General features: G+C 31.0%; 7 protein-coding genes and 1 pseudogene across 7 annotated transcripts; 4 read left to right on the forward strand and 4 right to left on the reverse strand.

Moving 5' to 3' along the window:
* Window positions 1-60: 60 nt before the first annotated feature.
* LOC126553050 (uncharacterized) lies at window positions 61-1,805 on the reverse strand (the record flags this gene model as incomplete). The annotated part of the gene is made up of 5 exons (XM_050208242.1): window positions 1,761-1,805; window positions 1,434-1,640; window positions 912-1,108; window positions 677-816; window positions 61-227 (listed from the first exon to the last, which is right to left on the reverse strand). Coding segments are annotated over exons 1-5 (756 nt in total), but the record flags the coding sequence as incomplete, so codon positions are not given.
* Window positions 1,806-6,824: 5,019 nt separating this feature from the next.
* On the forward strand, window positions 6,825-9,621 carry LOC114125003 (uncharacterized; annotated as a pseudogene).
* Window positions 9,622-16,303: 6,682 nt separating this feature from the next.
* Window positions 16,304-16,741, reverse strand: LOC126553057 (52 kDa repressor of the inhibitor of the protein kinase-like). The gene is made up of 2 exons (XM_050208250.1): window positions 16,490-16,741; window positions 16,304-16,417 (listed from the first exon to the last, which is right to left on the reverse strand). Exons 1-2 carry the CDS (start codon window positions 16,691-16,693, stop codon window positions 16,304-16,306), a joined length of 318 nt encoding a protein of 105 aa, XP_050064207.1. The 5' UTR covers window positions 16,694-16,741.
* A 147-nt stretch (window positions 16,742-16,888) lies between these two features.
* On the reverse strand, window positions 16,889-19,543 carry LOC126553052 (zinc finger MYM-type protein 1-like). The gene is made up of 8 exons (XM_050208244.1): window positions 19,454-19,543; window positions 18,956-19,090; window positions 18,763-18,881; window positions 18,577-18,698; window positions 18,042-18,404; window positions 17,456-17,955; window positions 17,165-17,323; window positions 16,889-17,089 (listed from the first exon to the last, which is right to left on the reverse strand). Exons 1-8 carry the CDS (start codon window positions 19,541-19,543, stop codon window positions 16,889-16,891), a joined length of 1,689 nt encoding a protein of 562 aa, XP_050064201.1.
* A 6,313-nt stretch (window positions 19,544-25,856) lies between these two features.
* LOC126553053 (uncharacterized) lies at window positions 25,857-31,100 on the reverse strand. The gene has a single exon (XM_050208245.1). The coding sequence runs from the start codon at window positions 31,098-31,100 to the stop codon at window positions 25,857-25,859; it is 5,244 nt and encodes a 1,747-aa protein (XP_050064202.1).
* Window positions 31,101-38,991: 7,891 nt separating this feature from the next.
* LOC126553054 (uncharacterized) lies at window positions 38,992-43,808 on the forward strand. Its single transcript, XM_050208246.1, has 6 exons — window positions 38,992-39,605; window positions 39,780-41,387; window positions 42,857-43,047; window positions 43,197-43,388; window positions 43,616-43,746; window positions 43,797-43,808. The coding sequence occupies exons 1-6, from the start codon at window positions 38,992-38,994 to the stop codon at window positions 43,806-43,808; spliced, it is 2,748 nt and encodes a 915-aa protein (XP_050064203.1).
* Window positions 43,809-50,612: 6,804 nt separating this feature from the next.
* Window positions 50,613-52,442, forward strand: LOC114131507 (general transcription factor II-I repeat domain-containing protein 2A-like). Its single transcript, XM_050208247.1, has one exon. The coding sequence runs from the start codon at window positions 50,613-50,615 to the stop codon at window positions 52,440-52,442; it is 1,830 nt and encodes a 609-aa protein (XP_050064204.1).
* Window positions 52,443-57,194: 4,752 nt separating this feature from the next.
* Window positions 57,195-59,270, forward strand: LOC126553051 (uncharacterized). Its single transcript, XM_050208243.1, has 2 exons — window positions 57,195-58,772; window positions 58,852-59,270. The coding sequence occupies exons 1-2, from the start codon at window positions 57,287-57,289 to the stop codon at window positions 58,872-58,874; spliced, it is 1,509 nt and encodes a 502-aa protein (XP_050064200.1). The 5' UTR covers window positions 57,195-57,286; the 3' UTR covers window positions 58,875-59,270.
* Window positions 59,271-72,089: the final 12,819 nt, after the last annotated feature.

Raw genomic sequence — 72,089 nt, forward strand, 5'->3', positions numbered from 1 at the left:
ACCCAGTGCCCAATTTCTTTGCCTACGTTCATAAGTTGCACTACAATGAGAGCATTTTACCAAAAATTGCCAAACACTCAGTATACCAGCTTCATGGTGTTCAGTTGCCCGTTTGATGCGCTTGGAATTTAATAGGAATTTTGTTTTTAAGTTTCTCGTAGGTTGTAGGCCATTTTCCAGCTGAGTAACCATTGTATGGTACTTTACACTCAGTGCACATATTTGACCTAGTAATTAAAATCAACATAATTATATTATTAATAGAATAAATACCTACTTCTGATTCAGATCAATTTATTCTGTATTTCTGTACTATTATTATTGTTATTTATTAAAAGATTTACTAGTTAGTCAATATATATATATGCAAATTTAAGAAAAATGAATAAAAAGGTAAATTGGCTAATCACAGAAGGATAACAACAATATTGTAGAATTAAATAATTAGATGTGTCAGTACTTTTAATATTTTGTATTAATAACAATAACATTGGAATGTTTTTAGAGTTTATCTTCCAAATCACATGTTGTACAATATGATGCATTTAAATATTTAATCTAACTATTTACAGGACTATATGCCATTTTAATAAAATATTAACTATTGATTACATGGTTAAATTTACTAAGAATAAATTAATAATTGTATTATTTATATTAAATGTAATATATTTACCTAGGAAAACCCATAAATTTGGATGAGTGACGGAAAATTGGTATCTTAAAGTATTGTGGAAGCTTTCAATGTTATTATTTGTCCTTCTTGGGACGCCATTAACTGATAAAACGTTCACACCTACACACCTTATCCAATAACTGTAAATATAACAAAAATATAAGGAAAGTAAGTTAGTTTCATTTTTAATTTTAATCTGTTTTAATTAAATTAAATTTGTCTAGAATTAAATTACCTTTGGTAATAGTTGAAAAGGTTTGGCATTGGAACATTATGATTGGTAGCATATGCTTTAATGAGCATAAACCCTTGCTCTATTTCTGCTCCCGGCAATAGAGCCAAACACATGAGCATCCTTAAAGATTTTAATGCATACTGATTTGTATTAACAGTTGCCAAATAATTGTATGATCTCATTTTCTTCCATACAGCCTAAATAATAATTTAAACAAAAGTTGATAAATATTAAAAAAAAAAAAAATTCAATAAATATTTATTTTTACAATATTAAATAGATTTAAATTTGTCAACTTTATAATTTTGTTTGAAAATAATGGTACGCCAAAGATGAAAATAGGACTAGTGTAAGTATTAAAAATATGTGTAACTTAATTTAACTAATTTAACATAATTCAATTTTACCATTATAATAACAAGTGAGAAATTTAAATATATTCACTAGTTATTAATTATGATATATATATTTCTTTTTTTTATGTAACATGTAAGTGTTATTAAAATTAGGTATATTATCAACCTGATTGTGATGAAACCAACATCCCATAACTCTTGTTCCTCTTACACCTAAAGAAGATAAAAGTGAATCTCTTAGGGCTGGTTCAAAATCTGTGATTATAATGTCTGGGTTAAGGTTAGGAAGTACATTTGCCTTCATAAAGTCTAGAACACATTGGTAGGAATTCCTAGATTTTGATTCCATCAATGCATAAGCAATTGGTATAGACTGAAAAATGTAATTAGAAATTTTTGGTTATTAATTAAGAATATTAATCTTGGTTAAATTACCATAACATTAATTAATATTAATCAACTATTATTTTAAATTGTACAAATTAACACTTACAGAATTATCGATCATGCAATGAATGCTTAGAAGCTGGCTACCCATATTTGATGGGACTACTTTAAAAGTTGCGTCTGCGTGAACTTCAGTGATGTTGTGTAGTAGTGCTATGTTTATCAGTTGAGGGCATGCCAATATAATACTGTATTTGCCTGTTTTTGTTATAAATTGTATTTTAATTCAGTAAGTATAATACTCTATGTATAAGTCATAAACTAAAAATGTATTTATTAAGATAAATAAATAACTATAAAAATTAAATGTGTATCATACTATCATATTAATAAATTTCATTTTAAATTTAAAGTTTAAGGATTAGTACGAAATCACACAATTTTTAGTCTAAACTTGATGTTTTTACCACTTATGAATACAATTGTTTATATTTTATTTAAAGATTCTTATTATTCATAATAATTAATTTACAATTTAAGCAATACATTAAAATGTTTTATTTGTAAACAGCAGAAATGTATGGATATGTATAATATTTTTTTGTTTTAATTGTTATTTTATTCTTTTTTTTTCTTGTGGTATCGCCTCATGGTAGTGAACCGTTGGCCCCCAATTATTTAATGCTTGAACTTACACATTTTTGTAAATGCATTTTGGAATTGTCGCTGAACTTGATTTTATTGTTTATAAATAATTAATTAATTTTAATTTATAAACATAACTTTGCACAGTATCTTATTTAAGTTAAATCATCTCCTAGTTCAATCTGAACCTTATTAGCATATATTTTTTTAACATAATATTATAAAAGTACAATTATTTTAAAAACAAAACATTTTCTAAATTACTAATGGTTTTTATAAAAAATTGGTTCTGGAGATGCTCCAATGCATATATCTGATAATAATTAAAATATTTTATTTTTTCAATTATATTTAATGAAGGGCATATTTCACCATAACCCATTCTGTAAAAATATCTTATTTGAGCCTGATTATTCTATTTTTATTTAATGTATTAAATGTGTTTATAATGTACACTCTTCAGTCTTCAACTGCTCAACATTACATTTAATCAATGCTAGATAAAAAAAAATCCATTTATATTTTTCAATTATTATTACTAAAATTACTAAAAATTTGTTATTATTTTATATTTAGTTATTATTTAACTTGAATATATTAAATATAAAATTACCATGTGATCAAGTGTTAATAGTATTTAATCATCAATTTATAAATCCTCTTTTAAGATTTTAAGTATGTGGCCCTTTGTTGCAACGAATAATTTTCACTAATTTATTATGGCTTAATTTATGATGGTGACATATACGATAATAGGTATTTGCTATTAAGAGGACGCTACACACGTAAATATTGAGACCAAAAACAAGGTTCAAAAACACGTTTTATTAGAGCTATAATCACCCTAGGGATTCAAAATTTTTACACAATATAGAAGACAACTATTTCTGTGACGTAGTGTTTTTATTTTTTTATTAAAATAATTAGGAAAGGAGTTATTAAAGCTCAAATATGCATGATATTATATGTTTTTAAAAAGCTTATAAAACTACATTGAGTAAAAATATGAAAAAAATAAAAACACTACATCACAGATAAAATTCTCCCCAATACATAGTGAAAATTTCATAAATTTATTATAAATGTAACCAGTGTATTTTATGTTCGCGTAAAACAGTTTTTAACAATGTTTTATGGTAAATACAAATATTCGTCATTGATTTGTGCGCTGTTCCCGTTGCTAGCGTTCGTTCGGTGAACTAAAACCCCCACTCCACTGCTGAAACAACTGTAACCGGTACGGCGACGACGACGACGCGTCGTCGTTATCGGTAGACAGTCATATATAAATAATAATTAATAATTAATGTAGTTCGAAGAAACAACCAGAAGCCAGAAATAAGATTATCGATAATAATCAGTTGATTTTATATTATTCACAGCTCACCTCACACTATTTTATGCCGTATTTCCGTCCATTATAATTTGCTATTATTCTGATGTTCACAAAATATGAAATCACACATAATTCATACACTCCAGAAAATTATAATAAATAATAATATACTATATACATCAATGCTAAATTCTTATGTTTTTTTAAATACTTACTACCTACAGTGCAGTAGTTAACTGATATTTCGCCGGAGCAAAATTAATAATTTGTCAATTTGTCTAAAGATTGGACTACTTTTGGTTTTCTAAGTTTTTTACAAGTTATAATCTGCTAAAACTACGTTTACAGGTTTCAACACTTATAAGGAAACATAAAAAAAAAATTGTATTGCTATTGCAATGTTTGAACACGCCTTATGAAGCCCACGTTTAGTAATAAAAATGTATATTTCAAAATGTAAAGCGTTAGATAATTCCTTAGAACTTGAAATTACTTTCATTTTGAAACTTTCTATTTCTGATTATAGTTCAAAGGTATCCAAGTCTCAGTGGCGTACTCACGGTGGGGGGATCAGGGTGTCATATATTCTCTCCTTTGGATTTTTTTGTAATGATCTATTATCTACATGAAAAAAAATATAGGGTCTGTGACAAGTCAAAAATGAATATCCCCCCCTTCCAAAAAGCTGAGCAAAAGACTGCCAAGTCTTGTTAATATTTTAAAGCCAAATCGGCAACACATGAGTTTGCAAAGCTTGTAATAATATGTACCAATACATATATTGTAAATGTGTTAAAAATATGTTGGCTACACGGAAGTATGGCATATACTTTGAAATTTTAAAAATTAAAAATATATTGTGTGTAATTAGTTTTATTTTATAATAAAAAGTAATTTTCATTATGATGACCAAAATTATAAAATAATTTACATGAAAGTTTTTGATATGAAATAAATAATTCGCTAGTTAATTGTTACTGCAGGCTTACCGCTATACCTATATTCATATTATTTATTTTATTTTACGTTTTTTATAATGCATAAAATATTACTGAATAGGATAATAATATATTAATATGTCAGTAATATTTAATCTTTTATTTTGGAATAAAATAGTTAGTTATCATTACAGCGATATGTATTATTTGTTTATGAATTCCACATTTCTACAACAAAAGGTTTATAAAAGGCAAATGAAAGCTTTATAAATTACTCAGTTCTTTGAAGTGGCTTGATATTTTAGATATTTATAAACTCTACAATATTATGTCTGTGCCTATATTAAATTTAGCCAATGTACAATAATTGTTTATTTTTACAATTGTTCACTTCATGTAAGTAAGCTGAACTAGTAGCATCTAACTTGTTAGTTAGTTATACATTTGACTGTCTTATTTTCTTTTTTAATTGTGATTTGTGGTGTTAAAAAATATAATAAAATGGCACCAAAAAAACAACGAACCCAGGTACGTAAACCATCTCAGCGGTTACGTATGAAAAAAGTACAGAAAGGGGAAAAGCTGAATTTGGTTTAAGTAACTTATTACTTATTAGCAGAGAATGGATTTAAATGCTCTAAAAAACAAGAAAAATGCATTAAAAAAAATAATTAAATAATTGAATAATTTGTTTCATTATATAAATTTTTACTCATATATATTGGTATTCATTATTCATATAGTTTTCATCATTTTCTAGGTAGTTCTACTATCTTCTTTTTACTAGGTAAAAGAGTAATTATTTCCAAAAAATGAAATTAATATACAATTTAGATAGATAAATTCGTATGACTTAAAAACATAAAAAATGCAATTTGCATGCATTTAAATCCGTTTTCTACTTATTAGTTATTACTTATATTACTTTAGATACATACAGTTATAGTAGTATCGGGTTTAGGGGCTTATTATTTTTGTTTTATGATTGTTAGAAGTAATTATTTTAGTGAAGGTCTGTTGCTACCTCCAGCTAATGACATGACTGAAAGTGAAAATCTTGCCACGGATTTAGATGCAACTCTAGAATCTTTTAATACCGAGTACTATATATTATTTGATTACCAGATACATTATAATAAAATTGTTTTCTAAAAATAAAAATTACGTTTTAGTGAGTCAACTTTAAATTTTCATGTCGAAAATAATGATACAAGTGTTAGATCTGAAACATCTTTTATTTTGAGCTCACCGTCAACGTCAAGGTGAATTAATTAATTAATTAATTAATTAAAATTATTTAATTAAATAAACAAATTTACTTATTTTTTAGTAATTACGAAACACAAGTAACCGACCATGTATTGAATCATACAAAATCAGATATTAATATTTCCGAGTATGTGAATAAATAATACATAATTAAAATATAATATATATTTAAAATTTTTATAATATTTTTTTAACGTTAAAAATTAGCTCACCAATTTTGCCAAATTTATTACATCAAAGTATTTTAAGCAATGTTGAAACAGATGTAGATTTGAACCTTGGTAACAATTGGTATGTTTAATACTATTTTTTATTAATTTTAATCTCGAACAATTTATTTAAATAGAAAATATTAAAATTATTGCAGTACTGGTCGTAGAATTATTGATATATTTTATATTTTTCAACAAATAAAAAATGATATTCATGATGGTGGATTTGGGTGCTCTTTTATGAACTCAGAATTAGTTAAGGAGATTCGTAATGGATACTACTGTACATGGTTATTCAAATGCTCAATGTGTAATATAACTACCAAAATCGAATCAGAAGAAGCCGGGAAATATATTCAAGTGAATAAAGCATCTGTTACCGCCAGCATTGGAATAGGAATTGGTTACTCCCAACTTAACGAGTTCTCAGCTATTGTAGACATACCCTGTTTTTCAAACAATACGTATGGTAAGCTATTCCAACAAATTAGTCAAAACATTGAACAGACTGCTTGGGAACAAATGAGATTGGCAGGAATTGAAGAAAAACGTTTGGCAATAAAAGCTGGAGATATTGATTCAGATGGTACACCGTTATGTATTGTTGTAGCTGACGGTCAATGGGGGAAACGTAGCTATAAATCAAAATATGATGCGTTATCAGGAGCTGTAAGTATATCAACAAAAATATTTACGATAAACATTATACTTATAATTTAAAATATTAAATTAATAATTATTAATTATTGAAAACGTGCAAATAGGCCACGATAATTGGTTTTCGCACAAACAAAATACTGTTTGTAGGAATAAGAAATCGTTATTGCTGTTTGTGTGAAAGAGCACAGGCTCTTAAATTAAAGGCCAGAGATCATAAATGTTTTATGAACTGGGATAAGGCTTCAACTGGCATGGAAGCTGATGGTATAGCCGAGGGTTTTGTAAGAAGTGTCGAATTACATGGTTTGAAGTTTAATAGATTGATTGGTAATATTGTAATTATTTAATTCAAAAACATAAAATTAAATTTAAAAAAAAATTTAGGTGATGGAGACAGTAGTGTTTCGAAACGATTGTTAGAATTAGTTCCCTATGGTTCTCATCAATTAGTTAAAAAAATAGAATGTCGTAACCACATTTTAAGGAATTACAGTACCAAATTATCAGCTCTAACAAAATGTACAAAATATCCGACGTATCTAAGACAGATAATTACAAAAAATATAACTAAATTTAGCATGGCTATTCGTAAAGCTATTCAATATCGTAAGGAGTTAGATATAAGTGAAACAGATAAAATAAAAGGTTGTTATATTTTTCTCAATTACATATTAATTAACAATTACTTAAATTACTTAAATTATTTTAATATGTATTAGGACTACAAAAGGACATTTTAAACAGTCCCTATCATATTTTCGGTCAGCATAAAAAATGTGATGTTTATTTTTGTAAAAAAACGAAAAATACAGAAAATCATGTACCAGGTACTGAGAAATGCGGTCTTATGCTGGAGATTTTATCTATTTTGAGAAGAGTAGTAGATAATGCTGTTAGTCTTATACTCGATGTTACTAATAATGCGTGTGAACAATTTAATAATATCATTAACAAATTTATCGCAGGAAAGCGAATAAATTTTTCATTAAAACAATCATATAATACACGAATTCAAGCAGCAATTATTTCATATAATACCAATGGAAATTTTCTAAATGCACTTCATAAAAATATTATGGAAAAAAGTCCAGGTAAAAAATTAAAATTTGACAATATTATTATTACTGTATTAATTATAAGTATAGTCTAGAATAGATATTATATAGTATATTTTTATTTTATTTATAGTGTATAATATTATACACTATAAATAAAATAAAAATCAGCTCAGATTATCATATACCTATTACCTACCTATTAATCTTAAAAAAAAGAATAAATTTAGGACTCAAAAGTTATTGCATGAAAATCTATAATATTGATTGTAATATTACAGTCAAAAATAGCTAAAATATTGCACTAAAAATTTTAAACTACTTATCACTTTTTACTATAATACAAAAAAATATAGGTACTATAAATTATAATATAGTTTTATTTTTTAAGGTATGATAGGAAAACGGTTCTTAACCTCTAAAAAAAAAAAAAACGAAAACACTAGAAAAAGAAGGCTTAATTTTAATAGAACATCGCTTAAAAAATTTAAATGCACGGGTCCGGACGAGTTTTATGGCTTAGCAGAGCCTTTGCCGATTGAAGAAAGATGCACATTAGAGGAATTGAAAGAGAAAAAAAATGAGTTTATCAAATCTATTACGTTGTGCAAAAACCAAAGAGATAGTTTAGAATTTGATACCAGAGAACAAAGTTCCAGTTCCAAATGGTTTGCAGAAAGGCGTAACAGATTAACTGCCTCCGATTTTGGAAAAATTTGTAAAATGCGCCAAACTACATCTTGTAGAAATACGGTCTTCAATAAATATATAATTCATCTGGAAATATAAATGAACCAATAGCATGCAAATATGGCAAGGATATGGAATCTGCAGCTATTAAATCTTTTGAAAATAAAATGGGCGTACAAGTCAATCGATGTGGTTTATATATTGACGAATTATATCCCTATTTAGGAGCCACACCAGGTATATTACACCAAAGGTTACATCTATATTATGTTATGTTTTAAATGTATATAAAATAAAATAATCTTTAAAAGTTAAAGAAATATTCTACGATATTATTTAAAATTTAATTGCAGATGGGCTTATTGATCAAAATACTATTTTAGAAGTAAAATGTCCATATGCAGCGAGAGACTGTTTAACTTTAAACGAGGCTATAGAAACTAAAAAAGTAAGTATCTATAAACTGGATAATTTTATGAAATTAAATAATTAAAACATTTTTTATGATAAATATTAAATTGTATTATTATACATTAATTATACCTATTATATTACGCATTTACGCTATTAGATCAACTTTTTAAAAATACAAGAAGACGGACAAGTGGTTTTAAAGTGCGACCATAGTTATTTTTATCAAATAATTGGTCAGTTAAAAATTACATCAAAATTATTTTGTTTTTTTGTTGTGTATACGCCAAACTGGACACACATCCAAAAAATAGAATATAATAATCAATTTTGGACTGAAAAAATGGAGTGGAAATTAAAAAGGTAAAATCAAAAATAATTATACAATAATTATTTGTGCAGCTAATTGTTAATTGTCATTATTTAATTTTGTTACTATACATATTCCTAATTGAAAAGTATAATAATTTGATTTATTTTTTTCAAAATTCCAATCATTATTTGTTCATTTGGTATTAAAAACTTTAAAATATTTATATAAGACATTGTAAAAATACTAAACATACCTAGTTTAAATATTTGGTATACTATACTTAATACATAATAAAAAATAATAATTTTATTTGGTGTTAGGTTTTACTGTGAATGTTTATTGCCAGAGATTGTCGACCCCCAGTATGGTAAACGATTTTTAATTAGCGATATAATAGAGCCAGAATACATTATGCAAGAAAAAGAAAAAGAAAAAACAAGAAAAAATTACAAAAAAAACTATAAAACACAATGTATAGATATAATATACATATACTTCAACTATAATACCTATGCTTTTTGTAAATGTACTTTTGTTTATAAAAAGTAAAAAAGCAATTTTTATAATTTAATTTTTGATTGACTACTCATATTTAATTGTATAGATCTTAATACAAATTTAAATAAACAGTGACTGTATAAAGATCACCTACGCAGCTATTACTAAATTAAATTATATTTTACTATTACCTATAGGCTATAGAGTATAGATATTACATATTATGAATAAGTAATAATGCGATAATTTTAATTTGAACTATGTTGCATTACAGATTTTATGATCTATAAATAGGTCCATATATTTAGGTAAGCAGTGACTTAAATTTTAATTGTTAGTTCATGGGTACGAGTGGACATTTAAAATATTACGTCAGAATTTACGTGATTTTATAATGATGCGAAAGGCAAAACGTCTTGAACGAACATAGACTAATAAACGCGCTCCCAAATCTAGCACTTGTCGGCCGCCGACAACTGCGAATGTGGGCGTGGCTTAAACGTCGCGCGCTTGCGGATCACAAAAACACTTAATAGCGCATTCTCTTGGCCGTTGCATACGTTTCGCTTTTGGTAGAGCGTCCTCTTAAAGACTACATTTTAAATGTTTTAAAATTTATTAATGTAACTATAAACTAATAATATTATTTTACCTTCAGGATCTCGCACACATCCATTAAATATGGAAGAACCACAACATGAGTGTTTTAATAACTCCCCATTATCAAATTTTATGGATAACTCGTGTAATGTATAGGGCAAAGAAGGCAGCGAGAATCTCCTAGAAAAATGCATAATACTCTCTGCAGTCGACCAAGGATATAGGCCGGCGGCAACTTGGTGCCTAAAATATATAGTTAACAATAAGAAGTAATTATAGGTTTATTTTTATTTAAAGCATTTACATTACCTTAGAGCTTCTTCTTCATATATTGTTTTCAGAGGCAGGTTTTCATTTTTTGCCAGTAATTTTAATGAATTTCTAAATGTTTTCACCATGTTGTCTTCATCATTTATATTTCTCGTGTGAATATTAGAATGAGATTTTAATTCTATAATTGAACCAGCTTGATTTTTTTTGGCAGTTCCAGCACAAAAAAATTCCTTTGCTTTTGCACATTTATAGTAACTAAAAATATTTTAAATTGTATTCAAAATGATTTTTACAATTATATACTTTGAATTTAGTAAAAAAAAAGTATACTTACGTAATTCTATTTTTGTGGCCATTATTTTGGTATTGATAACCATTATGGAACATGATGATATGAAAAAATGTATGGCGTTTAAATAATTAAATTAATTAATTAACTGATTTACTGACAAGTAAATTACTGGGATGTGCACAGAGCAAAATCTTGTGAACAAATGATTTAACATTTAACAATGGTTTAATACTTAAATAGTGATATGTTATTTATGTAAACAAGAATTATTATGGTAGATTAATTTTCTAAAAATAGTTTTATTTTGATTTGTTGAAATATTTAATTTTATATAATTTTTATGAAAATTATATACATATATATATTTTTTAGTGGTCGATATGATTTTTGTTTGTGTTTCTCCGCCAATTCGTAATCGTTTAAACTGGTTATTTTATAATGGTTTTAAAACAGAATTGTTTTATAAATATCTTCGTGCATCGTAAAAATATAATTTTTCTAGTGATATTACATGTAATATATATTGCCGCGTGAGTTGTCTCCATTTTACACAACGCTTACGAGTTATACGACATGGAAAATGTTCGTTTTCCAGTTTCAATAGTGTGCTATTAATCTTAATATTATAGTGAATTTACCTCTATTATAAAATTTAAATGTGAGATTATTATCTAGGGCCCCACTTTCTTTATTAATATTTTTAATTAAATTATGATCATTTTAAAATGTACAGTGTCAAATAGGTCATAATTTACTTAAAAACAATATATCAATAAATGCCTTCATGAGGCCCTAGATAATAATCTTACCTTTAAATTTTATAATAGGTTAATTCACTCAAATATCAAAACTAACAGCACATTATTGAAACTAGTGAACGAACATTTAGTAGTCTTACATGTGTAAGACGGAGACAACACATGCGTCATGCGTGTAAAATGTCCTCTTAACTATGTACAAGTAAGGCTCTGATAAAAACGGGTAAAGACAGCCGCCATTTTCTTTCCATAGCTGAGAGTGATAATACTATAATAGCTAATCATGTTCTATTATTTAATATTTATTCATTTTTTTGTTAAATTTGTTAAATTTGTTTTAATTATTTATTTAATTTAATGGTTATTTGTGCTTGTTCTGATCTACATTTTATTATATTTAATCGAGATGGGTGGTTGCTCAGCAATAAATTGCAGTAATAGATCGGAAGCTGGTCACGCAATGTATATATTTCCAGCAGATAAAACACGAAGAAAGATATGGGTATTAAATCTGCGAAGAGCAGACTGGACTCCAGGAAGGAGCGCATGTATATGCGAGGTACATTATTAGATTTTATTTCTCTGAGTATTCATATTGAATATAAACGTAGCAACAAATATAATCAATATTTTATTGAAAGAAATTATACTACCTATTTTTGTTTTTCATGCCCCATATTTTATGGTTTTGTATAAAGTAATTAAAAATATATAAATATAATTAGTATTTGATATTTTAATAAATTATTAGTTATTTTTTACTTTAAAAAATGTATTATAACAAAACGTTGAATCATTTATTTAATGCCCAAAAACAATTGTTCCGTGTTTATTTTATTTATTGGTAAAATAGAACCTAATTTTATTGGTTTTATTTTTCATTCATATGAAAAATCAAAAAAAGTATGATTTTATTAGTGTAATTGTTGTCTAGGTTCAACATGTTTTAAAATAAAATATATTTCTTGCATATTTATAAAGTACTAATTTAGTATAACATTTATTCAGAGCATACATGCAAACATATTTGAGTTCTCTTGCATTAACATTCTTAATTAGGTATACATCATAATCGAAAGCATATAGTAATATTTTATTTGCACTTGTTAACAGGTTCATTTTGAATCTAGTCAATTTGAACAAAGTAGGGCTGATGGTCGTAGAAAATTGAAGCCAAACGCTGTTCCTACTTTGTTCAATGTTCCAAATCCACCAAAGAAAGTCAATTATCTCCGAGATATTCAGTTTATAAAGTAAATTACTTACTGGTTTGCTATTTTGATTACACTGAAACTAAATTCACTTTTCAATAATATTTTTTATTTTGCAGCGTGCTCCACCAAAAGAAGATAAACCTGTTTATTCTAAAATTGATCTTGAAAAATGGGAACACCAAGAGTTTCCAGTAGAAGATATAATGGTTAACCAGGAGAATAGTACTCTTCAATGTTTAGGAACAGAAGGTCCCACATCTTCATGTTTCATTACTGTCCATCAACCAGAGCAGGAACCTCATGTCTTTACAGTAAGTTTTTAATATCAAATAATAGAACAGAAAAAAATGAAGTGGACAATATTTATTTTATGATTTTTTTTTTTTTCATTTAGAAAGAGGAGGTGGACAGGATGATAAATAGCTTAAAAAAGAAAATGGAATTTTATTAGAACAACTTAATAACAAATGCCAAAAGCTCATTGCTGTAATAGAAGAAAAAAACAAAAAATTGAATAGTACTATTGAACAACAAAACCTATTATTGAAGAAGTTTCTCGACGATGACCAAATTACTGCATTAAAATCAGAAACGCGTACTTTGGTACGACAATGGTCCCCTGAAACTATTATTAAAGGTTATAATTTTGTCTATTCTTAACTTTTCCCCAAATAAATATTTAATAGCCACTGATTCTATGTCCTGCCTACAATCCTTAGTCTCTAATCCTTTCAACTCTCACATCTCCCCTCTTATTCTTCGTATTAAATCACTTGTTTTCAACCTCAACCAATCTAACCACACGGTTCACTTCCTTTGGATTCCCAGTCATACCGGTATTCGAGGAAACGAGATTGCTGATAATTTGGCTAAATCCTCCTTCCGTCTAATTTGTCCCTCTTTTATACCTCTATCACATTCTGATTTTATTCCATCTTTAAAACACTACCAATTTAGCCTATGGTCTTCCCTTTGGCATAACTTACCTGCTAAGTTCGCTTCGAGATACAGACATATAACGCCTAATATAAAAAAAAAAACTTGGTTTAATAACTTAAACTTACAAAGGTCCCATATAGTTCAGTATAACCGTTTACGGATAGGACATTCATTATTACCTATTCACTCTTTCAAACTTGGACTAAACGACTCGCCACTTTGTACACTTTGCACACTTCATTCAAACGAGTATATATGCGACCTTCCTCATATTTTATTTAATTGCCCGGCTCTCCGATCTAAAAGACTAATTATCTTCAACTCTCTTATGTCTCTTAATATTCCCATCAATCTTTTTTCCATCCTAAATTCCAATTCTGTAACAGCCATCATAATTATAATTGCCTTTATACAGGAGGCTGGCTTCATTATATAGTATACTAGCTGTCCCACCCGGCGTTGCCCGCGCAAAAGTCACCTCAGGTGAAAACCGAGATTTTTTTTATATTATATTAATAATAATAATAGGCGGCCTATTAATAATAGCTGACCCGGCAGACTTCGTATTGCGTACTTCGTTTTGCACTTCGTTGCCCGTTAAAAATGCCAATTCTATATGACTCAGACTTTGTTCAATACGGATTTTAATATTCGATGGATGATGTTCTAGATTTATCTTAAGTTTTCTGTTGCCCGGAATAAAAATTCTGATTCGCAGCAGTATATTATCAGGTAGGCAATCTACCTGCGGTAGATCGCGGACCTAGTGCTGTTTGTACGTAAATGTATGATTTAACTCTAATAAAGTATCAAAGTTATACTAAGTTTTACATAATACGGTAGATTAATATAATCAATTAATACATAATCCTAACCTAGGTTTTGATTCTCGAAAATCTTGAATAACCCGGCTTTGACCGTGTACATTTTTTTGTGTCACCTACTATAACTTTTATTTTATCAGTTTATATTTATTACAGTCTGCTTTTAGATGTTATGTTTATCCTTGGTTTCCCATGTATTGTAATATTGTAATTTGTTGACAAAAAATTACTTTACATTATGGTGTTATAAAAACCAAAAACAAAAAAATATTTATATTGAAATATTTTATTCATCTCAATAACTCTTTATTAACAGTATTTTTGGTACTGCCTTTTAGGGCTAAAATAACCAAACTACTGGCAGAGCTAACTCTAGAACATGTGATATAGAACTGTCCATGTGAAAAACATTCTTCTCTCAAGTCAATCCTTGTCATGCTCAATGATTGTCCTTGAGACTTATTAATAGTCATAACTCATAACAAAGCAAACTTTGAGTGGGAATTGTATTCTTTTTAATTCAAAGGGATAATCAGTTGGAATCAACGTTATTCTCGGGATTAAAACTTTATCTCCTCTAGCGCTCCCAGTGATAACTATAGCGTCTATTACATTTTTGTGCAGAGCTTTAACTTGCAATCTTGGTTCCTTTCTGATCTAAATTTTTCATACAGTTCATCATTGAGGTATACCTCAATAAATATCAAAAATTATTGTCCGGCTGCCACCAGCTCATATTCGACAACCATATTAATTAGTTTTTATTAATTTTTAAGAATTTAAACAATTTTAGATAAAATTAGAAATAACCGTTCATAAACTGGGGTGCGTATACGAAGACGCATTAATAATTAATATTCGAAAATAATAAGTAAAATACCTTGTCCTCGTGTATGCGTAAATGCGTAGGGTATTTTACAACTTCATGTTATCATGTTTTTATATATAATAATTAGCTGCAATAATAAAGTGATAAATGTGTTAACACATAAATCAAGTTGTTATAGCAACCATTTATAAACAAAATTTCCATCGTAAATCTCAAAATCCTCGTTTGAGCAACACTTTAAAATGTGGATTTTGAAAAATCCTTTCTTAGTGCCCGATGAAATTATTATAAAAATCTATCCTCGAAATTTCAAGTCGATAACTCAAATAGGTTCGGCTCTGCGTTGATTATTGGTAAAGTACACTCTCCTTTATATATAGATAATAATAATTAGCTGTAATAATAAAGTGATAAATGTGTTAACACATAAATCGGGTTGTTATAGCAACCATTTATAAACAAAAATTATAAACAAAATTTCCATCGTAAATCTCAAAATCCCCGTTTGAGCAACCCTTTAAAATGAGAATTTCGAAAAATCCTTTCTTAGTGCGCCTGTTGCCGCCCGGAATGCAACAATATTAGTAGCACATTATGTAATACACCTAGCCACTTATTATATAGGTCAACGGCCTATATTTGTCACCGGCCGATCACACACACACACGCACATCAGTGGCGTATTTAGGATTTTTTTCTAGGGGGTGATATAACCATAACCATAACTATTTTGAATATTAGAAACCAAGGGGACAAATATCTCCTAGGAGGATCTTGTTATCATACTTTTCCAGTTTCTGTAAAGTGCAGTTTTATATAACATGATTTTATTTAAAACTATACCAACATTAATAATATTATACATTTATTTTCATAATAAGTATTAAGTTAGATTACAAAATAATGTCCATTCTTCGTGGTTTTTGAGATATTTCATCCAACACTTCTTCTACATTAATTTCTATATCTCTATGAATGCTTAACATCGCTAAACCATTTAACCTCTTCTAAATTTTAAAAACAAAATATTACAAAATGCATGGGTTAATACATTATTTCAATATTAATTAGGTACCTACTTCAGACATTGTGTTGCGTAAGTATGATTTAATCCTTTTCAAACTTGAAAATGACCTTTCCGGACAAGCTGTTGAAACTGGCAATGTACACAATATTTTAAATAAAAAATGTATGTTTTGATATATATCTTCATTGCATTTTAGCAAACCATCAAATGCCGATTTTAATGTAATGTTTTGGTTTGCAAGTCTGTTCTTCCACATTTTTAATTCTGTCAATGCCACATCTGTATCAATTTCTGGAGCATAAAATTCAATCAATTTATTGAATTGTTCAATATTTTCAGTGGTAAGTTTTGAACTGCCAAAGATACATTCAAATCCTAAAAAATTATGTTAAAGAATTGCATGAATAACATGTAATAAAACTGTAGACCTAAACCTAATACAATCTATATATTATTTACCCTCAAATACACATCTGTGGTTCATAAACCGATTTTTAAGTTCTTGTATAAAGTTTTCTATGTATGGAATGAAAATAACTATTCTGTAATAGTTTTCTATAGATAAACCGTCAACTTTAGGATTTGCTCTGTTTTTTTGTATCCCTACAATTCTTTTGGTTTTTAATTCAGTACCAACCAAGTCTGCTGTTCGCTAAACAAAAAAAAAAAATTATTTGTATGTATAGTACTTATTTATTTTTAGTTGAGGTAATAAACAATATAGTACTTTAACTTCTTTAAAAATATGATTAAATTCTTCATCAGCATTAGTTCGCAAATTTTGAAGGCAATCTATTACCTCCTCAACTAACTCTATCGTCTGCTTTAAGTCGATACGCACTTTTTGTAATTTCTTACAAAGGGGCAAACCATATGAAAATAAAACCTATAAAAAAAAAAACAAATAATCAGGTTTAATGATTATAAATTATTGTTTAACTGCACGGTGGCAAATGCAGTTATTTATAGATAATTAAAACAATTATAAATTATTATACTAATTAGTTGACCAACTCACTTTAATTACATAAAGAGAAATTAAAAATTCTGATTCTGTAATAGCCTTTTTCAACATATCTGCATCTATTGAGGATGAATCTTTCCACTCAGTCGCAATTGTTTGTAGTGCATTAACAACAAATGGTAATAATTGAATAAAGTCATTAACTGCATCATATCGTTGTATCCACCTAGTGGCACATAAGCGTTTCAATTTTTTTGCATCTGGTAATGTATCACCATTTTCAATCTCATGTTGTAAAACATTATTTCGTTTTGGAGTGTTAAAAAAAACATGAGCTTTCTCAATTATGCCCAAACAGTTACGGATAGGTTGCAGATCACTGGCTGCCGACACTGCTAGGTTCAATGAATGAGCCGCACAGTGCACATACAAAGCCTTAGGGTATTTTGTTTTTATCACTGACTGAACACCTTTAATTCTGCCAGCCATATTCATGGCTCCATCATACCCTTGCCCGTATAGATAATTGCAGTTTATACCACAAGCAGCTAATCCTAAATTAAATTTTAACTATTTATTCTTAGAAGTAATTAATAATTATTATACAAAAGTTATAAGTTTTTGATTATAATATAGTTACCATTTAATATAGATGTTGCTAGATTCACACCAGTAAGACTATCAATAACAAAAAATTGCAGAAAATCTTCATGCAATATATTTTGATTATTGATATATCTAACGCATATTGAAAGCTGTTCAATAGTAGATATATCAGATGTTTCATCTACTAAAATAGAAAAGCATTTAGAATTATTTACATTATCTGCAATTCTTTTCATTAAAATAGTATTGCAAGCATCTATTATATCATTTTGAATGATGGGACTAGTATAACGTCGGTTTCCTTGACCAGGTCCTTCAAGAATGTGTTTTAGATATTCATCACCTTTCGCCCTATATTTTAAAATTGATCTAAAATTACCTTCTCTAGATGTATCATCTGTCAAAAAAAATAAAAATAAATAAATAATAATAATAATAATAATACATTTTTAATAAAACATTAACATAACAATTATTTTACCCTAGCTTTAGATTTATTTCTTATTTTATTCACAAAACAAAAGCAAATTAAATACCAGTTTATTTTATTTTGTTTATTTTAAATTTACCATCAACAATAATTGATCCACTGTCTCTATGTCCTCTTAAGGGAAGCTCTTCATGGCCACATAGTATCACACATTCAATAATTGGAATAAGTCTCTTACGGTTTTCTTTAACCTGAGACACTCTTTAAATTAAATCTTAAATTATACAATCAGTGATTAACATTATTATTAATTCATAAAACATACCTATCAGAGTCAATTTGATCAATAATTTTTAATTTTTTTTTCTCCATTATACTTATAAAATGATCTGCTTGCATAACAGCTTGGCAGTGATATTTATGTTTAACGTGCTCTCGAAATGTCTATGATAAATTATTTATTACACTAATGTAGTATGAATAAGGAAATAAAAATGCTAAGTGTTTAAATAATTTACCGCTGTAGCTTTAGCATAACTATTAAAGCAATTTAGTACAAGCTGACCAAGCAATTTCGCCTGCATACCACCAGTTCTAGCAAATACAACGCAATATTTACAAAAAAGACCTGCCATATCTTCGGAGTAAGCAAGCTATGCATATTGATCTAACCATTTAAATTGACATTTTAATCCTCTTAATTTGTTTTTTTCTAATAATGGAAATACATAATTTCGAGGAGGATGCCAGATATTTTTAAGCACCTAAGTACAAGGAAAAGAAATTTATGACTCTAATAAAATTATTTTAGTTTAAACAATAATACTCACAAATAACTTTTCATTATCTGTTAATGGAACTGCACGATTTACATAATTGACAAAATCCACGGATTTTATAGTTATATCACTAGTATTAACAATATGACACTAATACCGACACTAACACTTTCCTAAACAGTTACAATAATAATAAAAATAATAATTTATTAATATACAATAGAAGTAGGTACTTACCTCACTGGATTGTGAATGTAATTTATCGATAACTACAGACATGGGTTCATCACCCACTTCGACATGTGTATCATCGTTGTCATCCACCATTTCCAGTTTTCTAGGTTGAACTACCGAAAAGTAATTTTTTATGGTATTCGACATTTTAAAAAATTCGGTTCACCGATCGGTTAATTTTAAACGAGACACGAAAGGACTGAGAGCAAATGCAAACACTGAAGACTGAACAATGAGCACATGGTTTACGCACTATCGCTAACATGGTATAAATTAAATAATCACAGATATAATAGATTAATTGATGTATACACTAACCACGAACAAGATATTAAACGATAATAATAATAATAATTCATCATAATTATCTAATGTTCACGATTTTCTTAAAACTACTAATAACTAGATTAACTACAACTGTCTATGTCTATTATTAACTTCTATTGATAACGGATTGATGTAATACTGAATACTAAGAAATACTAAGAATACCGTTATACAGACTTACGGCTCAAGCGTTTAGAAGAAAAATAAGAAAAGTGAAATTAATAAAAAAAAAAGGTTCTGGGGGGTGATATATCACCCAGATCACCCCCCGTAAATACGCCACTGACGCACATACATATTACTGTTTATTTTATATTATTGTTTAAATTTGTGTTTTAATTGTTGTGTGAGTTATATAATATTAAGATTACGCGTGAAGAATCGCAATCAGCGCATTATTATGTCTTCCCGTCCGCCAGCGTCGTCGGTATAATATTATAATTAAGTCAGTTCTCTCTCCAGCGTTTACGCATAAACGCATTTTTACCGCCGTGTGCATATTTTTATTGTAAACTTAATTAAGTCGTGTGTGCGCTAATCGCCGCATTTTCTTTTTATTATATATTATAGTCGTGTAGACGCGAATCGTCACTTACTTTTAGATTCTGAACGAAGTGATGAATGTATTGATTTTACAATGATGTTTTTTTTTTTTTTATTTTTTTTTTTTTTTTTTGTGTCTGTCACCACGTTTTGGAGCAGTAAAAGTGCTCCGATTTTAAAAAGTGGACCCTGTTTCGGATAGGAAAGTGAATGTAGTTTGTACTTTGGGGGGTCAAAAGTAAAAAATTTCCAATAGTTTTCAAAAGCGCCGGGAAAAACCAAAAAAAAATGACGGAAAAACGGGAATTTTAACGCAAAACCAGTTTTCGACCAAATCGATTTTTTTTTATGGTTGTAATTCAAAAACTAATCACTGAAAATACTTGAAATTTTCACCAAATGTTAATGTCAGTGGTATCCGTATATAGTTAAATTTTCAAAAATTTTTGACTTTTTTTGAGTTATTTATAGACCACTGAAATTTTCGATTTTTTTGAGAAATTTTTTTTAAAGTGTCGATAAAAAATTTTTGGATGACCAAAAAGTTTTCAAAATTTAGTACAAGGTTCCTTATGAGTTGTTTTTAATGTAGCTAAAAAAAATTAAAAATCGTTAGTCACAATTTTTTTTTATAAGCGTTTTTAGTTCAAATTTTTACGAAATCTGTCGAAAACGCGAAAATTTGCAAGTAATTTTGAAGTTGAAAAATCATAAAATTTTTTTCTTTTATAACCAAGTTTTGAAAATTTGGTGCAAGGTTCTCCATACATTTTTCTTCAAATATCTGTAAAAAAAACTCTATCGGATTCAGACAACAAATTTTTATGAGTGTTTGAAATTTAAATTTTTACAAAACCGCGTTAAATAACAGTTTAACCTCAAACGATTTTTGATATTTGTTATTATTCAAAAAGTATAAGTCGTAGATACTTGAAAATTTTACCAGTTATTAAGACTCGCGTTTTATTTACGTGATTTAATTTTCAAAATATTTTGACTTTTTTTGAGCTATTTATAGACAACTGAAATTTTCAATTTTTCTCAAAATTGTTTTTTTATGTGTCGATAAAAACTTTTTGGCCCTATCAAAATACTTGAAAATTTAATACAAAGTTCCTCATAAGTTATTATTAAAGTGATTAAAAAATTATAAGAATACATAGGCACAATTTTTTTTTATTAGCATTTGAAGTTCAAATATTTACAAAAATTCGTCAAAACTATGAATACTTGCAAATTATTTTGTAGGTATATTTCATAAAAATTTTTGTATAAGTAGCTAAGAGTTGAAAATTTAATACAAGGTTTTTCATAAGTTACAATTATTATAAAAGAACTTAAATTTTGTTGTATTCAGGCCATTAAAACATAAACCACCTTTTTCACCAACCACTAGAAATTATATCCTAGGCTGACAAATCATCTTCGTTCAGAATCGTTTTTCGTATACAATGATAACTATCATTGGATTCAAATTTAACACTCCTATAATATATAATAATGATCCATACGGCACCTAATGTACAGCAGAGCGGTACTCACTTGCCCGCTTTTTTTATATACATATTGTAGGCGCGAATCGCCACATCTGTTATATTATTTTATATATAATATATATTATTTTTATATGGTGCAGGCACGAATTGCCACCTTTATTATTGTATGATTTTATATAGGCGCTAATCGTCGTTTTTAAATTAATATTATATTGCAATTTGCAGGCGCTAATCGCCACATTGTTATTATTTTCTTGTAGGCGCGAATTGCCATACTCGTTTATTTATTTATTTATTTTCCGTGTATTATTTGAATTATTTTGTGTCTGTGTGTGTGTGAATTTATTATAGCATAGGTAGCAGCTGGCCAGCCGAGCACCGACGATCTGTGAGTTATTTTATATTGTTATTTTAATTTAATTATTCTTGATATTATACTCTTATTATTATTATCGGCTGTGCTAAACTAGCATTTTAAATTATATATTCTTTTACCTGTTGGGCCAAAAGGGCCGTAGTTTATTATTATTGTATTATACTGTGTATCTTTACCAAATTTCTACTGTGTTACCATTTATTCTTAGTTACCCGTGTCCCTAGTTTTAAGTACACACACACACAAATATACACACTTACACACACCACTGCACACTAGCACTCTTTGGTCTTGCTCGGCGACCCCGTCCACTTCCTTAGAGTCGCTATACACACATACACACAGGTCGGTCGGTGTGCAGCGCACGAAGTATTTTGGTGACCGAGCGCGTGTATTAGCATTATATGCTCCCGGCCCGTTCAGCGCCTATACATAGTAATAAGTACATATCCTGAAAATTTCAAATAAATCCGTACGGTAGTTTTGGCTGTACGTTGATTATTGGTAAAGTATACTTTCTCTTATATATATAGATCCCACACAGCAATTTGAAAACATTAATATTTTCACAATATTTGAATAAGAATCCACCTCAAATATTTACTGTAGAATATTATACAGTTGTTTTGTAAATATTTGATCTCAAAATATTTAAACCCAAATATAGTCAAAACATTTTCAAACTATTACCTACCAAATATTATATATCAATTTCCCATCTTTTGTTTTGAAAATATTTGATCTCAAAATATCTAAACTCAAATATAGTCAAAATGTTTTCAAATTATTACATACCAAATATCATATACCAATTTTCCATCCTATGTTTTGAAAATATTTGACCTCAAAGTATCCAAAACCAAAAATAATCAAAACTTTTCAATAATTATTTCATTTTAAGGGTAGATTTATATATACAATGTACCACTGTACATTATTTTTCCGACAAGTGCATCTATTTGTTGAAACATTCAAACATGTAAATTGAATAATTATTCAAATAGGTATAGGTTATATAAGTATTTAACGGTAATTTATTATACTTGGACAGATAAAAAAGAGCAAAAGCAAATTTTTATAACATGTAAACTGATGTAATTTTTCAATGATGATGGCGATTTAAAGTTGTTGACCAGTGTATTATATTATATTAGTTTTATTTTATATATTATAATATATATTACAAAAAATTAATCGTGGGATCGAATTTCGTGAAATTCATTAAGTAAATACATTTCGAGCTAGGTACACAGTATATACAATATACATATATATATATTACTTTTCCGACAATAATGCATTTATTTGTTTTGCACTATGTTTTGTAAAAAAATTTTTGATAACCATTCCCTCCAAATTTCGAATGTATATTCGCTGTTTCTATTAATGTTATAATGTACTGTGTAGATCAAAATGCCATAAAAAATCACGTGTCACAAAAAGTAAATATATGTTTACTACTCACAATAATATATTGTGACATAATATATAATATATTGTATATAATGTAATATTTTTTGTAATATTTAAATTTAATTTAATATTTTACATATTTTCTTTTTTGTTAGCAATATAAAATAAATTTATTTTACTGGTTTAAACTAGCACTTAATATAATGTTATAACTTATATTTAACTTATATTAAAATATTCCAAACTATATTCATTGATAGGTAGGTCATTGATAAAATATATAATAGATCAGTTTACATATATTATTATATTGCTCTTTTTTTTTTTTGCAATTAGTGAATTATGATGAATAATAATAATTATAATGAATTATCGTATAATATACTTATTCAGTATACATGTTAAATGTTTCAAAAAATAGCTGATGCGTTTGCTGGAAAAATAATGTTATAAATGTACTGTGTATAGTTATTATAAACCTACACCGCCTTAAAATAAAATAAGTAAAATGGTTAAAAGCGTAAGCCTAAAAAACAGCAGGCCGTTTGGAAAAATAATAACTATAATATAATAGTATAGTTCGCCAACGGGCTACACCCGTTCTTTTCGCAAAAAAACTAATTTTCAATATGGCCTACGACATATTATACATAAAATATATCTACTACAGCGGAATACTTTTAAAAATTAAAATAATATTATTCGTCACATATATTATTAAGATTGTTTTTTGATAGATATCATAATAACATATTATTTCATTTATAATAATTATTATATGATATATATTATGATAATATCATCAATAGATATAACTATATAAGTTACGCAATAGACATTTTTTTGAATTTTGATATAATTTGATATAATATAATATAATATTGAATTATATATAATAATGGCCAGTGGTCACGGCCGACATCACGTATATGATGTTTTATTATTCAACTAACCTACCAAGTACAATAAAATTACAACACATTCATTCAATAACCGGGCTGGCGTATAGTAATTATAGGCACAACACCGCTGACTGCTGAGAGGTAATAGTGGTAATACATATTGTAACAACAATAATATACGTCATAATATACACACACAACGTATTATTCAAATTTATATATATTATATAATATTATTAATTAGTGGTATTCTATTTTTCGTTATACTTTATAGTTTATAAATTATTATTATTGTGCGTTATCGGCTATTATCGAGCATTTGGCCGGACAACTATAATAATAAAATGTGATGTTCACGGAATTGGGATGCGTTCATAATAATTACAACATAATGTATAGGATACAAATAATAATATATTAAGGCTTCTGACAATGACGCTTACGCGGACGTCTCCACGGGAGCAGCTCCACACAGAATAATAACAATAATAACAGCAATAAATAATAATAATAATAATATTGATACTAGTATCATACAAATAATAATACGATAAATACCGGTCGGCACATACGCCACGGTCGTTACGGTCAGTATCGGCGGCGTTGGTGGCGGCGGCTGATACGGCAATGTTGATAACCACGGACACGGCGGCACGCGAACACGGCGGGAGATCGGATTACGTAAAGCGCGATTTTACGTAATCACGATATTGAACGGCGGTATTGCGCAATAAAATACGACGCGTTGAATTCGTCGGTCGCGGGGCGGAACACGGCACGTCGGTGAATAATAAATAAATCCGTGCAAAATGCCAACACGAGTAAAAGGATACAATACGACTTGCAGTATCACTTTTGAGATGGTCGCGGAAAAAAAGGCGACAAAAATAACGGCCGAACACCACACGAGACGCACGGGCCGAACGATGGTGAGCGTAGGACTGGCTAATTATGGACGGCGACGACTTTGCCAAGGTCAATGACCGCGCGAGATGCGCTGTCTCGCGGACCGGTTGTCGCACGGCGTAACAGTAGCGGCTGGAAGGGGCAAGTTCGAACATACTCCCCCATGGGAGGCGCAGCTTCACATCTTATTTGATTTCCACCGATACTGAGACATATTATATAAATCAAAAGGGTCGAAAACCAAGAAAAAATATAGTCGTAAACACGAATCTAAAAATACAATAATTGACACTTAACAATAAATCATAAATTGAATGATAATACATGACTCGCATTAACCGAACATTAGGTAATGCGAATAATAATTTGACATAGAAAAATAAATATTAATTAATAATTACACAGAATACGAAATAGTAGGCCATTTGGCGCGTAAACATAATTTAAACAAGGGAACCTGTACAGTTACCAGGCAATAGGACTAGCTTAACGACGGGACGAGTGACCATCCCGCGCGAGGTTAATACGCGCGCGACTCTTACGACACCATCCTTACCGGGTAGCACTTCGAGTACCCGTCCAAGTCGCCACTCGAGTGGAGGAGCTAAATTGTCTCTTATGGTGACCATCTGTCCTATTTCGATGTTGGATTGCCCGTGAGTCCATTTGTTACGTTCCTGTAACGTTTGTAAATACTCCGTCGACCAACGGCGCCAGAACGCTTGGTGGCAATGATCTAAAAGTTTCCAACGGTCGGTCAGCGAGCGTTCCGGAAATTCGGAGGTGCGCGGTGGTAGAGCTAACAACGGTTGACATATTAAAAAATGGCCCGGCGATAAACTCTCGAGGTCATGAGGGTCGGTCGACGCCGGAGTGAGTGGGCGAGAGTTTAACACAGCCTCAACCCGACATAACACGGTTGTGAACTCTTCGTATGTGAAGCTGTGGGCGCCCATAATCCTGGATAATAATCGTTTCGCGGATCGCACTGCGGCCTCCCACAACCCACCAAAATGCGGCGCGCTCGGAGGGTTAAATTTCCATTCGCAGTAGGACTTCGCAGAGGTGATGGTCGCTTGAGCGGTCGCGCTGTTAACTAACTGTCGCAACTGTCGGTCAGCGCCGACGAAATTTGTTCCGCAATCGGAATAGACCGTGGTAGGTAGACCGCGTCGAGCGACGAACCTATCGAAAGCTGCGAGGAAGGCTGAGGTCGACAAGTCTGACACGAGTTCCAAGTGGACTGCTTTGACACCGAGACATACAAAAACAGCTATGTACGCCTTGTACGTTCGTGATTTCCGTAACCGATTTTCCCGCATAGGTATTGGGCCGGCGTAGTCTACGCCAACGCGTGAAAACGGGCGACATTGTAGCACTCGCGATTCGGGTAAGTCAGCCATGATAGGAACAGGTACGGTCGCGCGGAGACGAACACAACGCGTGCACTGGCTGATAACCGAATGGATCACGGACCGTAACGACACAATCCAATATTTACGATGTATTAGAGCGGTCATTATACGTGGTCCAGAATGGCCAGTAACCTTGTGCCAATGACGACATACCAATACGGCCAGATGCGATTCTTTGGCTAATAAAACTGGATGTCGATGGTCATATGGCAGCTCCGAGTGACGTAAGCGGCCGCCAACGCGAATAATACCTTCAGAGTCCACGAAAGGGCACAAGCGGGCTAACGGCCGATGTTTTATATGACGTAGTTTTTCCAAGTCGATGAATAATGACGGAAATGTGGTGTGTTGAGACGCGGCGATTACTGCACGAGTCGCTCCATCTAACTCCGCTTTAGTGAGCGCAGTCGAGCTTTCGACGGGACGTCGTCGACAAATATTAATAAACCGACGAACACGCGCGACAACACGTATAAGTTCGTCATATGACGAAAAACGCGTGAACCATTCGACTGTGGTGGCGGTTAAACAAACTGTCAGTGAGACAGATTTCACTTCGGGCAACTCTGCGACAGGTAAACGTGGTATGTCACTCCCCCATTCGTGTGAAGGGTCACGGAGGAACGGAGGACCTGACCAATACAACTGATGATGCGGCAACTCGGACGGCATCAACCCACGAGAAGCACAATCCGCCGGGTTCATCTCCGAAGTGACATGTCGCCATTGACAATTCGGTAACAACGTTTGCACACTATGAACGCGGTTTGACACATATTGTTTAAACGTATCATGGGGCACGGTTAGCCATGATAATACAATTGACGAATCCGTCCAAGCCCACATGTCAACGATATTGAGGTGCGTATTTAGTAATGATAGTACCCGACTCATCCAACGTGATAATAACACGGCTGCATTTAATTCGAGCCTCGGAACGGATATCGGTTTAAGCGGGGCTAACTTTGTCTTGGAACCGACCAATATGATTGACGATTCGCGGGGGGCGTCATGCACACGCAAAAATACTACCGCGGCGTACCCACGTTGCGACGCATCGCAAAACCCATATAGCGAGCACCGAGCTCCGATTTTGGTATTGAAGTAACGTGGTACGTGCACTGATGCTAAGACGGGCAGTTCCGCAACGAATTGTGCCCAATCTTGGTGAATGTCGATAGGCAAACGTTGATCCCACGAACAAGTGGACTGCCAAGTGCGCTGCATAATGTGCTTAGCAAGGAAGGTTGACGGCGCGAATAAACCTAATGGGTCGAAAAATCGTGCCGTCAGAGACAACATACCGCGCTTGGTAAATACTGGAGCCGAGTCGAAGTGAGCTTCGCAGCCAAAATAGTCGCCGCCGGTGTGCCATGACAATCCGAGGACTTTCGTCTCACCACCTTCATCACCGGCGAACGACGTAGATTTGATCACCCGGAATTCGTCCGGAACAGCCTGCAACACGGGTGCAGTGTTGCTCGCCCACTTTCGCAACTCAAAACCCGCGCCGGCGAGGACAGACGTTAATTCTGCCTGGATACTGAGCACGTCATTCACAGTGTCGGCGCCGTAACAAATATCGTCCACGTATGTCTGGTGGCGCAATGCATCACATGCGTGCGCGAAACTATGGCAATCGACATCGGCGACCTCTTGCAGGACACGTAGCGCGAGAAAAGGAGCGCAGTTCACGCCATAAGTTACCGTATTCAGCTCGTACTCGACAAGTTCCTGGTGTGGAGATGAGCGCCAAAAAATGTGCTGGTACGTACGGTATTGCGGGAGCACAGTAATCTGCCGGTACATTTTACAGATGTCAGTGGTGAACGCGTGTCGGAACAAACGAAAACGCGTGAGCACATCCACAATGTCTTGTTGTAACTTGGGCCCCGCGAATAATGACATATTTAAAGATGTGCCATCGGCAGCCGCAGCGGACGCGTCGAAAACTACCCGGAATTTTTCATCGGCACCGCACACGGCATGATGTGGAATGAAATATTGGCCGGGAGAGGACGCCACCGACATATGTCCGAGTGATGCGTATTCGGACATAAACTCGTTGTATTTAGCTCGCATTCGGACGTCGGAGCCCAGCTTCCGCTCGAGGCGCTCAAACCGTTTTGCAGCAACCGCCCGGGAACCTGGAAATAACTTGTCGTGCAACGGCACCCGGAACGGCAGTGGGACTGCGAAACGACCCGACTCGTCACGGACAAGATTCTCACGGAAGATACTTTCGCATTTCCCGGCATCGGTAAACGTCAATGGGGCAACATCAGGTTCTTCTATGTGCCAAAAACGTTCGATCAATTGTTCTACGGATGTTAGTAAAGACACGGCAGCTTCTTGAATTTCCGGTACGTTAGATGACGACACGGAACCGATCAAGATCCAACCAAAGCAAGAACTGAACGCAGCTGGCAATGACTTGTCAACCATAACTTGACGCCCATCCATGATCGACGAGAACAGGTCTGCGCCCAATAATATATCCACCGGCGCCGCGATATTAAAGTCTGGGTCAGCTAACGCCAAGTGTGAAAACTTGTCTCGTATAGATGGTTCCAACGAACGTCGAGGGAGGTCACTGGTTATAGACGGCAAAACCCATGACTCGAACGATAATGCTGGGTCAGAAGCGAAGCGCGGAACGACGTGACATTGAACTCGTCCTTGCACGGTAGGTACGGGCACTCCAGCCAAACCGGAAATAGGAGCAGTCCAATTTGACCAACGGAAGCCTAAACGCTTCGCACACGGAAGTGAAATTGCGTTAATATGAGATGCGGAGTCGATTAGAGCGCGCGCCACCTGGTAAGTCCCGGAATGATCACGTATGTGGACTAACGCTGTGCCGAGCATGACAGACGGACCACCGAATCTCGACAGTAACGAAGTAGCGACGACAGGAGGCTGGGCTATCGACGGCGGTGCTGCGTCCTTGGTGTCCGAGTGCAATAGACTATGATGACGGCGCGAGCAGATTTTACATTTTGTTGACGCCTTGCAACGGTTTGCCCAATGATCGGACCCGAGACACGTAAAACAGATGCGTTGGTTACGAGCCCATAGCGTACGGTCGTCGACCGACAACAAACCAAATTTACGACATACATCAATCGAATGCGAATTGTTACAATAAGTACACACCGATGACGTGTGTGCGACGGCAGGCTGTACCGACGCGGCGGAAACTAACGAAGTCGGCGGTGGTCGATCTATTTTACGCGGCCATTTCGGCGGAACCTTAGATTGTTCCCTTTTACGCGACGCTTGCTCGGATTGTTTACCGGCAACGCCTTGTACACGCTCGAGAACCGCAATGCGTGACCGAACAAATTCAAAAAGACCTTCGACTTTCGGGAAGTCGGTGGTCAACTGCGATTCGAACAAAGTACGACACGACGCCGAAAGGCACCTCGAAGCCAATGAAAACAAAATAAAGTCACCTAAATCTGGAACCTGTAGTGACGTGAGAACTGCAACACTTTCCCCAAATATCGCCATGAACTTATTTAGGTCCGTCAAACTGTCCACCGACGACACCGGTACTTGTAACAAGTCGTCGACCACAGAACTTGCGACTAACCGCGGCTTGTCGAAACGTGATACCAAAGCGGACCATGCTAAATCGAACGTGGCACCGGAGATTGGTATGCCACGAATAACGTCGGCAGCGACTCCATGTACGCATCCGACCAAATAATAATAACGTTCGATGTTTGATATATTCGGGCGTTGTGATACCAATGCAACAAACCGGTCACGGAAGGCCGGCCACTTATGTAGATCTCCGTCAAATTGCGGTAGTGGGATTTCGGGTAGGCGACTGACTACACGCGTCGATGACTCGTCAGCGAGGACAGGGGTATGAACAGAACCGTCGAGACTGTGAACGGATTTGCCATGGTCCACCCTGTCACCCGATGTCACCGGCGTAGATGGCTGGACATGATAATGAGACATTACGGCCTTAGCGTAGTCTACCAATTCGCTTACTTCGATGCACAAATCCGTAGTATAATCTGATAACATATCTAAGTCGCAAAACGCTTCGAACACAGCGTTATCTTCAGTTTGAAACCCAGCCCACAAATCGTCCAACTTAGCTGATGCGACGAGCAACTGAGGTGCTATAGTAGCATCGTTATTGGCCAGCTGAGCCGTTGCGTGAATAGCTTTAATCCGAGCGGCATATGAATCCCTCTTAGCTATTGCTCTAACCTTCGCGCGTTTACTGCGCGCCAAGTCTTCGTCTTGACCCATGACACAGCCGATTAGGCGCTCTACCAGATAAGACTAAGAAATGCGCGCGCGTACCTCTCGAAGCGGTCACTCGGCCTAACAGTGCTTTAAATACAATAACTACAATAATACTAGGCGGGATAATAATTTAAAATAAAATGGTAATATGAACCCAGCCAAACGTGAACATCAACCACGCTCTGCTACCAAAATGTGCGTTATCGGCTATTATCGAGCATTTGGCCGGACAACTATAATAATAAAATGTGATGTTCACGGAATTGGGATGCGTTCATAATAATTACAACATAATGTATAGGATACAAATAATAATATATTAAGGCTTCTGACAATGACGCTTACGCGGACGTCTCCACGGGAGCAGCTCCACACAGAATAATAACAATAATAACAGCAATAAATAATAATAATAATAATTGATACTAGTATCATACAAATAATAATACGATAAATACCGGTCGGCACATACGCCACGGTCGTTACGGTCAGTATCGGCGGCGTTGGTGGCGGCGGCTGATACGGCAATGTTGATAACCACGGACACGGCGGCACGCGAACACGGCGGGAGATCGGATTACGTAAAGCGCGATTTTACGTAATCACGATATTGAACGGCGGTATTGCGCAATAAAATACAACGCGTTGAATTCGTCGGTCGCGGGGCGGAACACGGCACGTCGGTGAATAACAAATAAATCCGTGCAAAATGCCAACACGAGTAAAAGGATACAATACGACTTGCAGTATCACTTTTGAGATGGTCGCGGAAAAAAAGGCGACAAAAATAACGGCCGAACACCACACGAGACGCACGGGCCGAACGATGGTGAGCGTAGGACTGGCTAATTATGGACGGCGACGACTTTGCCAAGATCAATGACCGCGCGAGATGCGCTGTCTCGCGGACCGGTTGTCGCACGGCGTAACAGTAGCGGCTGGAAGGGGCAAGTTCGAACAATTATGAACCATAATATAATCCTATATTTAATATTATAATATGGTCAGACGGCCAGTCAAAAGTAATAGGAATATAATAAAAATAAAATATGGGTTATTCCAAAATTGTTGTAATCAGTGAATCCGACGACCCGACCATACTGGTCCGAAGCGCTTGTCGCGTCTTCCACCCCGCCGCCACCTGTACCACAGCAAATAGCTATCGGCGACGGGTGTCGCGAGAGCGTTTAATACTTTAATTATTATTATTACTTCTTTTTTCCGTGGTGCACTGTCTCGCCTTTAATAGTTTAATGCGCTGTTTAAGAGCGTATAAGCTAAACGTGTTCTATACTTCTACAGTTCTATAGTGTTTTGATTCAGCCATAAGTTATATAAATTATAATAGTACAACCTACAATATATTGCTAATAAGTGTAATAAGCATATTATTATTATACGCAACGAACGGTAATTGCCACCAGCCAATACGCGTAAGTACCTATATATAATATATAATAAATTATATTACTATATATTACTATTAGAATATTATAAATTTATTATCTATCTACATTATTTAGAGTATTAATACTAGGACATCTGGCAATGCACTGTTTGTTTTCCTTCTCTAGCCCACGTGCAACTTAGACAAAACGTATTTACACAGAATCATTTTTCTTTTTTTTTTTTGAGTAATTTTCATCCATTACAAAAATTAATTAAATATAATGAAATAAGCTTATAAATTAGTACAATATTTCAGAAGAAATATGTGATCACACATGCAAAGCTTACAACAAGAATCTTAAAAATAGTATTTTATTATTATTTATTTTATTTTTGTATCTACCTATAGCAAAATTATACAATATTATATATAGGTAATAATTGTTATTGCATTTAAATAATATATAATATATTATGGTTATATATTTTTTATATACCTAATCTTAATATATGTTTTTTTTAAATAATAATTGTACCTATAGATAGGTAGGTATGTATAAAGATACCTAAGTGTTAGATTATTATTTTAAAGAAAAACTACAAAATATAGGTATCAATTTTTTTTCACATAACAAATAAATACCTACTAGAATAGTCACAAATAATAATTATAATTCGTATTTTGTATCCATATACCTATACTATCAATTTTTATTTTCATTTTTCAGATATTATTCATATTGCTAATTAGTAGAATTATAGACTTTATTAAATACAATTATTTACAAAGAAACTAAGTTTTATACAATTTAAAATTGTTTAGTTATAACTTAACAAATGATTAAAACTACTAGTTATAGAACGAAACAAAGGCGATTGCAAAAAGAATTGCAAATTCTAGAATGGTCATCTATAAATGAAATCTCAGATAGTCTTGTTGAAAATACTCCATCACCTCCACATGATGATAATTATGATTGTATCAATACAAGTATTCAAAGCTATACCAGTAGTTTACCTGGACATAACCATATTACCAATAAACATTTCTATAAATCATATAACAATAATTTAAATCAAGATTATTTAAGTAATGTAATTTGTACTCGAAACAATGCAGATTCAAATTCAATATCAATTCCTCTTACACAAAGTTCAGTATATAGTGAAAATATTAAAAATAAAATAAGAACATGGATGGTAAATTTCAATGTTCCCCAAAATTCTTCTAATGCCTTATTAAAAATATTAAAAAATGATGTCAATCTTAATTTTCTTCCTGTCGATAGCCGTACATTACTTCAATCTGGATCAACAAAAGTTTTTAATATTCGAGAAATCGAACCGAATGGCATATATTATCATTTCGGGTTAGAAACTGGTATTAATTTGTATTCTAAGATATTTTCTCTAGATGATGTTATAAGTATTGTAATCGGAATGGATGGTCTACCTTTAAGCAAGAGTAGTTCAAGCCAATTTTGGCCAATTTTGGCTTATATTTTTCCTTATAATAATAATGTTTTTCCTATTGGAATATACTATGGCCACAATAAACCTCAAGATAGTAACATATTTATTAAAGATTTTATTGCAGAAATGCTTAAACTATCTACCCATGGGATAATGATAAATAATATTACTAAAAAAGTAATTTTAAAAGTAATTTGCTGTGATGCTCCTGCCAGATCATTTGTAATGAGAAACAAGGGACATGCTGGTTATTTTTCATGTTCAAGGTGTGTAATTGAAGGAGAATATTTAGAGAATCGTGTCTGTTTTCCATTTATCGAAAACTGTGAAAAAAGAACTCATTATGATTACATAACTATGAAAGACGAAGAACATCATACATCTTCAATAATTTCATCCCTTGTCATGATCCCTGACCTTGATATAGTTAATATATTCTCTTTGGACTATATGCACTTGGTTTGCTTGGGAGTTGTGCGGAAATTAATTATTCTTTGGCAACATAAGGGACCAAAGACTGTTCGGTTGCCTAGTTGGAAAATTAGAAAAATTACAAATTCTCTTTTGACATTAAAAACTGATGTAACCAATGATTTTCCACGAAAACCAAGGGCTATAGAAGATGTAGCTCGTTGGAAGGCTACTGAATTCCGCCAGTTTTTGTTGTATACAGGACCAGTAGTTTTAAAAAACATATTATCTAGTAACTGTTATGAACATTTTATGGTCTTAAGTATTGCTATGAGAATACTTTTAAGCCCTAACTATAAGCAATATGTTGAGTATGCTCGCAAACTTCTTGTTTATTTTGTTAAATCATTTGAACAAATCTACGGAAGTCAATTTATGTCATACAATTTTCATAGCCTAATTCATTTACCTGATGATCATATTAGATTTGGGCCACTCGATTATTGTAGTGCGTTCCCTTTTGAAAATTATATGAAGGATTTGAAAAATATGCTCCGTAAACATGAAAAACCTTTACAACAAGTTGTTCGACGTTATGAAGAAAAATGTAAAAGTGGAAACATAGAACATAATAATAATAATATCAAAAAAGTTAAATTTACCACCAAAGAGCCAAATTGTTATTTTTCAATTCAAAGTGGTGAAATAATAAAAATAACTGAAATTGTATCATCAATGACTTCCAACAATATAATGTTAATTGGTAAAATGTTTTTAAACCAGGAAGAAATGTTTATTAGCCCTTTAAAATCATCTAAGCTCAACATTTATAACGTAAATAATCTTTCTCAACATTCATTCGAATGGGATGAATCTGATATTAAAATGAAAATGATGATTTTTCATTTTGAGGGTTTAGTTACAGCTATACCAATTATTCATTCTTAATTAATATAGTGAGTATGATGTAAAAAGTTGGCCTCTATGTATTTTGTGTTTAATTTATTATGTTTTATACTTTTATTGTTATGGCTATATCGTATTACACACTTAGAAATATTGGAGTTATTTTAACAATTGACTGGATGTTGAAGGGTAAAATGTTAAATTACTAATAATTAGTATTTATTTTAACACCACGGAATGTATATTCAACTAAAAATGTTCAACATTTGTTGGAGTTAAAGTAACAATACAAAACTATAGTTTATATGCCATTTTAACACGAATAAAAAATTGAATTAAGTTTAAATAAATCAATATTACACCAATGTATTTTGATTTCAGCATTAGTACGCGTTATTTTCACAATTTTATAATTAAGTTATTTTAAACCATTGTTTAGTATTAAAGGATAACGTTACACTGGGGTCAAATTGACAAGTCGAGTGTTATTTTAACACCGTAATTTTAATATTGTCGTTAATAATGGGTAATCCCAATATTTTGTTATTTTCGTGAACGGTTGTCGTTTGAGCGGGACTGCGGGAGTTAGCACTATCTGGTCAGTCCACACTCCACAGTTGTGAGTTGTCACTTGTCGTCATTGTTTTCACTTTTTTCACTGTGTTTTACAATATCGATAAGCTACTACTTTACGAAGTTTGAACTTTTGAAGTGTTTCAAAATTGCCGAAAAATGAATCAGTATCAGGTATGTATTAGTTAATTATTAAATTATGTAATTTATTTGATGATTGCATGCATATTAGGTACATAATCACAATGTGATGATAATTATAATACAATATGCTATTTCATGTAAACTCATGTTATACATAATAATATATAGGTAAGTACTTATTGGTTATTGTTTACATTTTGATCCAATTTTCATATTATACCAGATACCTACAGGCTACAGCAGTACAGCTTCAAATTACTTGTGTTCATTTTTTAAATTAATAAAGTAGCTAATATTTATCTCAATATCAATTATTTTTAGTATTACATCATAAAAAAATATACAATTTGTCTACTGCCTTTAAATTATGCCTTTTACATAAAGTATAAATCAATTAAACAAAAAGACAACAAAGATAATGTGCCTAATTTTGTTTTTATTGTTGTCTCAGTTTCCATATTATCCGTCAGGATCTTCAGCTGCTGAAATTCAAAATTTAGATCAGTTAAATCAGTTAGATAATTCGTTGTCACAATCTAATGTTATTCAAGAGTTTTATAAGGAATCGCAAGAACCTCTTACAGGAGACAAATCTATAAGTTTAACTGCTAATTTGCATACAAAGTTTGGATCTTATAGGCCAATGGCATGGACAACAGAAGTATAATAGTTATGAATTGTTATTTTATGTTCACCTTTAATATATAAATTTCTTAATTTTCATTGGACTCTATTGCAACTTTTGCATACTACAAACGATGGGAGATACATTTTAGCAGATTATAAAAATAATAATGGTTTTTTGTCTGACGATTCGCAAAATTTACTTACAAAACTCTTAATCAACCATCTATTACAAGATCAGAGCAGGTATGAAAAATGAAAATGTTCAACCTAAGTTTAAAAACAATTTTGAAACATAATTGATATATAAAGAATTCTAATTTTTACTACAAATTGAACTAGTAAAAACCCTGCTAATGATGTAACTAATAATGCATAGTGAGTAACTATTCATATACTTGATGTTAGTATTTTGAAATTTTTTTCAGAGGTACTGATTTTTATTTTAGAAAAATAGCAGAGCTGATTATTGAAATTTTTCCCAAAGAACAAATAGTATGGATTTAATAATATTTATCAATACCATAAATTATAATATTAAATTATCTTGCATTTCTAGAGTGTATATTTTATACCAGCAAAGTCAGAAGGACAAAAACAAACCCACGCTAAGGGAAAACTCATTGAACGCTGGAAAAATGTTGCTAGCAGGTTAAGAGCAGTCGGAGCAATCACATTAGAAAGACATACTAAAAACCAGGCAAATGTAGTATTAGCTCCTGACGCTGAATATTCTGTGTTTTCTGGTAAATCGAATTAATTTTAAATTTATATTTAATGCCCAACTAATGTGTTTATAGCTCTAAATATTAGTAAAATTGTATATTTTTTTCCTGGTGTTTGTTTTGTAACTAGTTATTGATTATTATTGTTGTTTTGATTTATTATTATAGATGAGGTACTAGATGCCAAACAGTGGTTACAAGCTGATGGGCTTGCTGGTGATATAAATCTAGTCAAAGCAAAATGGTTGATAACCTATGATTTAAGGAAAAAAGAGGTGTTTGAATCTGAAGATCGCCTTCTTTCAACCATTTTTCAATCCTGGCCAATCCTACAAGGTCCTAAAGGATATGAACTGGTATGTTTATATTTAACTTCTATGTTATTTAAATAAAATTATAAAATTGACTATTTTAATAGATTCTTGAAGATTTTAAAAGTGCATTCCCACATACAACTGATGTATTGTATAACGACTGGAATGACTTTCTCAATGCGTGGGAAATATTGTCTACTCGAATAGTTGATATACGAAGAAGTTCTGTCAAAGATAAATTTGGCCAAGTTTTACTGGCCAAATTAGATGTGTCTTACCAAAAAAAAGGTTATTTTTTTTTTTAGCTTTGCAAAATATTGTAAATGCCTCCTTTAACATAAAATTAACAGATAAAAATGTTTACTAATACTATTTTTTAGATTTAAGAACTTCGTATATAGTTAAAATATTGTTGATTCCATACCTCATACCAACTAAGACACAAATCAAAATTTCCAACTCCACTGGTAAATCTAAATACTGGAAGCCATCTTTGGTAGAATCGGTATCAGCCTTTGCTACTCACGTTACAGTAAGTAAAAAAAAAAAACTATATTACTTTTCTATTACCTATGGTTAAAAAAATAATTATTGAAATTTCACAAAACACAAATTGAAGTTAAATTTATTTCATTTATTTATTTATATAATTTATGTTAAGTCAAGATGTGGTATATAAATAAGCATATAGATAATGGATTAAATTAAATTAAATTTTTGGATTTTAAATAACATTATACAAGATTTATAATAATAAAAATTTTTAAATAATGTTTTAAACTGTAAATATTATAAGTAATTAAAAGTGTTTTTTTTCCTTAGTGTATTTAATGGCAAGTAACACACGAGTTAATTTTTTTGTTTTTTCTAGAACAATATCGAATTTCAAGAAAATTTAACTAAAAGACAAGAGAGATATGCAACATATGGCTATTCTATACAACCATTTATCACATTTGTTGGCGTGGATACTGATTCCATTGATTCATGCTACGTGCGTGTAAACTGCGTGTAAACCAAAAGTATTGGCGATTTGAGTGCCCCTTAAAGGCACTAGAGGTTTGTTTTAAATCGTATTTTGCTTTCCACTGTGTATATCCAAAAGAGTGCTATGACTCTTGGTTGATGATACAACATCATTTATTTAAGTTAACTACTGAATATGATAGATCTTCTTCTATAACAACAACATTAACGGCTAAGCTTCAATCGTTTGAGTAATTTTTAAATACATAACTTTTACTTTTATTATTTTTTTTATTTTTAAATATATTAAGACTTAAGATGTACATTTGTTTTATATGTTCTTCATTATTTTCTTCTATAAACCAACTAATGTTGCATTTAAAAATTTATCACCATCTGGGAGCTCAATCTATATATAAGTGTAAACAGCAAGACTGTATTAGGGACTTCCAAGGTTCAGAACATTTTAGGCAGCATTTGAATAGAGTCCATTCTAATATAACACCTGAATTTACAATTAATGAATTGGTAATTGTCCCACCTATACATGATTCTGATGAAGTTGTCTCTATATCAGAAGAAATTGTAAATTCAAATGAAATTGATATTTATAAAAATTTTGATAATGCTGGAATAGGTGATAGTAGTAGACCTTTTGAAGAAGTTGTAAGAGATTGTGCATTACAATTTATAACAAATTTGCTTACTAAACCTAATGTGACTGAATCATTAATGCAAGAAATAGTTGTTGGTGCCACCAAATTGTTTTCATCTGGTATTTTATCTATTTTAAAAGACGAAGTAATGCCAAATTTAGACAAATGTGATACTAATCAGTTAGATAAAATTCAAAAAATGTTTAATGTATTAGAAAATCCGTTTTCCAAATTAAATACTGAGTATCATCGTTTACAATTTTTAGAAACAAATAATTTATTTTTTAAGCCAAAAAAAGTTGTTGTAGGTTTTGTTGGTGAAAAAAAGTAATTTCTGGAATTGAGCGACAGGTTATGGTTCAGGTCCAAGCACATTTGTTTTGTATGAAAGAAAATCTTAAACAATTTTTTGAATTGCCTGGTGTGTTTGATGCTGCTTATCAATTTACTGTTTCATCTTCAAACAATTCAAACAAATTTAACATCATTTTTAAATGGCAGTACATGGAAAAATATAAAGAACAATTTCCAAGATAAGATTGTTTTTCCTATTTTTATCTACTATGATGATGCTGAAATGGGTAATCCTTTAGGGTCCCATTCCGGTGTTCATAAAATGGGATGTATTTATTATATTGTGCCTGCACTTCCACCCGAATACTTATCATCTTTAGAAAATATTTTTCCAGCATTTATCTTTCATTCTTCCGATAGAGGAAAGAACAAATTTGATAATAAGAAAATGTTTTCTTCTCTTATAAGAGATCTTATTGACTTACAAGAAAATGGTATTTCAATAGTTGTTAATTCTATGAATATAACAATTTATTTTGCTCTTGGTTTAATTTCGGGGGATAACTTGGGTCTTAATTCAATGTTAGGATTTGTAGAAAGTTTTTCTGCTAACCATTATTGCCGTATATGCCGGTTACATAAAAACAAACTTCAACATATGCTTACAGAGTCAAAAGAATCAATTAGAGATAAAGATAATTATAAGTTGGATATTCTTAAAGCCAATGTTTCAGAAACTGGTATAGTTGAGGACTCTGTATTTAATTCTATTTCAAACTACCATGTAACAGTCAATAGTGTATGTGACTTTATGCATGATGTTTCAGAAGGTGTAGCAAGATATGATATGGCCACTATTATTAGTTATTTAATAAGCAATAAATATTTTTCACTTGAAGATCTAAACCATCGGGTAATATTGTTTGAGTATGGTTTAATTGACAAAAAAAATTCTCCACCTCCTATTAGTCTCAATCATTTGAAAAATGGTTCTATTATTATGTCGGCATCTGAAATGTTGTGTTTTGTTAGGTATTTTGGTCTCATTGTAGGAGAACTAGTTCCATTAAAAACTGAAATTTGGAAGTTATATATACACCTTCGAAAAATTATTGATCTGTGTTGTGCTAGAGTACTTCAGCCAGAATGTGCACATCTACTAGATGCTTTAGTTTCAGAACATAACAGATTATATTTACATTTTTCTAATAGTACATTAAAACCCAAATTTCATACCCTCACTCATTATGGTCGTCTCCTTCTTAAAAATGGCCCAATATCTTTGACATCTTCTTTAAGATTTGAATCAAAACACAAGGTTTTAAAAGCATATGCAAATGCCATACCAAATCGTATAAATTTTAGCCATACTTTATCACATAAACTTCAGTTGCAAATGGTTCATCGATTTTTAACTAAAAAAGGATTAGAACCAGACTTAAAAGTTGGGTCATATTTAAAAATTAGTAGTATAGTAGAGTTAAAATTTATATTACCTTCAGATATAAGTCCAAAGGCTTTTTCAGCATCTTGGATAAAATTTAAAGGTATTACTTATAAACCGGGTATGCTGGTGATAGTAGAAATCAATTTAAATGGATGTGTATTTGGTCAAATATTTAATATTTTTATTAATGGTTCTACTGTTCCATATTTAGTGTGTGAACTTTTTTTTACTATTGGATTTGATGATCATTTTCATGCTTATGAACTAAAAAAATATGATGAAACTGAAACAAATCTTATTGGGTATTATATAAAATATTTGCCTGAATCGTCACCTACTGTTATTAGAGTTCTTGGAGATGGTAAATTGTATGCAACATTACGATATGCACTATAATTTATATTTTATTATAAATTAGGTACTTTTAGACACTTCTTACTTGTACAGTTAATTGTATAAAACATTAAGGTATTTTTATTATATTATATATGAAGTACAAGTATGTACTATGTACCTTGTAGCTATACTGTTATAATCTTTAAAAGTTTGTTTTTTGTACCATTGAAAATGTATGTTGCATTGTATATTTTACTTTCAATAAAAATATTATATTTACAAAAAAACCAAATATTTGTATTTTTTATTTTGCCTAATTACACTTGTTGACAATTTTGTATGTAAACATGAAGGAATGGGTATCATCTGACCTATATTTAAAACTTCATATTAATTAATGTATAATATAAGGTTGCACATTTTAATTTTGACTGAAATTTTAGTTTACACGTTGACATAATATAATATTTTAATCTATTAAAACAAAATATTTATTTATTTTTATTTTTTTGTAACGCCACTTTACTGAATAAAGTTCAGTATTAATATGTATATTGTATACATACAATATGAATTCTTATATAAAGAGTAACGGTACTTCAGATTTTGGTTTATCGACAAAATTATTAGTTAAGAAAGTACCTAGGTCAAGAATTAACACCATTACTTCTACTAAGATCATTTGGTAGGTAAGTCAAATTATTTATTAAGTACCCACCCTAAACACACTAAAAACATTTATCTACATGCTTTATTACACAAATAATAAATTTAAATAATAATTAAACTAATTTATTTGAAGTATATACAAGAATTATTTGAGGTTAAATGGACAACCTATTTATAAGTTAATATAACATTCATTGGTGTAGAATGCACAGCCTATTCAATAGTTAATACAACATTCATTGGTGTAAAATATACAATATATTTATAAGTTAATATAACAATCACATTGTTAAATTCACAACTAATGTAATAGTTAGTATAACTTTTATTGGTGTTATATTTACTACTAATTTCTAACATACCGTAACTATCAATATATCCTATTTTAACATCACTTGTTGTTAATTTAACCCCGTGTATAAGTTAGTAAAACATTAATAGAGTGTTGATACATAATAACCCAACTAACATCAAACTGGTGTTGCATTAACACCAATTGGACCTAAGCTGGAAAACGACGTGCGAATGTGTATAACATTGGCAACACTTGGTGTTGAATCTACTTCAGTTTTTTAAGTGTGTAGCATTATAAATAATAATAATAATAATATAAGGTAGGTTAACAAAAATTTAATCTTTATTACTTATAGCTCTATAGATATTCCATTATTTTATATATTTTTATTATATTCAATATATTTCAATACAGATACAATATAATGAATGATTAGTAAAACAAAAATAGCTCCAATTTAACAAGCATAATATACACCTGTATCAATAAATTAAAATTAATATTTTAGTAACTTAATACGAAATATAATGTTTTTAGAATTATGTGGACTATTGTCTGTTTTGCTGTGGACAATAGTGTTGATGTTGTACCTGATACATGGTATCACAAAGGTGCATGTGCATGGCCCAAAAAAAAATCCAATCTAAAAAAATTTTTAGAAGGACGTTTTCAACCAAACAGAGAAGATTTTGACTATTATGACGCCCGTCCTCTACAACAAAATATACGTATGTTTTGATTTTTAATAAGTACAGCAATAATAAATATAATAATAATATACCAAGGTATATTATATTATTAGCTAATAATATACCTAGGTAATAGAGATAATTTGTATTTCAATATATTTTATACCTATTTAAAATTATACTACTAGAGAGTTTCCATCAAGCTCGTTTAAAATCTTTAAAAGCGCAAGATACGTCTGAGCTTTCCTCCAATGAAGACGACAAGGAAACTAGGAAAAAAAGGAAAAAAGTATATTATTCATCTCAAGAATTCAGCAGCGATCGAGGCATCGATTATACATCTGATGTTTTATATCCTCCAATATTAGAAGAAATTGAAGGTAAGGGAAAATATACAATTATAAAGTTGTATACTATATTATGTTACCTACCACTGTAGTCATATAGAAATTTCATTTATTAATACACAATTTGAGTACATACATTTAATTTGGTGTGTATATTATATTAGTTGTCAATTAGTTAAAGAAAAATTATAATCATATAAGCTAATCTTACCTATTTACTATTTGTGATATTATTATAATTTTATTAATATATGTTTCAGGAACAACAGTAGATAATTTGATATCCGATTATAATTCTTTTGAAGGGCACAAAGATATAATTTTTGGTTCAAATTTATCACAAGTGCAAAGCACATCAAATTCACAAGATATACAAACAATTACAGAGAGTGTTAGACCGCATTCAGATATTCAAAATGAAACAAAATCTACGTCAAAAAGAAATCTATTTGATACATCCATTAATTCTGAATCTTCTGAAGCTTCTGTTAACGATAGTTTTTTAGATTCAGAAAAGAAGCTACGTACTCCAACTTTGATTCGACAAGTAATAACTCCAACTAGTTCTGGTGATAATAGAGATGGTGGTAAGATAGAAATTGTGTACCATGATATATTTTGTATGATTAATATAAGTAATATTTGTGTGTTTTATATAGGAAATATAGCTTTTCAAAAATCCATAAATAGAAATATTATTGTTATGAAACACGATTTGAAAAATATACAAGAAAATATTGATATTTGTTTGCAGTACAACAACAAATATTAGATAAATTAAATAATATCCAATCAGAAACATTACATTTTGATGGTTTTGATAATACTGATGATTTGATGCGTATTAATGATGATGCTGATTTAGATACTATGGAAGATAAACTTACCAATGAACAAAAATTCAGAAGCAAAGTTAATTTTATATTTTGTATCCATTAAATGTTTGTCATTTGTATTATATATTGGTTATGGATTCTATTAATTATCATCCATTGTTATGTAGTATTATGTATTTTCACACAAACTAAAATTATATTATATTATTCAATCAATTATTAATTTTTTTTTGATGGGTTCATTATTATTTATTATGTATGTTCTAATAAATAAACAGCATAAAAAATATATATATATTTGTTTTGTTATTTGAAAATAGGATTTGATTATTGTCTATAATATGTATAATATTTTATTTGTGTACAAATAAAATATATGCCTGATTCAAATTTTATTATTAGTAATATTGCTTCTATTTCGTTTAGGTAATATTCTCTGAAAATATATAAAAATTATTGGTGGTCATTTTATTTATTATTTATCATCATATTCTAATAATATTGTTGGTATTTCGTTTTGGAAATATTCTCTTTAAAATATAATACAAATATTAGTGTTCATTTATTTTAATAATATTGTTGGTATTTCGTTTTGGCAAGATTTCCATAAAAAGCTTTTAACAATATTTGAAAGCAAACGTTTTAAAAACATTTTTCTTCCTGCCAAAAAGTGATGTGACAATATTTTGAAATATTGAATATATGATTACAATATTTTGTGAATATTCAATCAAATATTTACATACATTTGAAAATGTTTTGAAAATATTTCAAAAACATTAATTTGCTGTGTGGGATATTATTATTTAAACTTTTGTTAATCTCAAATTTTTTATATTGTTTTATTTTTTACTATGTAATTGTCAAGCTATCATAGTTTATACTAGTGGCTTTTAAAATAAAATAAAAAAAAAAAATTTTGTCTATCTATTTTTTTATTGTGAATTATTTTGAGTCAAACGGTTTTTTCAGGGTTTTTTTTAGTGTGCAGTGAGAAAAGTTTTAAGATTAAAAATTGTTTTTATTCATTATTATACTATTTTTTTATTTTTTAAAACAAAAATAAATTATCTACCGCCTTTAAGCTATTTTGGTGGTGATAGCGAGTTATATAATATAAAATGAAAAGTTTAATTATACATAAGAAAAACGGATAAGAACTGAATTACATATCTTATATTATCAATTATATGCAATTTTTTATTTGTTGGCATATGGCTGCTGGCTTCAATATTATACTACAGTTGGGTATCTAGTTGTTTTATATATCTATGATCTCATGTATACCCAGCAATACAGTATATAAAATATGTTCCATTTTACAAACGCTGAAATTGGCAACAATTCCGTTTCTTTTTATGTTTCTTGTTCTTTGGCACAAGTGTCGTTCTGAACTGATGTTAATACAATATCCATTTGAGCCAACAACATTTTCAAATCCATATTTGTTCTCAAAAACTTCATCAACTCGTCCATTTGTTCTTTCGATGCTGCCATATTTCTTTATACCATAAAACTGAAACCAAAATGTACTTAATTACTATTTTTACAGTGTATGTCAGATTAAAATAAACAATGTGATTAAAACTAATTAGCTATTTGTAGTGATTAAAATTTAGAGAGCAATATTCCACTCCAACACAATCATAAAATAAGTAATAACATTTCAATAAAGAAGAGTATTGACTAGTGAGTACTGTTATTGATTATTGTTAATAAACTTGGTATATTTACAATCTACTCTACAACATAGCTATATATTATTGCTAATTATATTTAAAATACTTACGTAGTGACGTCTATTATGAAATAATTATTGAATTCACCAAAAAAACTCGCAAACCACAGTAACAGTATATTTGAATAAAAGACAAAATATGTTATCAAGATCAACAATGCCCATATCATCCTTCCAAATGGAAAGAAAATGGCGGCTGTCTTTACCTGTTTTTAAAGAGCTCTACTTTCAGTTGGTCTCCCTGCTTGTACTCTTTTTGAACCTAAAGTCAATCCTACTTTTCTTCTAGCAATTGAAGTCGGTTGGACTCCAATTTGTCGACCTCTCTTTTTGTTATTCACCTGAGCCAAAAATGAAAATGCTTCAGATGAACTCGTTATCGCCGATAATTTTGTCGTCAGGGAACTCATTATTTTATGAGTGTACAAAGTATTTGATTCTGATGCTAAAGTGGCTATTCTATTTAAATTATCCTTGAGGTTTTGGTTATTTCCAATATTTTAATACTATTATTTTCATCGACAGATGCATTATCTAAGTTTAATCTTAATGTATTAGAATTTTCGGATACAACCATACCCTCATCAAAGTTGTCTTGTGCCTCAGTTTCATTACTTAATTTGTCATAATTTGCGTCCAATTTATTCATATTTTGAAAAAATGTTTCATCAACATTGCCAATCACTAATTTGGCCAACACAACTCTATCATCAAAATTTAGATTCGGTGAATTTTGTAATTTTATTTTATCATCTTGCAAAAATACAGCGCATTGATGTTTGCAAAATTTTCCTCCTCTTCCAGCTGGTCAATCACATGTCTCATTCTCAATGTCTACTGAATAAAACATATTTTCGTCTATAGATGACGATACATAATATAAATGTTCATTTTCTTTTTTAACAATGAACCCTTTGGACAATTGGCAAAATTTTTGGAAGTGGAATTCTGGTTTACTTACCCGCACATTTGCATATTTTAATAATCTCCACCTATGGTAATCTTCCAAAGTATTTCCAATAAAATCAACCAGCGCCGCTGCATTAAAAGCCTTACACCTTTCAAGAACTATGTCTTTAAATACACGTATTGATGATTCAACAATGTTGTTGGTGTGTGTCCTCTAGTTCGAAGTGTAGACCTATACGCAATACACCATTCTTTTTTACGATTTAAAAGCGACGCACAATGGTTTTGAAATCTTGGATATTTTGCTGAAATTGAATCTGTTTTCATTAATATGTCTACTATTTCTACTAAATTTTCTTCATAATCTGCATAAGCAACACTGCGGAAAAGTTTCATCAAATGTTTTCGATCTTGATTAACGATTTCATGTTTAGAGTCCCATAACCAACGCCACATAGCCTGAAGAACGTGAAAAATGCACAGAAGTAAATTTGAGTGAAGAAAAACTGATTTTAATGCATTTCTTTCGGCAGAGCTATCATCAGTCATTATAACAAGGGGTTCTCCTCTTCCTCCGAATGCAGTAGGTCCTAATACTGACTTTAACTGTTCAAAACCAAGTGTATAATTGTCTTGCGTTTGTAACTGATGTATAATACAACCAAGAGGAATACCGCCAGATTTTGTAGAGCCAAAAACAAATGTCACGCACGAACCACTTTGGTCGCAAGATCCACTTCTATCAATAAATATTATTTCACCCGAACTTTTTTCTTGATTAGCTCTTTTCATAATTGGCATTACTACAGTCACGATAAAAGGATTCTCACTCACCATAACATTTTTACCATTGTCATCAAATAACTTTTTTTTTGACCTTAGAACATCTGCCATGGATTCTACAGCACGTGTACCAAAATGTTCATTCCTATAGTTACAAACACGAAATAACATTTTAGAAAAAATCATATTATATGTGTATATATTATACTATATGAATTCTTATAATTTTTAAATCACTATAAGACTAATACTTATGAAGAACTTAGTATTAATAAATGTATTGTAATATGTAATGTATGTGTATTTATAAATATGTATTTTAATTTTTAAAAAATACACACAAAAATATAGTTACAAAAAATATATTTATTTCAAGAAATACATCAGTGATTAGCTAATTGTCATAAAATATGTATAACTGAGATTAAAAATTAAAAATTATTTATTTATATACGCTTTAACTTATAAGTGTAACGTGCCACGTACAATCAGTTGAATGATGTCGAATCGGAAAGGTTTTGTGAAATAAATGAAACTCTCGAAATTATTCTAAGTGTTTTTATTTAAAAATTATTCTAAGTCCAATTAATTAATTAATTAAACTTGTGAAAAATATTCTAAGTCCAGGAGACATAAAATATTAAACTGGGTGACGTGAAGGTGCTTGCTCTAACTCTGGTGGATCACGTCTGAATTGTGCCTAATCTGGGCCCCCTTATATATCGTCCAGGGACTCCCGCGGTACCTTCAGGTCCCTGTTGGTCATCTGCACCTGCATCCGCTTCTACCCACGCTTTGCGTTATCTGAACGATGTCGTGCGTCAATAATATAAATTATGTGCTTGTAATATTCTACCGGGTAAGTGATTACGCACCTAGTATATTCTACCAGGTGGCACCTGGATTATTTGTCATTATTTTCCTGTGGGTAGAAAGCATACAGGCGATGATACTTTCGATTGGTTGTTACCATTTGTTTTTAGATATTAATTTATTATACTCGATCATTACTTGTTTGACTGCTACCCCCTAGCATGACTATATGGGTGTTGTTTGTTATGCCCCTAGTGTTGTGGTTATTATCGGCTACAGTATGTAGTAATTTATGTATTATATTTAATATAAGTATCAGAGCACGTTGCATAAGATACCTTGTATTATTTCTTATTTCTTGTGTAACTTAAAAACAAAAAATACTTAGAAAAATTTGTTGAAAACCTAACTCTATAGATAATATTATAATAACAAAAATGTTTACCTCCAAGTATCATACATCATGTAAACTTGTCTTTCAGTAGGATTACATTGAGCATTCGCTAATATTTTAACAACATCCATACTTTCTTCAGCTGATATCAATTGTACCTCGTGCAATTGCTTTGCTCCTGCTGGCGTCATTCCTATACATTATTATACCTTTGTATAGTTTTATATTGAATTTATCAATGATAATAACTAGGGCTGTGAATTTAATAATTTAAAAAACCTTAAAAAAATATGCAATAAAATATGTGTTTAAAATGCAAAAAATACAATATAAAATACCAAAAATTATAGTATAAAATGCACTTAAAATAGTTTTTAATTTTTATATTTATATTGATATTATAAGATATAATATTATACAATAGTACATTACATTTTACATGCATAAAAATGTGTTTCTTGTTGATTAAATTTAAGTTTCACGTAAAACATTTTTTTAAATTGTATAAAACAAAAAAAAAAGTTTTCAAATACATTAATTGTCGGAATTAAATTAAAAATACCGGAAAATGAATTAAAAGAGGAAAATATGACCAAAAAATGCAAAATAAAAGTTTCATAAATCAATTCGTTGTTTCATAATTCAAATTATGTACTTACAAAGGTACATTTCACAATCACCAAAAAAAAAAATGCACTTTCTTAAAATTCACAGCCCTAATAATAAGATAATATGCTATATTATTACCTTCTGAAAAGTATTGTTTAAAATAATTTTGAACACTTTTTGAAACACGAAGGAAACTATATGCCTCAGCAACATGAATTCTGTAAGAATGTTCGAAAGTTATCTAATAAAAGAAATTAAATATTATGTATAAAAGATTTGAATTTTTCATACAAACAAGATTTCTAGTTATGAATCAAAAATAAATTTATAATAATAAATAATAAAAATAATATATAATTTTTATTTTAAAGAATCCAACATATTTAAACATTTTTAAACTTTTTTTTTTTATTATTGAAATTTAGCAATATTTTCTTTATATTTTATTAATTGTTATGGATTACGTGCGTAGGTACTTACATGGACTTTAGAATTCAATCCTTTTTTCATATGAGTATCTCTTAAAGTTTTTTCGTCTTCTTTCGAATAAGTATATCAATATTAGCTGTACAATTTTTATTTCGCACTCGTGTTGTTGCATTGGATTCTGCATGTATAGATTTATTCTTGACGGAATGTTGATAGACATATTCCTTACGGCAGGGGTGGCCAACCGGTCGATCGCGATCGACTGGTCGATCGCGAGATGAATTCAAGTCGATCGCGACACCCTTTCGCATTTTCTTAAATTTTTGAACAATTTGTGGATTTTTGTATATCCCACGAATATAAATATTAGATTTAGAAAAACGGCAATAAATAACTATGAAAAACAAGATTATACACTGATATCTATTAACTATCGTATAATTGCTGTAGGATGGATAGCCTGCATTACTTCCTATTAATGACCTTTATCGCGTTCGTATAAACTGATAAATCGAACCAGTCTGCAATGACAGTTACAATAAATATAATAAATATATATATATATATATACCTAGTATAAATTAATATTATCTTATTCTAGTATTGCGCTTCAAGTTATAACACATTTTAGTGTAATTCTACGATCAGTTGTTCGTAGTATCGCATTCGTGACTCGTGTATCGTGTGTGTGAATTGTATTTATCAAGTGCGCACATAGAATTATTTTCTAATACTATCATATCAACATGAGCAAAAGAGCCAAAACATATCACTTTAACGAAAAGTGGGAAATAGACTACTTCTTTACTATGGTGAGTGAAAAATGTTGTTGTTTAATTTGCAATACTTCTGTTGCAATGCAAAAAAAAAAAGGAAATTTAGAGAGGCATTTCAACACAATGCATGGCAAGTACGAAAATGATTATCCGCTTAATTCCACCGAGAGAAAGCAAAAATTGTATGAACTGAAATGTGGCCTAATTGCTCAGCGCAACATATTTTTAAAACCACAAAATCAATCAAGATCTGCAACTATCGCTTCCTTTATTGTAAGTCATAAAATAGCGGTAAAATGTAAGCCTTTTTCAGACGGTGAATTCATAAAAAGTGTCTTGGAAGAAATAGTAGATCCTTTGTTTGAAAATTTCAAGAATAAGGTAGAAATAAAAAAAGCAATCCTTGATTTACAACTATCTCGAAACACTGTAATGCGACGAATTGAAAAATCGAGCCAAAACGTAACAGAGCAGTTACAAATCGATATTGATCGGTGTGTTACATTTTCATTACAAATTGATGAAAGCACTGACGTATCTGACACAGCTCAACTAATTGTTTTTATAAGAATGATAATGAATGATATTACATCAAAAGAGGAATTACTTTGCATGATTTCGTTAAAAGGAAGAACCAGAGGTCTTGATATTTTTAACAGTTTTAAGGAGAGGGTCAGTTTGATGAAATTGCCACTTTTCAAATTGGTGTCAATAACTTCCGACGGAGCAGCAGCAATGACAGGACGCAATAACGGGTTCATTGCTTTATGTAAACAAGATGATGATTTTCCTGACTTTCTGAGCTACCATTGTATTATTCATCAGCAAGTTTTAGCCAGTAAGAGGCTCAATACAAAAGAAGTGATGGATACGACCTTCAAAATAGTAAATTCTATCCGAGGAAAACCTTTTCAAAGACGTCTATTTAAAATGCAAAATGAAACCAAGGAAGTAGATTTAATTTTGCACACGGATGTAAGATGGCTAAGTAGAAGTAGATTTCTTCAAAGATTTCGTGATTTATTGGATGATATTGTTCAATTTTTGGAAGATAGAGGTGATAGTTTTCCTCAAATGCGTGATGTTAATTGGCTTTGTGATTTAGCGTTTTTAGCAGACTTCACTGGACATTTAAGTGATTTAAATTTGAAGTTACAAGGAAAAAACATAATAATCATTGATTTAATAAGCTGTATTTCGGCATTCAAGGCAAATGCATTGATTCTTATTAGAGATCTTGAGAAAAAAAATTTACATCGATTTTCAAACTTAGAAGACCATACTCGAAAATATCCCAACGTTGTTTTCGATTCGAAAAAGTATGTGATAGAAATCAAAACCGTTATTGATGATTTTGATGTAAGATTCAATGATTTCAAGAAACTTGAAGATGTGATCTCATTTATCAGTTTTCCATTTAAAGAGGACTTAAATACCCAGATGGCTGCAAAAAAAGCAGCACAGTTGTTTCAAATTAACGAAGTATCTCTTGAGGATGAGATGATCAATATGCGATGCAACGTCTACTTAAAAGCTAGATCGTCAGAAAATAACTTTTGGCACTTGGTGAGCAAGGAAGAATTTTCCAATTTAAGACAATGTGCTGAGTCAGTATATTCCTGCTTTGGGTCGACGTATCTATGTGAATCGGCCTTTTCATACTTGCTTCAAACCAAAAGTAAGGCCCGATCACGTTTGACTGATATGCATTCTGAAGATAGCTTGAGATTAGCATTGTCATCATACACCCCAGAGTTTGTGAAATTATCAAATCAAATGCAAGCACAAACATCTCATTGAATGATTAAATAAACATAATAATAGTAGTAATAATAAAAGTAGTAGTATAGTTATAGCAGTAAATAGTAATAAGTTAAAAATAATAATTTGTAATCAAATATATTAAAATACGTGTAGTGTTATAGTGTTAAACTGTGAATTTATATTGTAATATAATAAGTGTAACACGCCTGTACATATAATATATTTTTTGTTTATTGACAATCTTTTTTTTTTTTTTTGGTCGATCGCGACCACTTAGAAAAACTCGGAGATCGATCGCAGGTCTATCAAAGTTGGCCATCCCTGCCTTACGGTATTCAAATTTTTTATAATTTGGATAAGTTTTGTATACTATCCAATTTGTTTTCGTGTGTTGTCACAATTAGCACTGTACGAATTATTATCGTCGGGATCAATTTTTGTTTTTAAAACTACTTTAAAGCTTTCATTGCTAGAGAATTCAATATTTTCAATAAAAGCACTTTCATCGATTGCACTAAAAACTGATTTTATGTACTCCAATTTAAATATTACAAACTATAACTTATATAACATCCAACAGTGTAAATGACAAAAATGTTACAATATGTGAAATATAACACGGCACACTGGACACTGTCTTCGATTAAAAAAGATAATTGTATAGCCACTTAAAGATAGCTTGGATGGGAAAAGCTTATCGATAAGACTGACAATATACCTACCTACTTTATATGTTGGAAATTAGTATCATTTAAATCTAAAAATACAAAAAGAAATCTAGCTAGCAATATTGACGATAATAAATTGCACTGACTTACTAACATAAAAATGTAAATAAATAACAATATTGTACTATTTAATGTATTATTATGTAATTGACTAGTCATAAAGGTATAGTATAAATTTCTTCATTTTTTTTTTAAATTGGCTTAATCCAAATTATATGGAACATTAATTAATGTGTTAGTTGAATTATTTATTATACTTTTTTGTTTTTATAATAGCATTATACATTTATACTATTTAATTTTAAAAATACTAAGTTAGGTACGAAAAAAAATATACTAACGACATAATATATTGTATTAGTAACTACTTTTATATAATTATGGTATGTGTGTTGTGAATATATTTTATATGTACTAATTACTGTATGTACAAGTCTAATATTTTAAGATGAATATAGCATATGTATATTTATATATATATATATATACATATATATATATCTTGTAACGAATACGACATACTAATACTGACGACGCGCCGCCCAACAACAAATAATAAAACCAAAAGGCCCCAGAACTAGTATCCGCCGCCGATAGAGCGCGGTAATACACCTTCCATGTTTGCGGCCCAATACCGAACGCGTTGCCCAGCTAATAAAATAACCTTTCCGCGACACACAAACCCGGAGGACAGAGACTATATAAGGGACCTCCGCAATCACCACGAACGAACAGTGCGCTTTTGCCAACTAGTCAGATTAGTGACTGGCTAGTGCGAAAGTGTTTCTCGGCCACCTTCGGGAAGGCTAGAACCACGGACGCACTCGGCCTACGCTAATCGGACCGTTTCCCATACAACCACCGCCGTCGATAGGACCGTCGCCGTTTTCGGCTACCCGTACCGTCGAGAAGGCTAGAACGTGCCAGCTGCAGTCATCCGTAGGACCGCCGCCGTTCTCGGCTACCCGTACCGTCGGGAAGGCTAGAACGTGCCTACACGCCGCCGTCAATAGGACCGCCGCCGTTCTCGGCTACCCGTGCCGTCGGGAAGGCTAGAACGTGCCTAACACTACCGTCAAAATAAAATCGCCACCAATCTCGGCTATCCGTACACGCGAATATTAAACGGGCAGAGCGTATGAAATAAACATCGCCGCCGTTGTACTGACCACACACTATCATACACGCCGCCGTTATACATACCTCACATTATCATATACGCCGCCGTTATATTTACCGTACACTATCATACACGCCGCCGTAATAGTCACCGCACACTATCATACACGCCGCCGTTATCTGCGAGACAAATATATTATAACATTGCCGCCGCCGATAACGTAATCGCCACCACTCGTATTATTACGAGATCCCGGTCTCGATTTAATTACGGTGCAATATTATTTTGCCGCGGTAAGCCGATAGGGAAACACGTACGCATTATTCATTTAACTAATAAAACTGTAAGTATTTTAAACATTATAATTGTGAATGGGAAATTGTAAAAATCGCGAAGCCATATTATATTCAACACGTATAATTACCGTATGGTTATACGCAAAATCTCTGTGTTATATATGTTATATATGTAATTTGTAAATGTTCAAAGGAAATTTTGTTAAATAAAAAAATTCTCGTCATAAAACTCTTGATATTATCATTTATATTTGTACGGGAAAAAGGTATCAAAATATCGACCGTTACAATTGGCGCCCAACAAGTTGGACTCGAAATCCACGACTCCGAAAATAAGATTTCGTGCTCTCTAAAATAAAAACATATATTTATTTTATAAATTTTACATAATTACTACATCGTTTAAATATTATAAAAATGCCGCGAAAAAAGAAGAATGAAGACTTAAATGAGGAGTGGGAAAGAAGATTTATAGAAATCGAAACACAAATAAAAGAACAAACAAAAAAAATCGAAAAACAAAAGAAGGAAATTCAAAATATCAAAGAAGAGCATAAAGAAGAAGTTCAAAACTTAAAATTACAGTGGGAAGAAATACATAATAAAAAAATACAAGAAACAGAAGAAAAATACAAATCAGTAATCGAAGAAATGGAGAACCGATATATAACCACATTCAGAAATCTGGGAGACAGCTACCAGCAGAATACTCAGAATAAAAAAGAGGAAGTCTGCAGGGGACCAATAACGGACATTACGAAACCGTTATTTTTTGGCAACCGAAGAGACATGCACCCCATAGATTTTTTAAATAGACTCGATGAATATTTTACATTAAAACAAATTACACATGCGGATGAGAAACTAATTATTGCCGGGGACTGCTTGAAAGCTACGGCGAGCAACTGGTTCTCAACAATAAGGTTTCAAGTAACAAACTTGCAAGAGTTCCAAGACACATTTAAGGATGAATATTGGTCACGGGACATACAGATGCAAACATGGAGCCAATGTCTTAGTGTAAAACAAATACCAAATGATACTAACTATCGAGAACATTTTTCCTACTGGGCAACAAAATTAAGACACCTAGAAGTGCCAAGATTAGCCGAACAAGAAATCGTAAGTAATATTGCCAGTCATTACCCGGGATACCTACGGGCAATACTAATCTCGTTACCAGAGTGTACCATACTAAACGCGATGAAGATATTAAGTACTGAAGAACACCGGCGAACTACGGTTCGGGAGAACAGTAATAGTAGTTATGAAAATCGACAACCCCAAAAACAAGAGAAATATGACGAGGTGGTGATGTAATTACAGAAGCGCCATCTATCCAGCAAATAGTCAACTAAATTATTTTTGGTAGTCAATGGCAACCATTTAAATAAAATAAATGATTTATTTAAAATGTTTTTAAAAATGCATACAAATAGACATACAAACTTAAATCGTTGTCATGGTAAAAAAAGAAATTAAAAATCTTTATTTATAAAAATGGAGACAAAAATGTATAAAAATTCTTCAATTGAGAACAGCTGAACTGAATTATTTTTTAGTTGTATTTGTTATTGTCTGGAGAAAGTTTTTACGAAAAAAAATTTTTAAAAAGTCAACCGAATAAGTAGAAAAAGAGCAAAATCTATTCATTGATGTCTGGGATTTGAACTCGATACCATTGTCTTTATTTACTCTATGGTAGACGTAGACATCTAAACATCAGCTCGATGTACAATCAATATAATCTATGGTTTCTATAGTTATTTTAGTTTGGAAATTTGAAATTTGTTGAGTGAATTTTTTTTTAGTTCACAATAATCTATTTATCTACTATCTTCTATATATATAAAAATAGAGACTAAAATGTATAACATTTCATCAATTGAAAACGACTGGATCGATTTCGCTCATTCTTATTTTGTTTGGGTCGTAATTTCCAGGAGAAGGTTCTTATGTAAGAAAAAGTTAAGAAAATTGCACGGAAAATTAAAAAAAAATACAATGAAAAATAAAAAATACCGATGACTACTATTACTATTATTATTATTATTATTATTATTATTACTATTTTATTTTCGGTAATCATGGTAACAATTTTTTTGTTATTATCAGGGTTCGGGACTTATAGCATTTGCATATCCATCATAAATGATGTAAAACATAGCAGAGTGATATATAAATATGTTTTAAAGTACGGAGAATTCAAATATGAAATTTTATTTTGCATATTTTTGCATATTTTAGAGGTTTTTGCATATTTTTGCATATTTTTTATTTTTTATTATTTTTTTTTTGTTATGTTAACGCATATTTCACGATTTTATACGATTGATGGATAATATTATTGTTCAAAATGTAATAATTAAAATTTTGAACGATTAATTACAAAAAATTGTTTTAAGTGTAGGAATACAATTTAATATGTAGCTATCTGTCACAAAAATGTTGCACATGAACGTGATTTATAAATACTCAATAAATCGAAAACCATGTAGTTATCTGAGATGGTTAATTGGAAAACGTCCGATATGCGTACTTATCTACAGGCTACATTCGTATCGCTCGACAAATGATGAAAATAATCTAATTTATTGTGTGATCGATAAACTGTACTGGTACACCGCAATTATTATTAGTTCGTTATTTGTCGTCGTTAATTCGAGTTCAAGTTCGATTCATAGTGTGCTGTGCGTTTAATTGTTTTTATTTTCACAAAATTTGTTAGGTATAACAATGCCAAAGGAAAAACAATCGGTGTGTGGTCGTTTAAGAAGTTACGTTATAGAATTTGGTCCTGATACTTTTTCCATAGTCGGGAATAATTTATTTTGTAAAATATGTGAAATTCGAATAAGTTCTGAGAAAAAATTTAATGTTAGCCAACATATTAGTACCGATAAACACCAAAAAGCTCTCAAAAGACACAAAGATCAAGAACAGAAAAAAAAACAAACGCTTTTGACCAGTTTGCCGACAAAATCAACATTTAATACTGATTTATGCGAAGCTTTAATGGCGGCAAATATTCCTTTAAATAAACTTAATAATAGTAAATTTCGAGAATTTTTAGAAAAATATACAGGTAAAAATATACCATTTGAATCCACTCTTCGTAAGGGATACGTTGATGATGTGTATAATAAAACTATTGAGAATATTAAAACTGAGATAGGTGAAAATAAAATTTGGGTCTCTATTGATGAGACGTGCGATGTCGAAGGACGTTACATAGCAAACGTCGTTGTAGGTGTTCTCAAGACTGATAGTATTGGCAATATATTTTTACTACACTCGGAACAACTGGATAGAACTAATCATACAACAATTTGCAAACTATTTGAAAAGGCAATGGGAATCTTATGGCCTGGAAGTATCAATTACGACAATGTTCTATTATTTTTAACAGACGCCGCACCATACATGGTAAAGGCCGGATCTGTTTTAAAAAGTTTTTATACCAAAATGGTTCATGCTACATGTGTTGCCCACGGGATTCATCGTGTAGCCGAGGAAATTCGAGGACAATTTAATGAGGTAGATAACTTAATATCAAATGTGAAAAAAATTTTTAGAAAAGCCCCTTCTAGAATTCAATTATTTAAAACTGAAGCACCTGAAATTAAATTACCACCAGAACCTATAATAACTCGTTGGGGAACATGGTTGGATGCCGCAATATACTATTGCGAACATTATGAAACGATTGTTCGCATTTTAAATTTATTAGACGAAAATGACGCCGTTAGTATTAAAAAGGCAAAATTATGTATATCACAACCGAATTTACAAAGCAACTTGGCTTATATCAAATCCAATTTTGAAGTATTAACTGTAGCTATTAAACAACTACAAACACAATATGTTCCATTAACAGATTCGCTAAAAGTTATAGAGGATATTGAATCGAAATTATGTAATTTACATGGACCATATGGAATTGCCGTTTTGAAAAAACTTGATAATGTATTAATTAAAAACCAGGGTTTAAATAGTTTAAAACAAATATCTAAAATAATCACCGGAGGAGAGTCCATGAACCTTAGTTCAATAGCAGAAGATCTAACATGTAATGATCTAGTATTTTTCAAGTATGCTCCCATTACTTCCGTCGACGTGGAACGTTCATTTTCGGCATACAAGTGTATTTTAGCCGATAATAGAAGAGCCTTCCAGTTCGAAAACGTTCGAAAACACCTTATAGTCCAATGCAATCACAAAGGTAAACATTTTATAAACAACAACAAATTTTTAGTAAATTTTTAACTATATTAAATTTATATAAATGCGTATTTTTTCAGAACATTCAAAACTAAATTTTTGAAGATTTTATTTTTATTTATTTTTTTAAATTTATTAATTAATAATTAAACTTAAATGACATTGTTTTTTTATTTATATGAATTAAATCCTTTTTTTAAATAACTTTTCAAATGCTTTTTTTTCATTTTTATTAAATTTTTACCTATATTATATTATTATATAAATGTGTATTTTTTTTTTTTTAGAACATTCAAAACCAAATTTTTAATGTTTTTAAATTTATTAATTTATAATTATACTTGAATTACAATTTTTTTATACTTATATGAAATAAATCCTTTTTTCAATGACTTTTTAAGTGCTATTTTTTTTTTGTTTTAGAGAATATTTTTAAGTTTATTGGGTCATATATAAGCGCATATTTTAGTGCTTTTTAGTGCTATAAGTCCCGAACCCTGGTTATTATTATTTATTTTCCCCATTTTTGTAACATTTTTCACTGATGATTCGCTCCTATTGGTCGCAAGAGAAGGTGCTTATGTAGTACAATTTTAGGAAAATTCACCAGAAAACTTCGGAATCTGGATGTAAAAAAACAACAACTGTCATTGCAGTCCAGCAAGAAAATAAACTATATTAAGGTCACTATTGATTATGATTGAATATAATAATTATAGACCTGTTGTTATATTTTGTTAAAACCATAACAACAAAAATAAGAATTAGCAAAATAAGTCAATGTCTACAGTAAATTTCAAATTCACAGCAATAAACTAACATAACAAGTTATACCAAGTTTTATTGTTTTACCAACAGGCAACAATATAAAAATTACGAGATGGCACATTATTGTATTTTACCCACCGTAGTAAAATAAAAAAATGATATAACTTTGCAACTTAAGTGTTAGAAATTATAAGCTTACGTACACATCTCGCGGGGTCCGCAATCCACCAAGTGTGGATTGCCTACATGATAATATTGATAATATACTGCTCGCATAATCATAAGAGGGTCTCACGGCAACGGCAAGCAGAATGACTATAATATTATGACTTGAGTAACTCACTGACTAATAAACGTAGAGCCTGAACAATGATAGATCGATGCTTACAATTTACACGGTACATTCGTAAAATCGTACCACGAATTTAGTGTGCAATAAGAAAGCATTTTACAAAATTCGCACATTAAAGTGGTGGTTTTACAAGATTTTTGAGAATCAAAACGGTCAATGAAAATGTCTAAGTTTTGAACACCGTTAAACCAAATATTAAATAACAAATTAATCAAAATTCGAATCATATTATATAGAATTGGCATTTTTAACCGGCAACGAAGTGCACGGAGCCAGCTAGTATATATATACATATATGACAACAATATTGTATGGTTCGTAATTTAATGTATTATTATGTAAATATAATTAATATAGGTACAAAAGTATGCTTTTAAATGAATATTTACTAGTGTGCCCTAAATCAGTTAGGGAACGTAGTTAAGACGCGCCCTACGGAGTCTAACCGGATTCGGGCACTAGTGCCCCAGCTCAGTTAGGGTTCGGAAATACGCCACCCGGACGGCCGTTCGTCAATCGTCGAAAACGTTGGGCACATTTGCAGTGTAACTGTGTGAGTGTGTGACAAACCAGTGAAACCCAATGTACTGTTATACTATCATAGTTTTATCATTGATAATGATAATAAATAAATCTATTTATAACATTGACTATTGTTTTTCAATAGGCAATTGCTTGTATTTATCGTCTGCGGCCTGCCACAGTTCCACCTCTGAGCAACGAGAAAAATATAATAATAAAGTTTGATTCGTAAATTTGTTTGTGGTGTTCCGTTAAGTTTTTTATGTTTATTTGAAATAACTATTTGAGTTACTTTGTTTAACAAGTCATAAAATCACTTAAAATGTTTTCAATATTTGAAAAGTATAAATGTAACAAAAAGAAAACCAATTGTGAAGTTAATACAGAAATATTTGCCACTGCCAGCAAGTAAAAATCTATAGTCTTTAAACTAAAATTAAAGTTCCACTGCAATCATATTGAAAAATTGTTTTACACTTTTAAAATTCTTTTCATGTTTATTTTATTTTATTATTAACGCCAAACGGCTTTTTAAATTACAACATAAAAAGTACATAAAAAGTACAATGGTAATACAAAATAGTTAACAACTAGTGAAATAAACTTATAATATATTGACTTAAATAATTAATATAAAGACAGAATAGACAAATTCTATAATAAAAATAAAAGGTTAAGTAAGCCTCCGTAGTTCATATAAGAGCCGCTAAATAAGTTTAATACTCAGAAGAGTTATTTAAATTGTGCATCAATCTCGAAAGTGGGGCATTTCTGGAGAAGTTAGATTTATTGGTAGTTGTATAGAAGGTATTTTGAAGCCTAGTGTTACTAGGAATACGAAAACTAAGTTCTTCCAGAATCCTCGGGGCATCAACTCGGCCTTCGATCAGACGCTGAATAAAAGCGATGCCAAAATTATCACGCCTGGCCGAAAGGGAATCGAGTCTAATTGCTTGACTAACAGGCCTGTAATCGTGTGGTTCATGTGGGATGTTGAGGCAATAACCAGCGAAGCGCATAAAACAGTTTTGAACCCGATCAATTCGACTAATGTCAACAGCGGTATAAGGTGACCATACAACAGAACCATATTCAATAACCGAACGGACTAATGCTTTATAGAGAGCCAAAAGGCAATTAGCAGAACTGAAGTTGACTGAATGACGTCTGATAAATCCTAAAACACGAAAGGATTTACTAATCATAAAATCGATATGAGGGCTGAAATTAAGCGATGGTACAAATAAAATGCCTAGATCCTGTACCTGATTGACACGTTGAATAGATATACCTCCCAGCCTATAATCAAAAGAAAACACTGAGTTAGAGCGATGAAAAGACATTACTTTGCATTTAGAGATGTTAAGGGATAAATTAAAAGTATTGCACCAATTGGTAAATTTATCTAAGGTGTTTTGAAGAGTGAGACAATCATTATTAGTGGTTATCCTCAGAAAAATTTTAGAATCATCGGCAAAAAGTAGAAGACGACAAGAGGAAATGGCTGAGCACATGGTATTGATGAAAATATTAAATAATAGGGGGCCTAAATGACTACCCTGTGGAACTCCGGATGATGCTCGGAAAAAATTGGAAGAATTGCCGAAGAGGCTGACAAATTGTCGACGATCACTGAGGTAGGAACCAAGCCATGATAAGAGTGGTTCACCAATTCCAAGCCTATCGAGGACAAAAAGAAGTGCATTGTGGTCTAGGGAGTCAAACGCCTTAGAAAAGTCTGTATATATCACATCAACCTGATTACCCAAATCAAAGTACGTGTGAAGGTAAGATACAAAGTCAATAAGACTGGTAGCTGTCGAGCGTCCTGGGAAGAATCCGTGTTGGTCAATAGAAATGGTGGTTAAAAGAGGACGCTCGATTCGTTTGAGTACTATGTACTCAAACAACTTACCTAATAGAGGTAAGCCGGAAATTGGTCGGTAGTTGGCAACATCAGCCGGATTCCCAGACTTCAAGATAGGTGTAACTCGACTAATTTTCCACACGGAAGGGAAAACCCCTTATAATAGTGATTGATTAAAAATTAAAGTTACTGGTAAACTTAGAGAGGCACGACAGTGGTAAAGAAGAATGGCAGAGATACCATCAGGCCCGGAACTACGAACATGAGATAGGGAGTTTAATGCTTCATTAACTTCATCTATGGATATGGATAATTTTGAAGGAAGGAAGGAAAATTGCTGGTTAGTAAATTCGTCGGATAAAGCATTGGAAGTAAACAGTGGATCACCATATACAGATGAGAAGTGAGAAGCAAACAAAGAGGCAACTTGATCACTTGAGGCCTTAGACTCACCAAAAAAAACCTCATCAGGTATAGTAGATACTCCTCGTTTACTACGAACAAACTCCCAAAATGATTTAGGATCTACTCCTGCATGTTAAGCAAATAATTTTTATAGAGTCGCTTAGATTCAAACTTACATTGGGCGCGCAGTCTAGAGAATATTAAGTATCGATTTTGACCACCTAGCATTTTATATAGTTTATGTGAATGTTTTTTCTTAAACAGAAGATTTTTTAGATCACTCGATACCCATTTGGGAAAGGTTGAATTTCGAAAGTTACGCCTTGGGACATGTTCACGAATACAGTCAAGCAGAGTTTCCTGCAAGAAATCGGCTGTTTGATCAACCGATCCTACGCCTAAGACGTTATCCCAAACAATGTTCTCTAATCTTTGAATAATCATATCATAGTTCCCATTTTTATAATCGTAATACGTATATTGAGCGTCAAGCATAGAGCGGACAGAAGGAGAGGGGCAAGATATGGACAAGGCAGGGTGGTATACATCACAAGGAACTAAGGTGTCAGCAGCTTGAAGGACTTGAGTGGATTCGTTGCTGGTGAAAATTAAGTGAAGAAGAGAACCAGTATTGTTAAGAATTTGATTCTTTTGAACGAAGTGAAGGAGACTAAATAGATCGCCAACTACACGGACCGTGTTGGTTATAGTACCAGAATAGACAAGACCAGAATCACTAACGGGCCAATTTACATTGGGCAAGTTGTGGTCACCGCATACTAAACCAAGATCAAAATTATTAGAACGTCAGACAACGTCAAGAGCCTCAACATGACTCTCATATACAAAGTGGTTCGCACCAGGAGGTAAATATACTCCTGCTAGAAAGACAGAGAATCCGCTGGGAAGAGTGAGGCGAACAAAAACATGCTCACAAGTGTCACATGGGGTCGTAATTAGGGTTGGTCTTAGTTCTTTCTTAACAGCAATTAATGAACCCCCTCCTCGAGTACAGTTACTTGTGCGTTCATTCCTATCACATCTAAAAATTAAATATCCTTCAAAACCTAATTCAGAATTAGAAATATCATCAGAAAGCCAGGATTCTGTGAGAATATATACATCATAGGATAACAATACAAGGTTAGAGCGGGGATTAAATAGCTTACTACGAAGGCCACGTACATTCTGGTAATAAATATTTAAACAGTGATCATAAATAGGCAAAACATTAAAGTTATTAGACTTTGGGTAGGGTGAAGTTGAATTAGCATTAATATTATTAAAATTAGATATAAATGAGTTAAAGGTAGATTGAGAATAACAAAAATAGGTACAATTAATATTATTTACACAAGAATCATGCAAACAAGAGTTTAAGTCAGGAACTAGTGCGAAGGCTGAGAAGAACTTGGACGATGATTGCTTCCTTCCCTGGGGTTCAAGTTTTTTGGACCGGCTTTGACAACTGAGGGTAAACCATTTACATAGTAGATCGTAAAATCAGAAGATCCACCATCAATTTTGAGTTGTAGATCTGCATGAGCTTTACGTAAAAGTTTCCGTACAAGCGTTGTTTTATCACGTACAATACGAAACCCAGGTTCAGGTAACCCACCATTGCGTAAACGAGAGTAAAAGTTGAATATTAGTTGAGAAGCGTCGGTCTTGGATTGGCAGATAATCTTTAATGGTCTCGGTTTCTTAGCATTACCATTACCTAGGCGAATAAGCTTAGGATCAGTGGGTACTGGTATAGATAATTTTGTAAGATGGTTGCCAAGTGTAAGAAGATCATCCTTAAATCTTAGGGCAGCGGTGTTGGCAGCAGACTCGGGCACTCCATAAGCGATAGCGTTAAATTCAATTTTACTACGTTCTGTGGATTCACGAAAGATTACAGCAGACGAATTATTAGAGAGTACCGGTCGTGATTCAAGATGATCAACGCTTGAACAAAGGACTGAAACATCGGCCCGGAGAGAAAAATTTTCAGCTGCAAGTACTGCTACTTTGGATGAGAGGCCCGAAATACTACTTTTAAGTTCTTTAAATTGCGAAGATTGAGAAGTAGAAAGCGAGGCAATAGCATTCATAATATCAGTAGTAGAAGGTGGTTTCTGGGCCTTCGTAATATCAGTAGTAGAAGGTGGTTTCTGGGCATGTAAACGAGTATTTAAGACCACGGGAGTAGATGATAAAGACATGTTGCGCAAGTCGTGAGTGCCAATGTATTACGGAAAAATTAAATATTAAGAGCTAGAAGATAACTCCTTTTAAACGAATGAACGCAATACAATGCACAGTAATGTAAAAAGTTCGGCTGTTGAACCGAAGATGAAACGAAGTAGGTGGGTAATAGAAAATTAATTAGCCCAGCGTTAAAGTCACCGAAGAACAGCTGATTGGTTTGTTGATAAGGTGATGTTGACAAAACTTGACGAATACAATATGATAAAAACGTACCTGATGTAAACGAGTTCCGGTTAACATTCAGAAATTCGAACCTTCCAAATTCAGTTAATCTGCGAAGATGGAGATTGAAAACAGGTGTAAGCAGAGGTGGCAAAAAGACGAAATGAAAGAACAAAAACTGTAAAAAAGAGGTACAAAAACTTTAAGAAATAAAATGTTTCATTCAGCAAGGTGTTATCACTGTTATTATCACTACTATAATATTCAATGATCAATTTTATATCATAATAGGTACTTCCAGTATAACTTCTGAATCTGAAGATATCGGTATTATGACTGATATGCAAGAAGTAATAGATAAAGATGATAGTACATTTATCAAACATATTAATGTGGATCCAAATGTGTCAGTTACAAGTGATATAGGAGATATTAAAACGGGACCTGCATGCCCTATATTACAAGTCAGTTTTCAATTCTTACTAAAAAAAGTTTTCAAACTAACAGAGCTGCTACCAAGTTACTTTTTGTCACTTTTTTTGCATTCTCATGAAATAGTCAGTTATTGTCACTATTTTGTGTAACAATAGGTATATGTGTTGTTTTTATCTAGATATTCAAATTAACAAAATTGAATACAAAAGAGTCTATAAAAATATCATCAAAAGTCCAAAATAGATTGATTGATTAATAACTGACTAATTAATAATTGTTATTTTAATTTGAAAGTGGGTACTTTATAATTAAGTTTGTAAACATAAACATTAACATTTTTTGTTAAAATATAAATAATGTTTCTTTTATTATTAATTGTAAGTCAATTAAATAACTATGTTATGAATTAGGTCAAGGAAGACTGATTTAAATTTAAATTATATTACATTAATTAATGAATATAATGTAACTTGATTCATATTTAGGTACCTAACTTGTAATCAAAGTAATAATATAGTAAAGTTGAACATAACATTTTAATTTATTTTAATCATTCAATTTTAAATCTGGTTAACATTTAATTAAAAGTGACAATATGATATTTTGTGAAAAAAATCAAGTCACTTTTCTCACTTTTTTAGATTTAAGTAACGGTAGTAGCCCTGAACTAAACAAATTCAAAATGTTTAACAAGGTTTAACAAAATGTTTTAGGTATATTCCAAAACCAAATTTGGTATTCAAAACAGGTCTTTTTCAAGCAAACTGTATTCTAATTATGATTGGCTTGAATATAGTGTGAGGAAAGATTTGGTATTTTGTTATTTTTGTCGAATATTTGGTTTGAGAAATTATAATGAAGACACTGACACTTTCACTACTAAGGGGTTTCAAAATTGGAGAAAAGTAAGTTACCTACTATTTTAACCAGTTACCTACAAAAATGCATTCATAGCTAAAGAATGCCTAGTAGTTATTATTACCTATATTCTATTTTGATAATATTTATACATGAAATTCGTCAATCAATACTGTATTATTGTGTAAATAATAATTTGACATTACTTTTTATGGACAATTAGATTAGAGAGAAGTGTAACTCACATTCTTCTTCAAAACAACACTTAATCAACAAGAAAAAGTATGCTTCTTATTTGTCAAGTAAATCCAAAGGTAGTGTAGTCTCTAAGCTATCAGAAGGACATCAAAAAGAAGTAAATGAAAATCGAGAATACTTAACAAAACTAATTAAAATTTTGTTATATTTGAGCCGCCAAGGAATCCCACTTCGAGGCCACTTTGAAGATAAAGACTCTCTGAACCAAGGTAGCTACCAAGTGCTTAAAATAAGCAAATATTTTTTTGAAAAACTTATAGCAAATATGACATTTTTACAGGAAATTTCAAAGAGGCTTGTCATTTACTAAAAAAATTTGATCAACAATTTGCCAAAAAATTTAACTGTACAACTAATTATTCAAGTTGGTCAATTCAAAACCAAATTTTAAGTATTTGTGCTCAAATGGTTAGAGACAAAATAATTTTAGAAGTACAGACAAATTGATTTTTCGCTTTAATGTGTGATGAAGCTAGGTAATTGGTTTAAATATATTATATACAACTCATAAATACCAAATAACAGTATTTAATTGTAAAAATATCAAGTGGTAAATTAATATAGTTTGTTATCTTATTTAGGAGTTTCAAAGGTGAGCAAATGTCTGTGTGTTTAAGGTATGCTAAAGATTTCGATATACACGAACGGTTTTTGGGATTCTTAGAAGTTTCTAAAGGTCATAACGCAGACTTTCTCGCTACAATGATTTTGAATTTTCTACAACAATCTAAGATTGGAGATTCCCATGTCATTGCCCAATCACATGATGTGTTATGTCCGGCCATTTGGGGGGCGTGCAAACAAAAATTAAAAATAAATTCCCTACATCAATTTATACACATTGCATGGCACATAGATTAAACTTAGTTGTTGTAGACATGTGTAAAAATATCAAAGTAGGTACCTATTTAATCGTATTATGTCATTAAAAAGCTATGATTTTAAAATTAACAATTATCATTTTATAAATTTAATTAGGACGCAAGAAATTTATTTAACATATTAGAATCTAATGTTCATTTTGCATTTCTTTCAAAGAATCAGAAGTTGCAAGAAGTTCAAAAAGAGTTAGGCATGAAAAATAAAATCATGATCCATATGTCAGATACACGTTGGGTATGTAGATATAAAAACTGTGACGCTGTCATTAAAAATTTTGCTGCTATTTTACAAATATTACATGGAGAGATTGAAGAAAACTCAGATACAAATGTTAGCCAAGTTATTGGTAATTAATAATATAAATGGCTCTATCTCATTAATTTAATTAGCATAAACCTAATGTAATAACTAAACAATTATATGATATTAAATATTTATTCTGATCATCAAATTTTAATATACCTATTTTTAAATTTCGGGTATTTATTCTTCTATAACCAAAGGGTCTTTTGTAGTTAATTTATTTATTTTTCATGAAGTATTGTGCATTGTTAATATACTCAGTAATAAGTTACAACAAAAGACTGCAACATTGGGGAAAGCTGTTGGTATTATTAAGGCCGTTATAGATACTTTTGAAAAAAAACGATGTGATGGTAAATTTTCTGTTTTATGGACTAATATAAAAGGATTTGCAGATAAACACGATATTTCATTGGAAGTGCCTTCAAGAAGTTGTAAGTTATCAATATAAGTTTAAGTGTAAATTAATATATGAATCATTATTAAAACTATATTTTATGATATTTTATGCTTCTTTTGTAATGACTAATTCTAGATTCTAAACGAAATAGAAGAGAACCAAACTACTTAACAGATTTTAATGTTACTACAACAACTGCTGCTGAAGTTGAGAATGTAGAAAACTCAATTGAATGTTATTGGAGAAATCATATATATTTTGTAATACTGGATACAGTACTTAACAATTTAAAAACACGCTTTTCAGAAGAAAGTATGAAAATGGCTTCTGCTGTTGATAATTTTTTCTCACTAGATTTTGAAGAAAGTCAATATTTTATTAACCACTATACGGTAACTATAAAATTATTAAATATTCACATGAGTCATTATCATATTTGATCATATTTAAATATTACCTATTACACGTGTGTGTGATTTCAGGATTTATTAAATATTGAGATTAAATCATTAATGGCTGAAATGATTGTAGCTCAAAACTCTTTGAAAACATTAAACCAACAATTTGATATAGAAGATTTAAAGAAATCAGTTGAAAAACATGTGTATCCAAATATATATAAATTATTACAAGTACCTAATACTGTTAAATATTATTTTATATGTTTGTTCCATTATGGCTTTATGATAATGTAGACAATTTAATAATTTAATGTATTATAGGTTGCTTTGACACTTCCAATTAATTCAGCTACTTGTGAACGATCATTTTCGGCCTTGAGAAAAATAAAAACTTGGCTGAGGGTATCAATGAGTCAAGAGAGACTGACAGATTTGTCTATATTGTATATAGAAAAGGACTTAACAAATAAAATTGATATAAAAGAAGTGATACGTATTTTTGCTCAAACGGAAAGAAGAATAATATTAGAGTGAACTAATTTTAAGCAAAAATATCAATTCATTTATATCAATAGGTACTCAATTTTATAAAAATAAATGTTCTTGTATAATATAATAGTTATTGCGCTTATTAATTAACTTTTAATTAAATAATAATATATTTATCTTACATGTTCTTACGCTGTACTTAGTTAATATTAAATTTGTAATTATTGAATGGGTATTGTACAGGTTGCAGCCGTTGCAGGTATCCATTACCATAAGATAACATAAAAAGATAGTAGGGGGGCTTCAGCACCCCCAGTTTTTTCATTGAAATTGCGCCCCTGATTGTCATAATTACAGGTAGTTTTTTTTTTCAGTGTATATTTATATACTTTATAGATATTGTGAGTTTTAAGTTTATTATATAATACATTCTTTATTTTATATATTATATATATATATTTTATATATTCGGTAAACAATATAAATACGATGTCAAAATAATGTTGGATTTCACTATCATCGTCATCTTCAATAATTCAATATATATTTATAAACACACTTAGACACCACTGTTGTACCTTTGTTATAGGAGACCGGACTTACATACTAAAAACTACTCATAAGTCATAGAGTGACTTGATAATAATAAGGCATATATCAATAAGCACTCTACTAAAAACTATTGTAGTGATTTTACTATTTTATATATTATAATTTATAATTATAATTTTATCTAAATTTACATATTGTCTGATTGCGTTATCGCTGTGCATCGAGCCGACCACGACAACAACCACTTATAATTTTTAATTTTTAATAATTTTATTTATAGATTGATGTATCGTTATCGGTGTACGTCAATCACGACGACAATCCCGACTAAAAACATTTTTTATATAATATCATTTGTTGACGCCGAAATATCACGAGCGTCAACATTAAAAAATAACTTAATATAGTATAATAAAATAATTAGCGTTAGTGTTATGCAATAAAAATTATAATCATATTATCATATCGTATTATGATATACGAAAGTAACGCACGGAGATGGTGGACACCGCAACGGTCTCACACACACCCACATACACACGCGCATATTATATGCACAGGCAGGCAATATATGGCTTCACCTGCCTCGTTAATAAAATATTATTTCGTTTTCATTATAATTATTATGTTATTATATGCAATTCAGTATAAATCCAATGTCCAAACGGGGAGATCGGCACGCCGTCCTTCTAACGAAATTATTATTGTGTGTAAAAAGTGAATTTTATAATTTTAAATACCTACTTTTCTATTGTTAATATTATTATAAGCTCTGCCTTATAGCGAGCTATAATAGTTATCTATATTATATTTAGTTATTGTATATTATTATTATTGGTATTATAATCTCTGCCATATAGCCAGTTATAGTAAAATTATATTTGTTATATTATACTAAATTATGGCTCATGTATAGCCGCTTGTCCATACAATTGTATTTTTGTGTATTATAGTCAATTGGTAGCGGCTGGCCAGCGGTGCACCAACTCATATTGTAAGTTATTATTATTATTATTTTTACGTGTTGGCCAGAAGGGCCGTTGTTGCGTGCCAGTATCAGATTTGAATCATCATGACGCATTTTAATGGAATTTAATTGTATCTGCAAACTTGAAGCGGTTGTCGTATCTTCAAAAGCATCCGATAAATAACTCTTAATGTATACCCTTTTATTAACATTTTTATATTTTATCATTTCTAATGCTCTACCGGATAACCTATATATAAACTTATATATTTAACTAAAGTCGGTGCGCATTTTTCTTCAACCAAATTTACTGCCATATCACATGCATTTATGAACGGATAGATATCGTCTTCTCCCGTACACATAGGTATAAGCTTAAATGCTTCCTCTAATTTTATGGTAACCATTTTCTTTACACGCGGTTTTCTCCCGAACGTTAACTCAGTATGTTCAAAATCGTCCGTAACCTTGCTACGTGTAACCTTTTTATTGTCTAAACTTAAACTTCTCTCCAAACTGTGTTTTATTTTCGCGCTCTGGCGTTCACTTGGGTTTCTAAATAGACTAGGGCGTTCTTTCGGGCTTCCAATAGGGTTAGGGCTTTTACTAGGGCTAGGGCTTCTACTAGGGCTTCCCAAATTAATCAACTGTTGGGTTTTATTTAATACTTCTAAACTCAAATCTGGAGTTTCTAAAGACGTCTTATTCGATGGATTAGCTACTTCCAAAGGAGATGTACCTATGTTCTCCATAAATTGCTTTCACACTCATTTGATACGTTTTACAATCAACTATAATAATATAACTCAATAATAATCTCAATAATATATGCCCTTTAATAATTCTCAATAATTTAACAATATGCCCTCAATAATAATTCTCAATAATAATCTCAATAATTCAACAATATGCCCTCAAAAATAATTCTCAATAATTCACAATATGCCCTCAAAATAATTCTCAATAATAATCTCAATAATTCATAATATGCCCTCAATAATAATTCTCAATAATAATCTCAATAATTCAACAATATGCCCTCAAAATAATATAATAATTCAATAATAACTCAAATAACTCAACATGCCCTCAATAATAATATAATAACTCAATATTTCTCAATAATAATTCAAATAAATCAATTGCCCTTTAATAATCAAAAAAAAATTCCTAAATAGTTTTTTTACGACCTACTTAAATATATTCAGTTACTTAAATGATACTTCTTAGGTTTTATATTTTTGTAACATATATCCGTGTAATAATTTAATTAACTATTCACTCACAATAATGCGATGTTCGTTGATGTTGTAATCCTGTCTGATACTTTCTGCAAAATTGAATTGAATGGTCTTCTCTTCTGGAGTTATCAACGAGGTAGACTGCGCATTCTTCCTTGTTGATGGTAGCCTTTGACGGTTTGCCTCCTTGAAAAGTGAATTCT

This window comes from Aphis gossypii, unplaced genomic scaffold (assembly GCF_020184175.1).
Source record: "Aphis gossypii isolate Hap1 unplaced genomic scaffold, ASM2018417v2 Contig00055, whole genome shotgun sequence".
Lineage (NCBI taxonomy): Eukaryota > Metazoa > Arthropoda > Insecta > Hemiptera > Aphididae > Aphis > Aphis gossypii.

Bases quoted from the DNA above. Each gene is read 5' to 3' on its own strand.
- LOC126553052 (XM_050208244.1), bottom strand. From the start codon at position 19,543: ATGGTGGATGACAACGATGATACACATGTCGAAGTGGGTGATGAACCC. The intron at 19,091-19,453 runs GTAAGTACCTAC...CAATATGCATAG, and splicing joins TACATTCACAATCCAGTGAG to CTTGCTTACTCCGAAGATAT. The intron at 17,090-17,164 runs GTACTATATTGT...TTTTTTGTTTAG, and splicing joins ATATTTTTAAAGAAGTTAAA to CGAACAGCAGACTTGGTTGG.
- LOC126553057 (XM_050208250.1), bottom strand. From the start codon at position 16,693: ATGTGGAAGAACAGACTTGCAAACCAAAACATTACATTAAAATCGGCA. The intron at 16,418-16,489 runs GTAGGTACCTAA...TTTAAAATTTAG, and splicing joins TACGCAACACAATGTCTGAA to AAGAGGTTAAATGGTTTAGC.
- LOC114131507 (XM_050208247.1), top strand. From the start codon at position 50,613: ATGAGCAAAAGAGCCAAAACATATCACTTTAACGAAAAGTGGGAAATA.
- LOC126553053 (XM_050208245.1), bottom strand. From the start codon at position 31,100: ATGGGTCAAGACGAAGACTTGGCGCGCAGTAAACGCGCGAAGGTTAGA.
- LOC126553051 (XM_050208243.1), top strand. From the start codon at position 57,287: ATGCCAAAGGAAAAACAATCGGTGTGTGGTCGTTTAAGAAGTTACGTT. The intron at 58,773-58,851 runs GTAAACATTTTA...GTATTTTTTCAG, and splicing joins AGTCCAATGCAATCACAAAG to AACATTCAAAACTAAATTTT.
- LOC126553054 (XM_050208246.1), top strand. From the start codon at position 38,992: ATGTTGCATTTAAAAATTTATCACCATCTGGGAGCTCAATCTATATAT. The intron at 39,606-39,779 runs GTAATTTCTGGA...TTTAAATGGCAG, and splicing joins GGTTTTGTTGGTGAAAAAAA to TACATGGAAAAATATAAAGA. The intron at 43,048-43,196 runs GTATGTTTTGAT...TTATACTACTAG, and splicing joins TCCTCTACAACAAAATATAC to AGAGTTTCCATCAAGCTCGT.